Here is a 72089-nt window from a genome sequence, read left to right on the forward strand (position 1 = left end):
AAAAGAAAGGGGCAAACTCTTGACCCCCCTTCTGAAGAAATTAATTTGAGTAATCAATTTGATTTGCTCACGGATGATGAGAATGATCCATCATCCAAGAAAAATTCTAGTAAACTTTCCCGGCTTAATGCCAAGAAGGAAAAGATTCCCCCTATTGTGATAACCACTACCGATTTCCATGCTCTTCGCATGGAACTTTTGAATTTCGTGAAAGTTAAGTTTTCACTACAAATTGGACGTCGGGGTGAATGCCGTGTATTGGCTGAAACCTTGGACGGATTTAAATGTCTTCTCAAGTATCTTACTGAGAAGAAGCACAATTTTTTTACTTACGACACCAAAACTGAACGTGTGTTCAAGGTTGTCATGAAAGGACTGCCCAGTGGTGAATCCCTGGATCAGATCAAAGATGAACTGGCAAAATTACTTGGAGTTGTGCCACTCCAAGTAATCAAAATGAAAATGAAATCCCGTCCTGGCGATTCGCGCAACGGGATTTCTAATGATTTTTATTTAGTTCACTTCAAGTCTAGTGAACTAAACAACCTTAAGGCCTTAGAAAAAGCTAGCCTTATGCTCCATGTCCGAGTGAAGTGGGAACACTTCAGGAAGACTGGAGGAAATTTCCAAAACCTCACTCAGTGCCGTAAGTGCCAGGGATGGGGTCACGGAACTAAAAATTGCTACATGCCAGCTAAATGCATGAATTGTGGTGATTCCTCTCACGCAAAGGACGACTGTCCTGTGAAGGAAGATCCTAAGAAATTTAAATGTTCAAATTGTGGTGAAAACCACAAATCCAATTTTTGGGAATGTAAGACTCGCAAAGCGATCCTACAATCTCGTTCTAACCGACAGGTAGGAAACGCTCCACGTTTCCGACCAGGTACAAATTCCTCTGCTGTTAACAACGGTCAGCGAGGAACAAATTCTACATTCGTACCCGTAGGTACAAATATCACCCCTGCTTCAAATGTTTCATCTGTACCTACTCCCCTCGCTGCTAACAATGTTCAGCGAGTTAATGGAGCTACCTATGCTGCTATTGCAGCGGGTAGAAATCAAAATACTAACCAAAGTAATTCTAACGGATATTTTGACAATTTTGACTTAGGAAGCATTACTGCCCCTAAAATGGAATTTTTACAGAAATCATTAATTGACATGATTTCTGATATGCTTAAATCTAACTCCATGTTTGATGCTATTCAAACTGGAGTAAAATTTGCAAATAATATTGTCATGACTTTAAAATTCAGTAATGGATTTTAAAGCATTAAACATTTTAAATTGGAATGCTCGATCTCTTAAAGATAATGAAGACGAGCTATTTAATTTTTTGAGAGTTCATAACGTGCATATTGCCGTTATAACTGAAACGTTTCTTAAACCTGACCATAAGGTTAAGAAGGACGCAAATTACTTGATTTATAGAAATGATCGTCTTGATGGACCCTGTGGTGGCGTTGCCATCATTATTCATAGACGAATCAAGCATAAAATTCTTTCTTCATTTGAAACCAAAGTTTTTGAAACTTTGGGAGTTTCTGTTGAAACAAAATTTGGACAACTTACGTTTATAGCTGCCTATTTGCCATTCCAATGCGTAGGCCAGCAAAAGAATTTTCTCAAGGGTGACCTCCAGAAACTTACCCGTCATAGGTCTAAATTCTTCATTATTGGTGATTTTAATGCAAAACACCGCTCATGGAATAATGCTCAAAGCAATTCCAATGGTAATATTCTGTTTGATGATTGTTCTGCAGGTTATTACACTATTCAATATCCAAACAGCCCAACATGCTTTTCTTCTGCAAGAAATCCCTCAACTATTGATTTGGTCTTAACTGATTCATGTCATCTTTGTAGCCAATTGGTTACCCATGCTGACTTCGGTTCTGATCACCTTCCAGTAACTTTTGAAATATCCCAAGAAATAATTTCTAATCCCAACAGCTTTACTTTCAATTACCATAGGGCTGATTGGGAGCAATATCGAACATTTATGGAATATAACTTCGATCCAAACATTCCTTTGCAAACCAAAGATGAAATTAATTATGCTCTTGAATCTCTGACTACTTCTATAGTTGAAGCAAGAGCTGCCTCAGTACCAAAATGCGAGGTTAAATTCGATTCAATTATAATAGACGATGATCTTCAGCTCTTGATCCGTCTTAAAAATGTCCGTAGGAGACAATTTCAAAGAACACGCGATCCTGCCATGAAAGTTATCTGGCGGGATTTGCAAAAACAAATTAAAAAGCGATTCTCTGCCCTGAGGAACAAAACTTTTGAAAATAATGTTTCTAAATTAGACCCGAGTTCCAAACCCTTTTGGAAACTCACAAAAATTTTGAAAAAACCTCAAAAGCCAATTCCAGCGCTTAAAGAAGGTGGTAAAATTTTGATCACAAATTTGGAAAAAGCTCAGAAACTTGCTAAGCAATTCGAGAGTTCCCATAATTTCAGTTTGGGTCTTACTAGTCCTATTGAGAATCAGGTTGCTCGGGATTTTCTGAATATTTTCTCTCGGGAAAATATTTTTGATGATTCCTGGGGGACTGATTTGGACGAAGTAAGGTCTATAACTAAAAAGTTTCAAAATATGAAAGCTCCAGGTGATGATGGAATTTTCTATATCCTCATCAAAAAACTCCCAGAGAGTACCTTGTCTTTCCTGGTAAAATTATTTAACAGATGTTTCCATTTGGCATACTTTCCTGATAAATGGAAAAATGCAAAAGTTGTTCCAATTTTGAAGCCGGATAAAAATCCAGCTGAAGCTTCTAGCTACCGTCCAATAAGTTTGCTTTCTTCAATAAGTAAACTTTTTGAAAAAATAATTTTGAATAGAATGATGCTTCACATCAATACGAACTCAATTTTTGCAGATGAGCAGTTTGGATTTCGCCATGGGCATTCAACTACTCATCAACTCTTAAGAGTTACCAATTTAATTCGTTCAAACAAATCGGAAGGCCACTCAACTGGAGTTGCTCTTCTAGACATAGAAAAAGCATTCGACAGTGTTTGGCATGAAGGTTTGATTGCTAAATTGAAAAAGTTTAATTTTCCACTTTACATTATGAAATTAGTTCAAAATTATTTAACTGACAGAACTCTGCAGGTAAATTATCAAAATTCCAAATCTAATAGACTACCTGTTAGAGCAGGAGTTCCTCAGGGTAGCATTCTTGGGCCTATATTGTATAACATTTTCACTTCGGACCTCCCTGATTTGCCTCAGGGTTGCCACAAATCTTTGTTCGCTGATGACACAGGCATTTCCGCTAAAGGAAGAAGTCTTCGTGTTATTTGCAGCAGACTTCAGAAAAGTTTAGATATTTTCTCTTCTTATTTACAAAAATGGAAGATTTCTCCCAACGCTTCCAAAACTCAACTTATAATATTTCCACATAAGCCCAGGGCTTCCTTTTTGAAACCTAGTAGTAGTCACATAGTCGCTATGAACGGAGTTCCAATTTCCTGGTCAAACCAAGTGAAATATCTTGGATTAATACTTGACCATAAATTAACTTTTAAAGATCACATTGAGGGCATTCAAGCCAAATGTAACAAATATATAAAATGTTTGTATCCTCTTATTAACAGGAAATCCAAACTTTGCCTGACGAATAAACTTCTAATATTTAAACAAGTTTTTAGACCGGCCATGCTTTACGCTGTGCCAATATGGTCTAGTTGTTGCACTACCAGGAAAAAAGCACTTCAAAGGATTCAGAACAAAATTCTGAAGATGATTTTGAAGTTGCCTCCCTGGTACAGTACTACCGAAGTACATAGAATTTCGAATGTTGAGACTTTAGCACAAATGTCCAACAAAATAATTAATAATTTCCGGCAAAAATCGTTACAATCCTCAATTGCAACGATTAATTCCCTTTATACTTAGATAAGATTTAGTTTTAAGCTATCAATTGTTATACTGACATGCAGGTTTAAAAAACCTGTTTAAAATACTGAATTGCCAAGACAGGAACAATGTAAAAACACTTAGATATATATCATAACAATTAAGGCTGGTAAGTTACTGTAGTAACTGGAGCACCTAGGTTAAAAATGAAATGTAATTTATTTTGAATTTGGAACAAATAAAGAGTTAAAAAAAAAAAAAAAAAAAAAAAAAAAAAAAAAAAAAAAAAAAAAAAATGTATCATAGACAACGGCAGACAAGCTTCATTACGTTGTTCGTTGACAAACTTCCAAAAATGTTTGGGACGTATTTGGTCAGAGTCTCCGGCAGGCGTTTGAAATAGTATGAGTAATCGCTTAATTCAATGTATTTGGCTCATTTGGACCTAACAGAATATAGTTCGAACTTTTTTTTTTTCCTTTGGTTTGTTTTTCCGTCGATCTTGTTTTCCGTGCTGAGCACCAATGCTACCGAAGCGCCAGGAAGGCAACTCCCACACCTGGACCCTACCTATCCACCCATCAACTCATGAACCGGGGACCAACGGCTTTACTTCCCTTCCGTGATCAGAGATGTTATGCCTCAAAACATCCCGGCGGCGCCGACTGGGATTGAACCCAGGCCTGCTGGGGTGAGAGGTAATCACGCTTAACACTACACCACCGGCGCCGTTATAGTTCGAACTTGCTGAAGTTGATTAGTTTATATTGAACTGCGCTGTTGCTACATCAAACCACACTGTAAATTTAGAAACAAATTTTTAAGTAGAAGTACTTTTCATGTCGGAGGTCATCAAAAGTTCTGATTACCGTTTCTTCGCGGCACTGTACAATAATCATACATCATAGCATCTCGAACGAACATCGTACATCAAAGAAAAGGATTATAAACAAGCGATTTTGTTTCGCGATAAAAGAATGCAAATTGCACCCTGCGATGCAGAGAAGATGCGCTACGAGGATGACCAAACGTTGTCTTTCTCACCTCAATCGCCGAGCCAAGGGTGCATCCGTTGTCGCTGCACAGCGGTATATACAGTCTTGGGAGGATAAGACAGGAACCGTATCGTCCATAGCCGGGGGAGGGAGGATGGCAGCAGACGCAGAAAACTACAAGGTGAAGTCTTGTGAATATTTTTTTGTTACGCGAGGGCCTTATTTATTTTTGTGGAAACTTCACGCGGGTCCCTCCCTTGAGACAACATTTGACCAATTTGAACCGAAGGTTTCTTCTTGTTGACAGTGCTCTATGCGCACATCCCCATGGATATTCGATTACAGTTTTACCTGTATCTGATTTACGAGATTTCGAGGGGTGTGCCAATTGGAAAATGCTGCCAAGTTTATTTGATTGGAATCTATGCTCATGAAGTTTGCTGAGGTAATTACAGTAAAACAAATATAATGTAAATATAGTAAATTCTGTTGTTCACAATTAACCCTATTGTAATTGTACTGCATTGGTAATAATTTTTCCAATTTACATTTTTCTTCAATAGAAAATCGGAATCCCAATAGGTTTTATTATATTAAAACAATAGTTCTATTGTTTTTGTATGGTACATTTTTATTTGGGAAGTCTGGAAGTGGAGAGAAGAAGAAGAAATACTTTTGACAGTAATTGAACAGTTATCTTTAGTTCCGAAAGAACATTACCAATTTTCTAATCTAGCTCTAGAAAATAATTGTCTGAATGTCAGATGCATTTTGAAGCTAGATCGTGCAAGAACTAGCTGAAGAAATAAATAATGTTTTGAAATCGATTCGATAAATGTATGCTTAAAGATATAGAAGACGATTCCAAATAAGCAGACAAATAATGTAAAACATTTGTTCGATTACCATTTGTCATTATCAACATAAGAAAATTTATATTATCTTTTGAAAGCATTTTTTTTTGCTTGCGTTGTGGTTGGCATCCATGCGTCCATGCTCACGCTAATTATTGCTCGGTCATATTTTAACCCCGGAAAAGTCACTATTGTCATAATATGAATAATTGGAATTTGACATAATATGAAATCTTTGAAATTTTTAAAAATTTTCCAAAGTAATATTGTGTGGAGCTGCGAAAAATTTCAAGATCGAATTTGCTACAAGGTGCACACTTAGATTATTTTACAGGAGTTAGTATTTGAATTTTCCACACATTTTTAAACTTTTACCGAACAGTTCCGCAACTCAAAAACCCAATAAAACCTTACTTCCTGGATTAGTGTGTAAACTTAAAAATATTTCGTTTTATTGTGAGCGTCTTCAAAGGCCAGAATTTTCTAATTTTGTTTTCGTCTAACATTGAATCACTCACAGTTAGACCCCTCGGCTGACACTGGTCATCTTCTCGCCATGCACTTTTAACTCTTCCCTTCTATACGTGAAGCATGCATTTAGCATTACATGATTTGCAACAATGGCGAAGAAAATTAATTCCAAGCTACGCGCCTTTCGGGTTACTTCTTGTTGCCGTGTCCGTGGTAGGATCACCGCTGGATGTTCCCTGCAATCTGTGGAAACCAGTTTCCGTCAATGCACTTTTGGATACACCAAGTAACGCAACCTAGCCATAGATATCGGGGTGATTAGTGCCTTGGACATGTTGCACATTTGCTTCATTTCTTTCTTTTATATTTTCGCACACAATGTGCATGCACTGCATCTCTCATAAGTGAAAGATTAATTATTCTTCCCGTTCCGGAACCAGTTTTTGGGTCTAGGTTTTCATCGCTAATTTCCACGTGGAAAGATGCAAATCTTTGCGAACGCTGATAAGTTCAGCGAAATTGAACCCTCTCGTTTGAGTGCGTCTGCCTGAAGGGGAGTTGTGCATTTGCTCTGGCACTTATTTTTTTCCTCTGCATGTTGTGACAGCTCGGATGAATAAGATGTTTCCAATCGGATCTCATTTCGTGCGCTCTTGTCATTCGTCATTTGTGAGAACTATCTTTCTGCAGGGCGTCTCTTGAAGTGGTTCGGCTATGGAAAATCATTCGAGCGTGAAATAGAATGCGGTGTATGAGTAACCGATTGTAAAGTATTATCACACCTATGGTCAACGCACCGGACTGCTCAATCCTCCATAGTACAAACGAAACAAAAGTGGCCTCTAAGCGTTGAACGGGTTTGGTAAGCTCACCATCTTGAAAACGCAACGTGGACCATTATCAATGGTCTCATTTGTTACTGTATTATATCTCAATCAATCATAAAGGATATACAATTATGATCAAGCTGCAAAACTTCAACACATGGCGCTCTTATAATACTGATATATGTCTTAAAACACAATGAGGCTCTCGAGAAAAAGGAAGACGTATACTAAGTAAAGTATCATTTTGTTTGTTATAGTCTTCAAGACCATGAACTCTTGCAGAAACTTTCAATGTTGCCTGCTGGAAGTTAAGATGATTGTAGAGTATAACATAAAGTATAGTTTTATGATCTGACACTGCCCAAGAGCTTCAGCTTTCTTTACGATTGTTTTGGCAATATTTAATTTGGATTGAATTCGCTGAGATGAAGGGTTTTGTGAATATGCCTTAGGCAGGTCTAAACAAATTCGGTTGACCGGCTTAGCTTCGATTGGTTCCAGAACGTGGTTGTTTTTTCATGAATGCTGTTAGCAGTACTATCACTGAACCTGTACCTCTTGCGCGACCTGCCCAGAAACTACCCTGGTCATCCAATCTTTGGTCGAATAATATGTGGTATATAAATTACACTCCAAATTCATAGATGAAAAGGCATTAGACTATCAAATTCCATCGAAATTGCTCAAGTCGGCATGTATAGAAGATAAGTAAGATTATTTCTGAATGATATGTGGGTCTGTGTTTGAGTTTTATCGAAGACATCATATCAAGAAGACTGGCAACTTTGCCGGAATCCAAGTGACAGATACAGTAGCGCTGCACTTGGGTGAAGGTGGAAGAAGCGTTGATGTTATTTTAATTTACTGGAGTTCTGTGGTCAATGTATTCTTGCTAATTGAACTTTCAGTCGGTATGGTGCTTCGCAAGATAAGTTTTAACTCATTTCAAATTCTAGTCACTTCTTGAGTCAGGTTTCTGCTTCCCCGAAGGTACCTAGAACATATCCGGATGTGACCAATGTGGGCCTGGGAACTCAATAACACCAGCAACGATGTTATTCTCTAGTTATCTTGTTATTTAATCTCAATAATAAAGTTATGGAACTGTCGATCCCTCAATTTCATCGGGAGCACCCCAATACTCGCCAATCTACTGAAGGACCGCGGATTCGGCATCGTAGCGCTGCAGGAGGTGTGTTGGACAGGTTCCATGGTGCGAAAGTTCAGAAGTAATCATACCATCTACCAGAGTTGCGGCAGCACACGCGAGCTGGGCACAGCTTTCATCGTGATGGGCGAAATGCAGAAGCGCGTGATCGGTTGGTGGCCGATCGACGAAAAAATGTGCAGGTTGAGGATCAAGGGCCGATTCTTCAACTTTAGCATTATCAACGTGCACAGCCCTCACTTCGGAAGCACTGATGATGACAAGGACGCATTTTACGCGCAGCTCGACCGCGAGTACGATCGCTGCCGAAGCCACGACGTCAAGATCATCATAGGAGACCTAAACGCTCAGGTAGGCGAGGAGAAGGAATTCAGACCGACGATTGGAAAGTTCAGCGCCCACCAGCTGACGAACGGGAACGGCCTACGACTCATCGATTTCGCCGCCTCCAAGAACATGGCCATACGTTTCACCTTCTTCCAACACAGCCTCCCCTATCGTTACACCTGGAGATCACCACAGCAGACGGAATCGCAAATCGACCACGTTCTGATTGATGGACGGCACTTATCCGACATTATCGACGTCAGAACCTATCGTGGCGCTAACATCGACTCTGCCCACTACCTGGTGATGGTCAAACTGCGCCCAAAACTTTCCGTCATCAACAATGTACGGAACCGACGCCCGCCACGGTACAACCTAGAGCGACTGAAGCAACCGGATGTAGCCTTAGCATACGCTGCAGCATGGAACCCGACAGAACGTGGAACGGTATAAACAGAAGCGAAATCAACAGACCCGCATCTTTCGGGAGAAAAAACGCAGCTTGGAAGAAGCGGAGTGCGAGGAAATGGAACTGCTGTGCCGTTCCCAAGAAACACGGAAGTTCTACCAGAAGTTCAACGCATCCCGCAACGGCTTCGTGCCGCGAGCCGAAATATGCAAGGATAAGGACGGGAGCCTCTTGACGGACGGACGTGAGGTGATTGAAAGGTGGAAGCAGCATTTCGATGCGCACCTGAATGGCGAGGAGAACGTAGGCACGGGAGACCAGCACAATGCAGGAAACGACTACGTCAGTGCAGCAGAGGACGGAACTGACCCAACTCCCACGCTGAGGGAAGTTAAGGATGCCATTCAGCAGCTCATAAACATCTAAGCAGCTGGTAAGGATGGTATTGCAGCCGAACTCATCAAGATGGGCCCAGAAAAGTTGGCCACCTGCCTGCACCGGATGATAGTCAGGATCTGGGATACAAAACAGCTACCGGAGAAGTGGAAAGAGGGGGTAATCTGCCCCATTCACAAGAAAGGCGACCATTTGGAATGAGAGAACTTTAGAGCGATCACCATTTTGAATGCTGCCTACAAAGTGCTATCCCAGATCATATTCCGTCGTCTATCACCTAAAATGACCGAGTTCGTGGGAAGTTATCAAGCCAGCTTCATTGACGGCCGACCGACAACGGACCAGATCTTCACCGTACGGCAAATCCTCCAGAAATGCCGTGAATACCAGGTCCCAACGCATCATTTTTTCATCGACTTTAGGGCGGCATACGACAGTATCGACCGCACAGAGCTATGGAAAATCATGGACGAGAACGGTTTTCCTGGGAAGCTGATCAGACTGATCAAAGCAACGATGGGCGGTGTGCAAAACTGCGTAAGGGTTTCGGGTGAACTATCCAGTTCATTCGAATCTCGCCGGGGACTGCGACAAGGTGACGGACTCTCATGCCTACTCTTCAACATCGCTCTAGAAGGTGTAATGCGACGAGCCGGGCAGCGATTTTCACGAAATCCGGTCAATTTGTGTGCTTTGCGGACGACATGGACATTATCGCAAGAATATTTGGAACGGTGGCAGAACTATACACCCGCCTGAAACACGAAGCTGCAAAGGTCGGACTGGTGGTGAGTGCGTCAAAAACAAAGTACATGCTAGTAGGCGGAACCGAACATGACAGGATTCGTCTAGGAAGTAATGTCACGATAGACGGGGATACTTTCGAGGTAGTGGAGGAATTCGTTTACCTTGGATCCTTAATGACGGCTGACAACAATGTGAGTCATGAAATACGAAGGCGCATCATCAGTGGAAGTCGTGCCTACTACGGGCTCCAGAAGATCCAAAAAGATTCACCCCGCAACAAATGTACCATGTACAGAACGCTAATAAGACCGGTGGTCCTCTATGGACACGAGACATGGACTATGCTCGAGGAGGACCTGCAAGCACTCGAAGTTTTCGAGCGACGTGTGCTAAGGACGATCTTCGGCGGTGTGCAGGAGAACGGTGAGGGGTGGCGAAGAATGAACCACGAGCTCGCTGCACTTTACGGCGAACCCAGCATCCAGAAGGGGGCTAAAGCCGGAAGGATGCGGTGGGCAGGGCATGTTGCAAGAATACCGGACAACAACCCTGCAAAGTTGGTGTTCGCTACTGATCCGGTTGGCACAAGAAGGCGTGGAGCGCAGAGAGCACGATGGGCGGACCAGGTAGAGCGTGATCTAGCGAGCATTGGACATGACCGAGGATGAAGAGCGGCAGCCGCAAACCAAGTACTGTGGCGTACTATCTTATCTTAAATGTGATGTTGTACAAATAAATGTATGTATGTATGTATGTAATAAAGTTATTTAAATAAATATTGAATGAGGCTTAGTCTGCATGGTGCCTGAAGTGAGGTGACAATTCCCACCTCACTGTCGCATGAACTCTCTCACTCGATTCCGATAGTCGAATTAGCTGACGGAACACGTTCATTTCTTGGTGAGTGATAAAGTGAACTACAAGTGACACGGTGTTCATTAAGAGAACTATCAATTCACCTTTGATGTTAGTGAAGGGTAAATGCATTCCATAATTGTATTAATATTGTTTTTTATGTTTCTGCACTGCACATTAATTTTCTATTGTGTTGCTTTTGTTAGAGTCTAATCGGTGTACCTGTTTTCACTATTAGTTTAATAAAATTTCGTGAAGCGGGCTGCGCTTGCTCATCTAAATCCGGATCTACATACCAGGCTACACTGTCATCTCACCGAAACCATTCCCGATAGAGCTGGCAACGGCACGAGATCTCCAGTGGCTGCAATCATTGATCATGCTCAAATTATACGGCCTGGAGGAACTGTATTCCACGCTGTCTGCCGGTTGTGAACATCCGGGTGCCACTCGGAAACCCACCAAAAAGCTGAACGAATTTCCCACTCCCTCGAGTGGCTCCACCGGAAATACAAGACTATGCTGGTGTGATCCCGTCCATTCCGGTAAACAGAGCTAGCAAAATTATCAGAAATTTCCAGATCCTGCTGTCAATTTATACATTCTCACAGCAGCTTTGAGCCAATTTACCCGTACATGATCAAAGTAGTCGATCGCATTCAGAAATAACGTCAAACAGAACTCGAAAGAAGAAAAAATATTGTGCACAAATACCTGGAAAATCCGGAGTGGTCCGGTTCCAAGCTGGCCAAAGTGCTGAAGATGCCGAAAACAACAGTTTTTCGAGTGCTCAAAACCTACAAGAAAATCCTGAGTTTGGAAAGGAATCAGCGGACGAACGAAAAAACTGGAACCAGGGATCGTCAGCTGCGCAGCAAGGTGATGAGGGGCATTAAAGCCAACCTCGGTTTTTCGATCCGAGATATGACTAGAAGGTACAACGTCAACTTTCAAACGGTCCGGAACATCCTTGCCAGGGAATAATACAACTCGTACAAAGCCAGTAAACATCCGAACCGGCACATGAAGCAGAATTCCATGGCCAAAAAGCGTGCAAGGTTCTTGTACGACCGTGTTTTGACGAAACACAAGGGCTGCACTTTGATGGATGACGAAACATACGTCAACCTCGATTTTAAGTAGCTTCCCGGTCAAAAATTTTACATCGCAACTGGACGTGGGGATGTGCCGGGAATATTCAAGTTCGTGTTTGCCGACAAGTTCGCAAAGAAGACCACGATTTTGCAAGTGATTTGCAGTTGTGGCCTGAAAACGGAACCATTCGTCACATCCTCGACGATGACATACCAAGTTTACATCGAAGAATGCCTGAAAAAGCGTGTATTGCCGTTCATCCGCAAGCATAGGGGTAAAGTAATATTTTGGCCCGATTTAACCAGCTGCCACTACTCCAAGGTGGTTCAAGATCGATTTTGTCTCCAAGTTAATGAATCCGCCGAATTGCCCGGAATTTCGACCAATCGAAAAATACTGGGCAATTCCAAAGCGGCGGGGCAGTCAAGAACATCCAGCACCCGGCGGCGCCGACTGGGATTGAATCCAGGCCTACACTACACTACCGCACCGCTATTAGTTCGTTATTTGTAGAAACTTTTTGAGGTATTATTTTTGGTATATTACCTCTTATGTAAGACTCGTCAATAGCATATTTAAGATGTCAGTTATGCTGTTATCATACCTGAATTTGATATACACAAGCTAACTTCTACAGTTTGGGATCAAGCCTTTTTGCAATATTATGCTACCGAACGGTTGATATACGGTCTCGAAGCTTTATATTAGTCTTATATTGGAAAATTGCGAATTAGTGGGCTTGTTGGTTTATTTTCCTCTGTTCGGGACCTAAAACCACTGTGACCAGTAATTTGATCTATTGTAGTATATTCCGTGTTCTTAGTTTAGTGCATGTCGTATTACTCCATCACTATTGATAAATGATGAAGTATTCGATTTTTTTACAGTTTCATTCTTCATTCCTTTATTTAACGACGGTCTCTGTTCTGCAATCTAGTGCCAATCACCGATGAACATAGATTGCCATCCATTAACGGCAATCGAATGTGCAGGAAGGCACCTTCCACACCTGCGAGGATATCGCACACATTGGACGGGACCAACGGCTTTACTTCCCTTCTGAAGGAAGACGTCCCTAATAAACAAATACCATAAACGAACTGTACCCCGGATGGTTAAACTATCTCACAAATGGTATGGATGATACCCCGAACACGTCGTTAAGCTCTCTTTTATGGTTATTTTTATTAGGGGTGACCAGAGATTTTTATGCCTTAGAAAAATCCCACTGACCTCGGCTGGGATTGAACCCAGACCATTAGGAGTGTGGTAAAGAAATCACGCTTACCCCTACACCACCGGAGCCGGCGATTTTTTTTACAGTTTCAACTTGTTTCAAGATCATCCTCGGTGGACAATGTCGAGTCTTTTCACTATCAACAAGGCATAACAAGTAACAAGGACTAAGATGTGTTCCTTTGACTACTGAAAAATTCTGTTCCCCTAGTTTGAAGTAGTCAGGACTAGGAATCGGTGGTAGATCTTACATCCCGTAACGTACTACGAAAAGGTGATCTACCCACGTTACGGGGCAGGCTTGTTGGTTACTGGGGGAGAGCCACCTAGTAAGTTTATTATTATTATTATTATTATGTAGTTACGCCAGCACTAAACCGAAGTGCGCTAGTCTGAGTAGCGACTTCTAAAGTCATGAGCGACATTATAGGCATAGAGAGATCAGTGATGCCAGCGAGACATAGTTTGGATTATTCGTGACTTATTTAAACAATATATTTACTCTAGCGCCATCTAGTAAGCAATTTTTGATCTGAAATACCGACATTTGGAAAGTCACCTGAATAATTTTGCTGAAGATTGTAAAGGGGAAATGGTGTGCCAGTTATGGTGCTACTTAAAATTTCCAGTTTTGCACCAAAAAAAAAAAAAAAAAAAATTGGTTTTATTAGAGTTTTGTAGACCAGTATTTAGAATTGTGCTATAAAACCTCAATCAAGCTTGAGTAGCCTATGTGACTTAAATTGGTAACGCCATAAACTGGTTCCATTGCGTATATGGGATTGTGCCATAACTGGTTCCCTTTCCTTTTTTCACATGGTCAGAATCACGTTTTTCTACTCACTAGCTCTTCATTGTGCAACAATTCAAAACTTTAATGGTGTTCGTCCACTATTTGTCCCAGAGGAAAGAGTGGATCACTGATGAAACCTGGCGGAAGATTGAGGAGCCTATAGAAGCAAAAGCCGCAATAGAGCGGGTGAGAACCAGAGGTGCCAAATACGAAGTCCGTCAACGGTACTCGGATCTAGAAAAGCGAGTGTGGGTGAACTCACGGGATGAAAGGGAGAAAGCCTCAAACACTGGCGATATACGCCTCCGCTAAGTTATCTTACGACGCCTGAGTAGAGCAAGGATGAACCCGAGGATGCCAGTGAAGGACACGACTGGACAGTTGCTTACCGACCCCATTGACCAGCTGAAACGCTGGTTTGAGCACTACGAACAACTTCTTCAAGTTTCGACGGCCAACTAGCCATCAACATCTCGACCTGATTCGCCTAGGGTGCGGTGCACCATCCGCGTCAATTCCGAGACCCAATCACTGCAGGACATTGAAGCAGCTATCCGAAGCATGGAATCCAACAAGGCGGACCCCCCGATCAAATGTTGCAACAACTATTCTGTAATTTCTGGAACACCGTGACTTTTCCGGCCGTCTGGATGCAAGGCGTCTTAGTAAAGGACCCAAAGAAGGGGGATCGGACTGTGTGCGAAAATTGGCGAGGCATCATGTTACTGTGTATTGTTCTGAAAGTTCTGTGCAAAGTTATCCTGAATCGGATGCAGGAGAAGATCGACGCGAAAAAGCTTTCGACCGACTCAATCACGAGAATCTGTTGGGCGTCCTGAGACGCAAGGGAGTCCCGGATAAAATCGTCAACCTTATCAAAGCGCAGTATCAGGCTTTCACGTGCAGAGTTCTGCATAACGGAGCCTTCTCTGACCCTATCCGGGTATTCGCTGGTGTGAGACAAGGATATATACTATCACCGCTACTGTTCCTCATCGTAATTGACGAGATAATGGTGGGTGCAATTGACCGTGTACCAAACCGTGGGCTGCTTTGGCAGCCTATTACCATGGAGGATCTCAACGACTTCGATTTGTCTGATGATGTTGCTCTACTAGCACAACGGCGCTCTGATAAGCTCAATGACCTAGCCGACCGCTCCTCTGCGGCGGGTCTCACCATGAACGTCAACAAGAACAAATCGTTGGATGTCAACACGGGCAACCCTTCGAAATTTACCGTAGCGGTGCAATCAGTGGAGAAGGTCGGAATTTTCCAATATCTTGGCAGCCAAGAGCAACATAGGTGCACGTATCAAGAAAGCTAGGGCTGTCTTTGCGAGTTTACGAAACGTATGGAGATCATACCAGATAAGTCAACGCACCAAAATCCAATTTTTCAACTCGAACGTGAAATCTGTGTTGTTATACGCCAGCGAAACGTGGTGTGTATCAGCGGGGGACACTTGTGTTTATTCCGCTTCTCGCGTGACGCGTACCGAGTCGACTCGTTTATGTGACCCAATTCCCGTTCTCGAATAGAGTGACAATTGTCGATACGAATGAACTCCGATGAACTTTCGGTGTATTCCCATAGTCGATGTATATCGACAAAACTCGGATCGGAATGACGTTTTCATGCGAGTGTTGTCGATACGTCAGAAGCAATCGAGAAGGTTTGAAAATCGAGAAAATGGAAGTGAAGCGGTAAGTTTTATTTTTTATGCTTTTGAAAATACTTTTTTATCATATAATTATATTATTGCAGAATCCGTGTGACAAACCAAAAGCAGTTTGCTTTCCTGGTTGATCGGATGGAAGCACACCCGTCGGTTGCCAGAGGGCAAAAATTTTGCGAGGCAGCTGCAATGGACCGGCAAAAGTACCACGCTCTCTGGACGGATTTTTCAGGTAGACTTAACAGTCTAGGTCCCCCGACTCGGGATGTAAAGGGCTGGCAAAAGGTAAGTTATTAAATTTATGTTCATGCCGTTTTAATAGAAAACATTTTACCGTTATGTGCATGAGGAATTTTCTGCTCTCTGTTTCTCAAATGTAAGCTGGTATAAGGTACCCCCGAGGAGCGGATTGGTCACGTATTTTCGATGCAGCAAAACACATTAAAAGCGCATATTCTTAGCACAAAAAAGTGGGACCTGTTAAAAATAACTGATTCCATTTGAATTAAAGTTAGCGGCGCCGGTGGTGTAGTGGTAAGCGTGATTACCTCTCACCCCAGCAGGCCTGGGTTCAATCCCAGTCGGCGCCGCCGGGATGTTCTGAGGCATAACATCTCTGATCACGCCTTCCTTCGGAAGGGAAGTAAAGCCGTTGGTCCCGGTTCATGAGTTGATGAGTCGATAGGTAGGTTCCAGGTGTGGGAGCTGCCTTCCTGGAGTCGGTAGCATTGGTGCTCAGCACGGAAAACAAGATCGACGGAAAACAAATCAAAAAAAAAAAAAAAAAAAAGAATTAAAGTTATGTTTACCCTTCGCTGCAAATCGCTTAAAAACCCGACTTTTGATCCGAGGCCCACAGGGCCAAGTGACATACCATTCTACTCAGCTCGACGAGATCGGAACATGTGTGTGTGTTTTTTTGCAAGGAAGCAACCTTTAAAAAGGCCATTATGCCACCACTTGACGACCGGGCGCACGGTCACGGTGACACTGTGTGTGGGATTCTTACCGCACTAAAACCTCCTTGGACACCTTGCCCTTTTCCCCCGAAACCACTTGTCGTATTACCAACAATCAATACGAAACTAACGATTTTAAATTGGCTCACCACTTTAGTAGCCTATTGGTCCCAAGCAAACGATTAACGTACCCTATTCTAGTTGAAATTCTATTACTACACTATGTTTGTTTTGATTCGCTATGAAAGTTTGACAGATAACATCAGGGGTGTGTGGATTCATGCAGAACATGCAGGGGTGAGTGAAATAGCTTGGGACTGCTTGGGACCGTTGTTCTGGTACTGAGTGAGCCAAAAATAATAATGATTTTCTTCGGGACCTTCTAGTCTTAGAGTTACCTCTATGGTATTACTTCGTAAGGTTCAAATCTCACCATATGTGGATAAATTCAGGTTTTTAGTTTTAATTAAGCAATATGCTTGTGTGTTTATGTCAGATTATCATTCATCGATAAAATTAATAAATGGTTTTAAATGGAGACAAACACACTCATTTGCTTTAACAAATTTTTTATCCATGTTATTGTTTTAAAGGATCTATAAAATTATTTTAACGCTATTGAATATTTCCGGAATTGGTACACAGGTTTCGGAGATACGGCCTGAACATGTTACGGAGGAAAACTCATATGGAAATTCAATTCTGCTCACAACACTCTTTTTGACGTTCTTATATTCACCACCAGAGGTTGAATCGATCGCTTAGTTTCTATTAAAAAGGCGTACAAAGCATCCCTAATAATAATTGTATGGTTAATTTGCTTAACGACGTGTTCTGGGTATCATCCAAACCATTTGTGGAATAGTTCAATGATTTGGGTTATCGTTCGTTTATGGTTATTTTTTATTAGGGATATTCTGTTCTGTTTTTTAGTATGTTTTCTGTCTTTGCAGGTTTGCACAGATTATAAAAACACAATCAAACAAAAGTTATCGTACAACAATCGCGAGACTATAGCTACCGGTGGTGGGCCGAACACAATGAAGGTGTTATCACCAACTGAGGATGCAGTTGTTAAACTGCTGTCCCTGGACAAAACGGTAAATAATTCCGGTATGTATATGCAATCTAAATTAGTTTGGATATGTACAATACATTCATTTATAGGTTCTAGATTTGGTCTGCCTGTGACTGTTACATCACCACTAAGTCCTGAACCGGGTCCCAGTCAACCGCGTAATATTCTGTCGTCACCGGGACCGCCACTTCTCTCCAGTACAATGGAACCTTACGCCAACCCGACTGAAGTAGATGACCCAGTTGACGAGGTAGTAGAAGATATTGAGAACAACAATAACAACAGCAGCTCTCGTACCGCGCAACGCAAACGACGGCATCCGGATAGCAAGGATTTGCGGTATAACTTGTTGGAACAACAAACGGAATATTTAAAAAAGATCGTCGAGAATACCGGAGAATGCGCACGGTACTCCCGAAAAGTCTTCAAACTACGAGAGGAAGAAGCGAAACAACGACGTGAATATATGCTACAAAAAACAAAAGATAGACAAGCAGAATTGGAGTTCAAAATTGAATTGTTGAAGTACAAAAAGGAAAAACTTGAAATTTTGAAATACAAAGAGTGTCAGGAATAGAAATATGATTCAATATCGAAACAAACCCACTTTTTAAATAAAAATAAATAAATAATTTGAACAACCTACTTGCTTAAATAACTAGTCCGCTTTTAGAGAAAGAAGGTTTTTTGTGCAATATTTCCGTCTTGTTTATTTGGTCAAATTCCGATTAACTTGCTTGGTTTCGTTATTCGGTGGACATGAGTCTCTGAGTCTTCAGCTCAGTGGTTGAGGAGATATGCCATTTAGAAACATGACCTCACAATCTGTGTGTCTGTGGGTGTTTGGATCCGAGTCCGAGATCCCAGCGGCCGTCGGGGTGGGTGTCCGTGGGTTCCAGTACAGTAAAACCGGTTATATTAGCGTCGTTTTATCGTTTCTGACACTGGCCTCATACCGGCTTCTTTCTACGTTTGGTGTTGGAGGATGATCTGTTTTTCTGTCGACGTCGGTGGGGGTGAGGATGATATGGGGATCGACATCAGAAACGACGGAGTGACGTTGATATTGTGGGGTTTCAAAATGAACACCATTGTCATGTACACAATTCTTTGCTTCACCAATAACCATTGCAAAGCGTCCAGCATCAAAGTTGAGAAAGTGAATCATATTACAACCGCATTATTTTATTCTGCAAACGCTGTAATCTCCGAGGGGGGCGACACATCTAAATCTCAAGTTTGATGGTCAAAAAATCTCACACTAGCGAATCAATCTTCGAAAAATCTTTTTTCATTTGTCGCATCAACTTGCATCGCTCATCATCTTTTTGCAAGAAATCTTCAGAATCGTCATCAATCTTCTTTCTATCTACTCAGTGTGCGCGCAGCTAGCCACAGCAAAACACAATCTTTATTGCATTGTAGATAGAGTCGTCCCCCTCGAGATTAGGGGAGATGATTGATTTGTATATCTGTATTTTACTACTTTTTTGTTTCTTTATTTAAGAGATTTTCATATTTTACTACTAATGGTCAAATCATTTTTCAGATGACATAGAATTCCATATCTTTAGCTATTTTTTTGATGACATTGCGTTGAACTTAAGTTTGTCTAGTTGAAGATGCTAATTTCCAAACCTACGACTGGATGCCTTCCTTCAAATAACAACTGAAGTGCGTTAAAAATCGGTAAAACTGTTTCAAACACATCGTTGGTACTTGAGCGGTCGGCGTTCATCTCTTTTTGCCAGTGGTGGCAGAGGAGGGACACACCCCTCACCATTCCTCTTCAAAGGGGAGTTTGGTAAAGAGAGATGAAAAAACCGATTTGTACCTTCCTTAAAAGTTGTCCTAGCTCGCTATCTACTATTTATATGCAATTTTCACACTGCCGGATTTAAATACCTTTCGTTTGGCGACTCAAATATGGTTTAGGAGATATGCTGTTTTGTACGAATAATCCGATTTTTTCTGATCTTGTTTTATCTCCGGATCCTGTAAATGTTATTATTGTGGTCGAATAAACAGTCAACATAACAAAAATTGTAACAAAATAATACTCCTTCAATATCACAAATATAACTGATTTAGTTATCATTGAAAACATCTTGATAACATATCCTGTGATCTATGCATTTTTTTGTTCAACAAATTTCAAGTTATTTTATATAGGGGAAATGTCTCTAATGTTGGCCTTTGGATCTAAGATTGGGCCCGTTGCTAAAAATCTGCTATTTATTAATTTTATCTAGATGAACGCGTTATTGGGACGTTACTAATGGATACTTTTGGTTGCTATTGAAAATTTAGTCGATTGCTGAATTTATGTATGGGCTCAAATTAGGGACACTTAGGCCGACATTACCTGCATTTCCCCTATTTGGTATGAAAGCCTTACGCTGATAACTGAAATGTGACTGCCCCAATAAAAAATAACCATAAACGAACGATAACCCAAATCATCGAACCATTCCACAAATGGTTTGGATGATACCCAGAACACGTCGTTAAGCAAATTAACCATATAATTTTTATTAGGGTGGCAGTATTTTTTTTTCTTACTATACGCATAATATTTAAAGTTTTGAACTAACCTTACATCAATTCATATTTTTTCATGATATCAACTGATAACAAAATTATTCAAGGGTGATAACAATATTAGTTATACGATAACAACTGAAAACAAAATGATATCTGGAATAACAAAATTTGTTTTCTAGATGACATCACGTTGTTGTTTTACTTTGCTCGGGAGATTCGCCCACGCATTGCGTGGGTTCAACGGCAAGAGGGTAGACTTTGGCTGCGATTTAAAATACTCTGACTTAAATTCCCGCTGGGAAGAGATCGTCGGTTAGATTACCGAAAGAATTGAGGTTCGCGCGGTGAATATTTCAGATGGTGGTGGCGTAGAAGAACAATGGACGGCCATCAAGAATGCCATTATGAAAACAAGCGAAAATATTATGGATGAGCTACAAACTTAGCTGAAAAAGTTAATCATTGATAAAACCTATTAATGAACTAGCCTCCGGCTAAAAATCACGATCATAAAAAAAAAACATTGATAAAACCTGGAGGAAGGTCAAGGGGCGAAGATTGAAAATCCGCGAGACAGCGGAATAGGAGCCGAGAAGTCAAGATCGAGACCGTTCAACGGTATTCGACTCTCGAAAGGGAAGCTAACCGTTGCTGTAGACGGGATAAGTTAGCGTGGGTGAATTCCCTGACTGATGCAGGGAATCAAGCCGCAGAAACCAACGATATCCGTCTCAGCAACGATATCTCATGATGCCTGAGCGGGGTAAGGATGAACCCAAGGATGCCTGTGAATGACACGAAAAATAAAACAATCTCAGATGAAACCCCGCATAAACGCGAACCATAAATTGACCTTACCTAAAATGGTTAAAAATTGTTTATAATCCCTGCTAAACTTTAACTGAAATGGTTATGGAACTTTACATGAACGTTTAATGATAAAGTTTCAACCTTATGTATTATGGTTTTTTGGAACTCGACCTTACAAATAATGGGTTGTTAAGAACCATTACCGTTCCAAATTCTTGTTTTCTCCATACATTTTCGGAAAGAGAACTATATTAGAACTTTTTAACTTATGGTTTGAGAACTTTAATGGCAATGGTTATGGTAGACAGTAAGGTCCACGAATGGTTTTGTAACATCGATCAACTTTATGTGGAATATATCGCGAATTAGTTGCCTGTAATTTACTGATTACCAATTCACGATATATTCCACGTAAAGTTGAGCGATAATACAATACCATTAATGGACCTTACTGACTACAATAACCATTACCATTAATGTTCTCAAATCATAAGTTAAAACGTTCTTATATAGTTTTCTTTCTGTAAATGTATGGAGAAAACAAGAATTTGGAATGGTAATTGTTCTTAACAACCCATTATTTGTAAGGTCCAGTTCCAAAAAACCATAATACATAAGGTTGAAACTTTATCATTAAACGTTCATGTAAAGTTCCAAAACCATTTCAGTTAAAGTTTAGCAGGGATTATAAACAATTTTTAACCATTTTAGGTAAGGTCAATTTATGGTTCGCCTTTATGCGGGACTCCTTAAATTAACCTGGAGTATTTTTGAAGTTCACATTGTCTTCTTTCTTGTTTATGATTCCAAAAAGGTGGGCTTTTATACTAACTATTTTTCAACATTTATATTTCCTTCATGTAGTATTCAAGCGATAGAGTACATTATTTGCTAACTTATTTCGTTTGCTGATGCATCATTTTCATTATCATGTGCATTATCTTCAATTTGATGAATATCAATCAACTCGTCAAAGTTATCATCGGGAAGATTAAATTGTTTTCTCAAATTGTGCAAAGCACAGCATACATTAACAATTTTTGCAGCTTTTTCTGGTTTGTAGTGCAGCTGACGAGCTCCTAAGATGCATCTAAACACATTCTTCATTACTCCTATAGTTCTCTCAATTAGCATCCTTGTTTTAGAGTGAATTTCGTTGAATTTAGTCTGCCTTGCATCGCCAGAACTACGGAATGGTGTAATCAAATAAGGTTTTAAAGGGTATCCTGCATCTCCTGAAACCAAATACAAAAAGCCAAGTTTAGTTTTATTTAGCTTGACACACACAATTACCGAAGCTTACCCAAAAGCCAAGTATTTCTTTCTCCATTCTGGTATTGCTGACTCAACTCAACATCTAATGGATTATTATTCCAAATAAACGAGTCGTGATTGGCACCGGGACTGTTTGCATCCACGTAACGGATCATCTGTTTATGATCGCAGACCTGAAATCATGATACATAAGTAATTCAAGTTTTTTCAGCAATTAAACATTCATACAAGCATAACGTTCAAACTATGAAAGCCTTTTCTGTTGTAATATAGGTGCTGAATATCACCAACAGGCTTAACAATCCTGACATGCGTACCATCCACGCAACCCATTACGCCGGGAAATCCAGTTTTTTTCGTAAAAGCTGTGCTTGATTTCACGCTTTTCGACTTCTGAAACAGGGAATTTTATTGCTGCTGGACAAATTTCTGCTTCGAACACATCGATAACAGCGGATAATGCCTTCGATAGTGTGGGTTGTGCCATTCCAGCAAAGAAATCGTTGCCAACACCTTTCTGATAGCTCCCTTCAGCGAAGAATCTCAACGCAGCTGAGAGCTTTAACATCGGCTGCACAGATGAAGATTTGGTTCCTCCTAATTTGCCATCCACAATGTTCAATAAATATCGGAAAAGCTCTTTCGATACACGAAAGTAATTTAAAAATCTGTAATCGAAAATAGTTTTAAGCATTAAGATATCTATAGATTTCAGCAAGTACTCACAAATTTGATGGCATATCCAAGGAATTACTCAAATCCCTCAATCTGCGACGCTCAACTCGCACCGTTTCAAAATGTAAATCCTCGATTTCATCCTCCTCATCACTAAACCAAAACTCATAACTACTCATTGTGAAAACCAAAAAACAGAAAACTCACAACTATTAGAAAAAAAATCCACGAAACACCGGGTTTGACCACGATTGGTAGATTCACAAAAAAAAAACGGATCCTTGAATCAACAACAACAAACCTGCACCTCTCTCAAACAAGGACCAAATTACATAACCGGTCGTGCTATCGAAATGGCAAAGAAAGTTACTTAGAACCTTAAGTTATAATTCCCAAACGATAGAAAAACGTATGCTCTATTGTTTTTATCCGTATCTATGATTTTATTTATTGAAAAAAACTGATATTTATTCCAAAATCAAATTACTGTTTTGTTAGAAAATACTGCATACGCCCTTATCATAGCTTGAGCGATGAACTTTTTCAGTTTGACGTTTCTATAAATGAACAGCACTTCGCTGTCGATTCATCCTTCCTCTCGATGCAAAATGAACAACTCGCGTCGTGCGAGTCGACATTCGGAATAGAGTGAGAATTGTCACGCGAGAAGGAAACGAGAATGGTCATCTCGACTCGCGCGAGAAGTGGAATAAACACAACTAAGAAGCTGCAGGTCTCCGATGCCTGCGGTTTATAATTCGTGCCTGGTGGTCTCACAACTGGATCTCGAATGCCGAGCTCCATCGTCGATGTCATCAAAAGCCGAAGCAACAGAAATACGAGAGCGAAAGTGGAGGTGGGTCGGCCACACACTTCGACGGGGCGGAAACGAAATCTGCAAGCAAGCGCTGGATTGGAATCCGGCAGGACATCGCAGCAGAGGCAGACCCAGGGGCGGAGCCTCAACAAGGAAATAAAGCAAGTCGATAGGAATCTGACCTAGGCCCAGCTCAAGGCACAAGCGAGCAGCCGCCCACGATGGAAGTCTTTTACGTTGGCCCTTTGCACCTCCGGTGGAGAACAGAACCTTTAAGTGAGTAAGTCCACTATTTGTTACTGTGCACTCCAACTTTGCTGGAGACTGAAACTTTTATTTTAGTCAGGATCATAATGGTCAGGTGCACAAGCGCTGAGTGAATCCCGAAGTAAATTATCTTCCATGTAGAAATCATTATTTTATATTTCTACTTGGAAACCTATGTGATACCAAGACATGCATATATGTTTTCTACAATTTATCTTTGTTATTCCGTTCTAAATAGTTTGATGTCCCGAAATAAATGTGAGCCTACATATTCAACATCGAAGAAGAGCGTCACGTAATTACATGCTATGAGCACTCTTATCCATTCAAACATTTTCATAGAAGAACCCTCTTTGCATCGTCGATCATTCGTTGGTACCATCCCAAGAAATTGAATAAAAACCAACTTCTTGGCCGTGAATTTCACACCATCTACCAAGAACGGAAGCAATTATAACACTTTAGAAACGATATCAACAACCGATCAGCCAGCAGACAGGATATATCATGCTTTAAAATGCACCGCTATAAAATGCAAATCTAAATAACCCCATCAGCCCATCATAGTCATCAGCAGCCGTTGATGGCATCATCATCTCTTTCGGATTGGGTTTGCTGCATTTACTTTTATAGAAAGAAAACCTGTGGATCAGGGAAAAATAAACCCCGTCACAAGAAGGATACAGACAAGAAATAATAACGAAAATCTTCTCAAACCCGCCGACCACAATCTTTCATGATGAACTGCTAACGCTTATCGAAAATCTTTTCTCATTGCCCAGTAGAGAGATAGAGAGGAGAAAAAAAAATCGCCGAACTGATTAGCAACGCAAACAATACACCCCCATCCCTAGAAACCCATTCCCTTGGACCATCCCAGATCCGATTGTTCGCTAAATTGAAAGTTTATTCTTCTCAGCTGCTCATCTCCAGGGATAATCCTTTCGGGTATGTTTCTTGCTTTCTCCGGGATACGCTTTCGTCCATATGAACACTTGTTTCGGCACACTTTGGCATGTCGTCGGCTAGTGGGATAGGTGTAAGACGATACATTTGCATATCGTAATTAGACAACTTGGAACTCGTTCGCACCGCCGCAACCGATCAGTGCAGGAACGGGATCAGAAAGAGATAATCCATCTAGCAAAACTTTCCTTGCACATTCGCTCGGAATAATCAGCTTGAAACCGGATCAGAAATCTGTTCGGTAGTTTTTTGAATGTGTTCTTATTTACACCGGTGCACTGGAACATAAATATTCATATTTTTAGATTAATTTTAATTGAAGGAACGGTCAAGATTTAACGTTTCGTGGAAGAAACCGAAATAAATTGTGTTTTTGTGCTTTATGAATCTCTGATGGGGTTAGTCGGACAGGTGTGGAAATTTGGCACCAGAAATCCGCTTTCGACATGTGACAACTGAAGGTGTAAATAGAAAGATAATATTGAAGGTATATCATAATATGCATAAGACCTTTACCTGGCCATAATTATGTAAAGTAAATACACTGGAGAGAGTCCGGCCATTAGGCCGAATTGTCATCAATTGCTGAATGATTTCTAGCTTTCATCGACATAAGCACATTTTGATGCGCTTTCTTACACAGTAGAGTGTTTCAAAATAGGTCAATACTGGAATTTCAATCGCTAGGGCTTGAAATTTGTATAGGGAAATTCGACAAAATGTATGGTGGAACAAGCCACTATCACATTTGCGGCTCTAGGTGGAGTTGTAATTAGTCGGTTTTCTTCGCGTACAAAATGTAGAACCTTTGAAGTATTGGGAACATCTTGCCTCAAGACCGGATGTGAATCCAAGTTAACCCCTAAAAGTTATAAGTGTTTCAAATGAAATCCACCTACCTTATTTTTGGGGAGGGCCTAACGCGCTTTGTGCGGTTTTTATTTTTACGAACAGGCATACAAATAGAAATGTTTGCTTGGGTATAACTGTTTTGTTTCACAGTGAAATTGGCTGAAATTGTCACAGTAAGTAGGCAAATGTTTTCAGCACGGAGTGCTTTTTGGGTACCTTTTGTCAAATAGCAAAGGAAAATGAGGGGAAATATTGAAAACCTAAAACAAACTTTTTTTGATTTTCCGTCAATTTGGTCCTCAATATTTTCGTCGTCAATATTTACATCAAAATGATTGCCAATTCCTGTGAATATTGATAATATGTTTGCACGTGTGCTGCTTGCTTTAAGTATGAAAAAATTGGTAGGGTTGTGCATAAGACACGACAGCATGGTTTACGTAGACTACGTTAAGCTGTGTAGTGAAATTCTCGTGATTTTTTTCTAGATATTGATTTAAAAAAGAATTAACCTATGAGTTCGGTCCTATGCCCATATTTTGAATTTCTTACTTAGTAAAACTTGGTTAAATTCAGGACCTCATAAAAATGCGAATACATATTCTATTACCGTATGCGTGATAATGTTTCACCTGTGCATATAATGTCTTGGTTTTCTTTGCATGCACGTAACCTATAACTCATACCGTAGTAGGCTGTGTATAAAAGAAAATGATTTACTTAGTTTGACAGTTGCACCATGACGAAGTGGCAGCGTATTCGTGATTTGTCCCACGCGCAAATGTCGCAAAAAGACATTTCAATCACCGTGGGAGTGTCCCGCCCGAGCAGCACACTTTCATCAGAATAAGTTACAGCAACTTGTTTATGACTGAAATAAGTCGTATATAAGTTTCTACAATTGATTTGTGACATGCGTGCTACTATGGGTGGACCGTCGAAACGGTTTTAGACCGAGAACAGACCTGTGCGCCGCCGTGCCACGCCACCGCCACTGACGATTTTCATACGCCGCCGCTGCCGATGAAATTAAGCCGGCGTGCCGCCGAAGTAAAATCTTCCACGCCGCCGAATACATTTATGTCACGCCGATGAAAAATTCGTAGCACTTTTTAGGTAAAATGCATCTTGAACGCGTTGAAATTAGCGTGTAGTGCACCGATTGTCATTTAGTTTTTTGACATTTGTTCGCACTTTCTCGATCGAGCACACAATAATGAATCATTCAGGTCGGATTTACATAAAGGTGAATAACACCCCTGCTTGTTTTAGATGCCGTTTAAACAGCTGATTATCACGCTGAATCATTGTTTACATTTAGACCAACAGTTTCGCGTATCGCAAGTTGCGGTTCTTTACATTTCCGTGACAATGCGAAGCATTTCTCTGGAAAAGCGCAAACAGGTCGTGCACAAATGGTGTACTATACCCATTTTCTTTTAAATATCATTATTAAGGGGCCCAATTCAGCCCAATCTCCAACATTTCTCTCTGTAAATTAGCGAAATTGGAAGGTGCAAGCATCGGCCGTTCGAAACGCGATTCGGAAGTATGGTGATAAAGCAACTTTCCAGGACAAGCAAAAATCTGGAGGTAAACGGAACCCTGTCGACCAAAATCTGAACCGGAAAATCGTGCAAGCTTTCACTCGCAAGAAAAGGGCTTCGGTTCGAGACGTGGCTATAAAAGTGCCAAGGCAAGAATGGGTCTAAAGACGTTTAAGAAGCAGAAGAAGCCAAAGCGAAGGTAAAAACAAGCCACATCCGTCAAACCGAGGGCTCGGAAGCAGAGTGGCCAGATTGTTTTTTTTCATTATCGGTGGCTTCTCAAAACTATTATCGATAGTTATCGGTAGGCCGTCTGAAGAAGGCTTTCCCGATACTTGGGGGTAACTGTCCTTCAGTTCTTCTGCTTTAAAAGTGTCGAAATCAGTATGAATATTTTTCAAGATTACTAAAAACTGTGATTCTCGGTAGGAAAAGTGAAAAATCGGTGCTTTTTAACCTTTTGTCTGTGAATCGGTAGGCATATAGAAAATCGATAGGACTACCGATAAATCGGTAGGTCTGGCCACCCTGCTCAGAAGTTATAGAGCTTTTTGACGTTTAATCGGCGCACACTACTACACAGTTTAAATCGAACGAGTACGAGCAAGAGGGAAACAGATTAGTGGGAAAACAAACCGTTCATTCATCCATGTATGCTCGATAGAGAAAGACTCTTAAACGTCAAAAAGGTTTATACGACCAGTTGCTGTGCGGAAAATCGGTGTTCGAGATTATGGACGTTGAATCATACGTTAAATTTGATTACAAAACTCTTCCTAGTGATCAGTACTAAACCGTTCGTGATGGCCTAAGTGTTGACGACGCGGATAAGTCGATTTTTTCCGAAAATTCGGTAAAAATGCTATTTGGTGAGAGTGGTATGCTTTCCAAACCGTTGGTGACAACGGAGACAATGACAACCGATGTTTAAGTGCGTGAGTGTTCAAACAAGCGTCTGTTACCCATGATCCGCAAACACGACGCCTCAGTACACGATAGCCTGGTATAAAGCCAACAAAGTCCAATTCGTACCCAAGGAGATGAATCCACCAAACTGTCCCCAGGCCAGGCCAATCGAAACTTTTTGGGTCCTTACCCAAGCATTTTTGCGGACACATGTAAAGGCAGCGGATTCCGTAACAAAGTTTGTGAAAAACTGGGAAAAAGTATCCAAACTTTTTGGACTGAAGCTACGTTTTACTGTAAAAGAATACTATAGAGAACATGAAAACGAAATACAAATCGTATTTGCTGTAAACAAAGTTACGTCATCGTTTTTTTTTTCAAGTCGTGCTAAGACATTCTGCAACACTCTATATTACTAACAACACGTTGATATTTGAGCTTTTTTTTAATCTCTTACAGGTCCAAGTTGTGCTTCAAATACATAAACCAAAAGTTGTATGACTACAATGCGTGTACATTCAAATATGTATCAGAGTAGTACAAGCATATCATTTATCGCTATTAACATATTAAAAACATGTAATGCTCAATAAATGAAAGAATTCCTAGGGTCCAATAAAATGTTACGTAATGCAACAGATTGCTTTTAAATATTATCCACCCCTACATAACGTACTTTTCTTATACTTAATAGAAGGGTTGTAACACTTTGCAATACGACTTCACCAACAAGCACTTGAAATATTTTCCTAAACAAATTCCGCATGATAATGATAACGACTCAAAATTGAGTAAGAGTTACTCATATTTGAGTTCAGTTATTTATTTATTTTTTTTTTGTTGGGGAGTAAAGTAAAACCACTCCGTGCATTATTTGAACTTTTGTGGTACCCCTATTTGCTGTTTGCATCATGCAAATCGACCACTATTTAACAAGTAGACAGCTAATTGCCTGGACACATCTTTTCCCAGTCCAATATAATATGGTTTATAGAACCAACTACATTTCCATGATTTGCAGACTAAATATCACTGGGTTGTAAGCTTATACTTCCAAGAAATTTGGATATATGCTTGTGTAATGCACCACAACTGCAGAACAGATGTTCCGAGGTTTCCCGTTCCAAATTACAGAAACGACAGATATTACTCTGAACCCAACCAATGTTCTTAATGTGATATCTACTAGGACAGTGCCTAGTTACTAGGCCAGTGTATATACTAAGAGCTCTTTTAGTGAGCTCTAAGAGCTTTTTGGTGTATGTTATATTAGGATTTATAAATCTTTTCGACTGGTTGCAGTTTGTGCATGTGCAATTGGCCATCACCCTTTGCTCTTCCCAGCATTTGAGTTCCATTTTTACCGTACAGTATGTTATACCACAGTATTGTTCGTTTGAAACACCTTTGGCAAATCTCCCATCGCAACTGAAATATTTGTCCCGGGGTCAAAGATACAGATGCAGGAATCGTATTCCAATTTTTGAGCCATCTGTGAAAAATATGATTGAGCCTTGACGAACGTTAGGACCACCAGTTTCCCAATCCAAACGTGCCGTTTCACAAACGTTGAAGGGAATTTCATAGTTGTCCCCTGGTTTCATCCAGTCTCCATTCATACTCATCACTAGTCCTCTTTGGAAGTATTGTAAGATGCTTAGATGACCAACAAGATCAACTGGCATTACTTTTTTAGATCTTTTGAGCCTTTCTTTCCACTTCTAGTTGCACATGTTCATGCAAGGGCAGCAGATTGAGGATTGCTTCCCAAGCAACACACTTCCATCATAAAAAGTAGCCGCAACTTGATTGTGACTGAAATAAGCTACATACAAGTTTCCACAACTACTCAGTGACAAGTGTGCTGCTAGGGTTCTAATGCTTTTGATGGGGTGCTACGCACCGCACCCGTTATTGCAATTGCATGCTAGACGTTGAAGTTTTGCTAGTTTCCTCTGAGCAGTAGCCTCTTTTGATTTTGGTCACCACACTAACGAAGCATGAGAGTTCAGGTTACTCAAATTCGCGAAATCGTAGGTCACTCATAGATTGAGTAAATTTTCCGACGCTTTACCGAGGAAAACTGATTGTGGTTTTAATCAGTCTTCTAGTACACTTCTAACCTGTGTACATTTTTTTTAATTTTTCCCATATTCGAGAAGTTTTCCCCGGGAAAGTGTCGGAAAATTTACTCAAACTATGAGTGACCTACGTTTTAGCGATTTTCAGTAATCTGAAATCAAATATGGGTAGCATTTTTTGGTCCATGTTCAATTGGTTTGGAAAGTATTTTTTTTTTTTTAAATCAGTTGGAATTAACTCACGCCGACATACGCCGCCACGCCGCCGCCGCCGAAAGCAAACGGCGTGACGCCGCCACACCGCCGCCGCCGGCAGAAAATAACATATCACGCTGACGCCGAAAATATTTTGATCAACGCGCGAAGGTAGCTGCAGGTCGTCCGAGGTCAGCTCGGGTTCCGAGGGTTATCGCTGCTATCAAAAGGAAGATTCGGGTGAATCCAGGGTGTTCAATAAAGAAAATGGCAAAGGAACACGGGATCAGTGACTTTACGGCATGGAAGATCGTAAAGGTAGATTGCGGGGCGAAGTCGAGGGCACGGCAAAAAATTCACATGATTACCAACCGCATCCGGGAGCTACGAGTCGAACGATGCAAGAAAATCTTGAACTTCCTTAAGCGAAAAAGACGTGGCCGACGAGCACAAGAACGTGTATCTGACCAAGCATCATGCTAGCGTTATGGTGTTTGAATTGGTGGCTTCCGATGGCAAAAAAAATGGACCCGGTGTTCATTCCCGAAGGCGACAAGGTCAACACGAAGGTCTACATCGGGATTTTAAGTAAGTATATTCTTCCGTGGATCAAAGAACAGTACGGTCCGAAGCCAAATGTTGTATTTCAACAAGATGGGGCTCCGTGCCGCACCTCGAACCGCACTCAGAAGTGGTTGCAGGGACATCTTCCGTTCTGGGCGAGGGATATGTGGCTGCCATCCAGCCCCGATCTTAATCCGCTTGTCGATGCAGGATTCGATGAGCTGCCCACCCTGTCAACCAACCTTTCCAAAAGCTGTTAAAGCGCCGCTGCAAAAATATTGACAGACGTCAACGCTGGTGGCTCGAGCTGTCAACGGCAGTGACAGTGAAACGGGGAAGAATATTTCTTTTTGGATAAAAGTTCGCGGCGTGGTCGGTAGTGTTCCTTACCGCTACAGTTAAAATTATTTTGCTGTTATATTACTTTATTATATTATTATATTAGGGAGTGCTGGAGTTTATTAAAATCTAGTAAAGGTGGTAAAAAGTTCAAACTATTAAATCTAAACTTAAAACGAAACTAATTCTAAACTCGTAGGACCTAGAAGCTAACCTAAAACTTAAAGCGCAGGGAGAGGCCCCACGCTACAAAGAATCACCAAATTTGTGAGTAAAATGAAAATTATTATAATCTATATCTAATGAAATAAAATAATTGCAGTGAAGCAAACGCTAAAGCAAAAGGCTTTCAGAAACGATTCTATGACCTTTCCCCCACCTGCGCGGACAAACTTCAAAATTTGCTGTTGCAAGTGAACTCGATCGAAATGGACGAATCGAGGTTAGCGAGAGCCGTCGGACCGGTAATGGACGAGGAGTCCAGTTGCGTAAGTTGTCAACGACCGGATCGCGCGGAAAACATAGTCCAGTGTGACCAATGCGACAGGTGGCACCATTACACGTGCGCCGGAGTGAATGATAGTGTCGCGGACCGGGCGTGGGTATGTAGCAACTGCATTACCCAGCAGAAGGATGACATCGCCTCCCTTCGAAGCGGATCTAGTCGCTCCAGCACAACGTCAGCGTTTTCGGTTTGCCTGAGCCAGCTGGTGGAAAGGCAACAAGCCGAAAGAGCTCGTGCAGAGCTAGCGCTACAACGTCGTCATCTTGACGAGCAGCAACAGCTCATTGACAACGTGCTAGGAGGAGACATAGCAGGCAGCCATTGTGGTGGCGTTTCATCCAGTGGTGCGAACATTAAAGTGGCGCCACCCGCCCAACGTATGCGCCTTCCAACTCCACCTACCCCCGGGGCTCCCTTAGCTTCGTCTGTTCGTCGATCAACACCACTGTTGGGTACACCCAGAACTACCGTACCACCGATGGGTTCGACTGCAGTGCTGGAGCCATCCGCTTCAAGGTCTCAACAGGAAAAGGAGCATCCACTAACCGCCCTTTTGGAACTCAGGAACCGTGTTGAGCAGTGCGAAAAGCGCGCCAAACCAACACCTGAGCAACTGTCAGTGTTACGTGTACAGATGGAGTTGTGCAGAACCCTTCTGGAAGAGTTCCAGTCCGGTGAAGAAGCAAGCGGACAAGCTCAACGGTCGGATGCAAGCGATCCGGTAGGACGACGACTACCAAAGCAAGCGACGACAACAAACGAGCCGCGAATGGAGAAGCAGACCGGCGCCATTCCTAAGGCGAGCCAGACGTTGGAATCGGTACCGGAAGCAAATACTAGTCTGCAGAACCCTCTCTGGCAATTGAGGGATCCGGTAAGCCAACCCAGTTTGCCTTCGGTAAGTCAACCAAACGCTGAAATGCGTCCGAACCACGTCGAACCCCCAGGTAAGCGTCAAGCCTTGAATCATATGAACGGTTGACTTACAGTACGGTTGAGTCGTCTCAGCCCCCTCGTCAATCAGAAAGTACACGAAGATACCAAGCGATTCCTTCCCCAGTGCAACACGGTGCTCCCACACAGCAGCAGCTAGCAGCAAGGCAGTCCCTGGCTAAGGAACTTTCTCGATTCTCCGGTGACCCTGCGGACTGGCCGATCTTCATTTCGAATTATCGCTACACGACTGAAGCTTGCGGTTTTTCGGATGGAGAGAATATGCTTCGCCTCCAACGATGTTTGACTGGACCGGCGCTGGAAACTGTGCGCAGTCGGTTGGTATTGCCAGCAGCGGTGCCCCAGGTGATCGAGATTCTTCGTATGCGGTTTGGACGACCGGAACTGCTGATAAATTCTCTGCTGAGCAAGGTGCGGGAAATCCCAGCTCCAAAGTCCGACAGGTTGGAAGGACTCATCGACTTCGGGATGGCGGTGCAGGCCTTATGCGACCACATTGAAGCAGCGAATGAACGCGCTCACCTATCGAACCCGTCTCTTCTGCAGGAACTCGTTACTAAACTTCCCGCGGAACAACGAATGATGTGGGCGGGATACAAGCGGGGATTCGATCACGTCGATCTAAAAACCTTCGGTGACTATATGGCGTCAGTGGTACAGGATGCGACAAGTGTGGTGACCTTTGAGCCAGAAGGTAAAAGGGGCAGTGCTCGCGACCGTCCGAAGAGCAAGGGGTTCGTGAACGCCCATGCAGTGGAAAGCGCGGGGAGTTCCGGAGTTTCATCGAGCGAATCGAGGGAATCACCCAAACAATTCGACTGCCTGAACTGCAACAAAAGTGGGCATCGAGTGCGCGATTGTGAAGTCTTCAAGAAATTGGACATCGACGATCGCTGGAGAAGAGTTCGTGCGCTGTTGCTGTGCCAGAACTGCCTGTTTAACCATGGACGTCGTGCGTGTCGAGGACGAAAGACATGCGACATTGAAGGCTGCCAGTTTCGCCACCATCCTCTCCTCCACTCCCAAAGAGGACCACCGAAGTTGTCGGCACCGACGCCGAGAGTTCAGGTAGCCGATAACCATACCCACCATCACGCAATGTCATCGAAACTCTTCCGTATCATTCCCGTGATACTCCACGGTCGTAGTGGGTCAATTGAAACTTTCGCCTTCCTCGATGAGGGTTCTGACCTGACACTAGTGGAACACGACCTGGCTACTGCGCTGGGCGTGAAGGGGACGCCTCATCCTCTATGTCTTCGGTGGACTGGCGATACTTCGCGATTGGAGAAGGAATCGCGACGGATCACTATCGAGATCGCTGGAAATGGGCAGAGCAAACGCCACAAGTTGGTGAACGCGAGGACCGTCAACAATCTCAGTCTTCCCGTCCAAAGCTTCCAGGCCGAAGAAGCGGTGAAAGTGTACCCGCACCTAAAGGGCATCCCAGTAAGCAGTTATCAGAATGCCAAACCCAAGATCCTCATCGGCATCGACAATCTGCATCTGGCACTTCCGCTGAAGATAAGAGAAGGTGATGGATCTGCGCCGGTGGCTGCTAAAACAAGGCTAGGCTGGTGCGTCTATGATCCTCGAGGAAGCAGCAATCGTGAATCGTACAGCTTCCACGTTGGAGAATGCGCCTCTGACGAGAAGCTCCACGAGACGGTGAAAGATTTTTTCGATATTGAGAACACTGGAACGGGTCTAGTGGAAACTCCGTTGACGAAGGATGATCAACGAGCGATGACCATCATGGAAACTACAACTCGATGAGTTGCGGACCGTTTTGAGACGGGATTAATTTGGAAGGAGGACCAAGTGGAATTCCCGAACAGCTATACGATAGCACTGCGTTGACTAGAATGCCTTGAACGACGGATGGATCGTGACCTGGAGCTGAAGGAGAATCTACATCGACAAATACGCGAATACGAAGTGAAGGGCTATGCACATAAGGCGACGAAAGCGGAAATGGAAGCAGCCGACCCAAGGAGAACGTGGTACCTACCAGTAGGAGCAGTCATGAACCCCAAGAAACCGGGGAAGGTCCGTATCATCTGGGATGCGGCCGCTAAAGTAGATGGTGTATCTCTGAATAGTGCACTACTCAAAGGCCCGGATCAACTATCTTCTCTACCAGGGGTCCTATTCCGCTTCCGTCAGTATGGGGTGGCAGTAAGTTCGGATGTTCAGGAGATGTTCCACCAACTCCGAATCCGAGAAGAAGACAAGATTTCTCAACTATTTTTATGGCGCACTAATCCATCCGACAATCCAACGGTGTACGTGATGGATGTTGCAACATTCGGGAGCACCTGCTCGCCAGCATCAGCACAATTCGTGAAAAACCGCAACGCCGAGGAACATTCCGAAGCCTACCCCGAAGCGGCAAAAGCGATCATTCACGACCACTACGTCGACGATTATCTGGCGAGTTTAGCTCCGTGGAGGAAGCAGCAAAGGTGGCAAGCGATGTGCGCTACGTTCATGGCAACGGAGGATTCAAGCTTCATAACTGGCGGTCGAACAGCAGCACGGTGCTCAACAGACAAGAAATGGCAGAGGTGGATACAGATGATCGAATACATAGCCGAGATCCGAATCCCAAGATGTTACTTCCCTAGTGCTACTCGGAGGACCTACCAGAATTCTGAAGTCCATGTGTTCGTCGATGCAAGCGAGGTGGTGTATTCTTGTGCGGTCTATCTACGCACATTCAACCAAGACGGCGATCCGCAGGGTTGCCTAATCGCCGCCAAGTCAAAGGTCGCTCCTCTGAAACCTTGGTCTATTCCCCGGCTGGAACTACAGGCATGTGTCTTGGGCGCACGGTGGTCGAAATTCGTCATAGAAAACCACAACGTTTCCGTATCCAAGACCACGTACTGGACGGATTCAAGAACAGCGCTAGCCTGGATTAAAGCTGATCCGCGTAACTATCGACAGTTCGTCTCCTATCGGGTAGGCGAGATCCTGGAACATTCAACGGCAGCTCAGTGGCGGTGGGTACCGTCAAAATCCAATCCAGCGGATGAAGCGACGAAATGGGGAAGTGGCCCGTACTTCGATCACGACAGCAGTTGGTTTCAAGGACCCAACTTTCTACGATTGCCGGAAAAAGAGTGGCCCCGTATTAAGGAACCAGTGACCGCTACTAACGAAGAACTGCGTGCATCGATTCTGCACCACCGATCGTTTGAACCCGCAATAGACTTCAATCGGTTCTCATCCTGGGATAGGCTGCAACGTGCAACCGCATACGCTCTTCGATTCCTGCACAACACGTCCAAGAAGCGGCCGGAATACTCCGGGCCGTTGCAACAGTCGGAACTTCGAGCGGCTGAAGAAACAATCCTTAAGTTGGTACAGCATGAATCCTACCCAGATGAAGTTGCCGCACTGTCGAATAAAGCGCCGAACGAAGCGGGACAGGAGGTTATCGGGAAGCAAAGCTCCATCTATCAACTGATGCCAATGCTGGATGGTAACGGATTGCTACGCGAGCGCGGTCGGATCGAGATAGCTGAACATGTTCCCTATGGCGTGCGACTGGGAGCTGATTCAACGCCAACTGGAGGCATTCTGGAAGCGCTGGTTGATAGAGTACCTGCCGGTGATCCGTCGACAAACAAAATGGTTTGAGGAAACCAGAGCACTCGAACCGGGAGATCTGGTAATGGTGGCGGAGCCAGCGAAGCGGAATGGATGGGAGCGAGGACGAATCATCCATATGATCCCGAATCCGGATGGCCGGAAGCGAAGAGCAGTGGTAAAGATTGGTGGAAAAACTCCAGTGCGGCCGGTGACAAGGCTGGCACTACTCGATGTGAAGGAGAAACGTGAAGTTCCGGAGAACACCGGACTACACCCGGGGGAGACTGTCGATGCAGGATTCGATGAGCTGCCCACCCTGTCAACCAACGTTTCCAAAGGCTGTTAAAGCGCCGCTGCAAAAATATTGACAGACGTCAACGCTGGTGGCTCGAGCTGTCAACGGCAGTGACAGTGAAACGGGGAAGAATATTTCTTTTTGGATAAAAGTTCGCGGCGTGGTCGGTAGTGTTCCTTACCGCTACAGTTAAAATTATTTTGCTGTTATATTACTTTATTATATTATTATATTAGGGAGTGCTGGAGTTTATTAAAATCTAGTAAAGGAGGTAAAAAGTTCAAACTATTAAATCTAAACTTAAAACGAAACTAATTCTAAACTCGTAGGACCTAGAAGCTAACCTAAAACTTAAAGCGCAGGGAGAGGCCCCACGCTACAAAGAATCACCAAATTTGTGAGTAAAATGAAAATTATTATAATCTATATCTAATGAAATAAAATAATTGCAGTGAAGCAAACGCTAAAGCAAAAGGCTTTCAGAAACGATTCTATGACCTTTCCCCCACCTGCGCGGACACCGCTGTATTACTCAATATGGCGCGTCATGAAGGCCAAGGCCTGTTCTAAACGCCACCCGAGAAGAGCAAGCCTCAGACAAACATTGACCCGGACCTGGAGAGAAATGGATCCAGACTATACATTATTAGAACCTGCCGTGCATTCTGGAAGCGTGTGGAGGCCGTAATTGCAGCAAGTGGAAACTCGATCGTTGATAGTTTAATACTCTGAGAAACATCCCCCTTTATATAAATAAAAAAAAAAACTCGAAAACGAAATTTTTGAGATTTTTTTTTTAGTTTTGACATTGTTTAATGGTGCAAAGATTATCACGCATACTGTATATTTGAATGCGATTCAGTAAATTTACTACATCCCAAACGCCGTTACATAGGACTCGCGAATTTCCCCCAAGTAAAATTCGGCAACTCGCGAAAACTGAACATTTTTTTCGTTATTTTTTTCTACATCCAATTCTTCCATCATTAAGACGATGGTGGAACATGGGTACAATGCAATTTTCGGTTTATGCTTCTTGCTTCTCCCGTACGAAGTAATGAGTTAGCGTTCACAAGAAAAGTCTCCTTGCCAGACAATGGTGTAAGTAAGTGTAAAGGAACGCGATATCATTCCCGAACTTTTTTTTTTCTCTGCTTGCTTGGCTACGAGGATGATGTATGTTCGCGTACATAAATTATACCGGCGAATACATATATGCGTAATCGCTTATTGTTAATTTCGTTTTATTGTTCGTAGATGTAATTTTATGAATTGTTGTGGTTGTAGGACTGGTTCCGAGGATTTTCCTCTTTGCCAGCCCAGTCTTGAGCCTTGGTAAGGGCATTTGTTTTTCGTGTCGAATAGTGAATGATTGAAGATGCTCGGAACTTTTAAGGGGAATTTTCTTTTTTAGGAGGATATTTCGCTGAACTTGAGAACGCGGGGCGATTTGAATTTAATTAAGGGGTCGATACCGACCTGTATTTTCATTTTTTATTTATTATGATTTATGCTTAAATCAGAGGGAAGAAGATTTTTCATTAGGGGAACAAAGCCCAAGCATTTTACAATAGATAGAACGCCTTAATCTTGCGTTCGTTTTTGTGACCTATTGAAATTTATTATATTTTTTTTCCGGAGGAATCGTCAATGCAATAAGTTTATGTTTGGCATTTAACTATTGTTCATTCACTCCAATTATTATGACACGCAAAAAGCCATGGACTAAACCAAAGTTAAATTGCGTGAGAAAACTCTGAATAATATCAGCATTTATAATTAAATACAATTTTTTTGTCTATATCCAGAAATTTCCGTTGATGTAGCGAAACATTTGATTTCAATGGCATCACTAAGAACAGCAATTCCAACCCTCGTCCCTATAGCGCCGTACTCGTCAAGGGTCAACACCGATAATGTGACAGTGAATACCCTCCCTCTGACAAGGAAAGGGTAGGATTCAAATTGAGAGCAAGCAGGAAAATTCAGAATCGACCAGTCAGACACTCTGACACATGATTTAAATGTTTGACATGTGCCACACTTTCCTCTACATATGTAGCTATGTGACAAAAACTGACGACATTGTTCCGGATGCTTCCTCCCCAAATCCATATCAGAATACTGTAGAACGGAAAGTCAATCAACTGGAAAACTGTTCTGTCGAAAGGATGCAACCTGAAGGTTTCGAAAAATAGTCAGTAACAATGGGATGGAAAACTGATTCCCTGCTCGGCTGGTACCAACAACATGTTACATGTCAATTGTCTCCTTTTTTCCGAGAACAAAATTTGATTCTGTTGGAGTTCTTCATTTCAGATAGTTGTTTCTGTCTCAAATGCTGATGGAGTGAAATTTTCAGTCCCAATACGACCAGCATTTAACTTTCTAAATAATACTCGTTCCAGCACAATTCACAAGAGTGCAACGGAATACCCATCGACCAATCAACAACACATGCGACAAATCGCAACCATCCCGCATCATGCACGTATCGTTGTTCCTTCTGCCCCAGTTTTCCCCCTCTAATGTAGGTTCGGTGCATTGCAAATTAGATCGATTTCCAGCTGGGAACGTATGCTATTACCGACCTACCGGTGGTGGTGTGAAAGTGAACGGTTCAAGGGCTTTCTAGTGCACGGTCGTCGTCGGTCGTCGTATCGCGGTCGTTTCAATGGAAATGCATTGATTATTGTCACATTCGACATTATGCAACGTGTACTCACACGTGCTGGCTGTCGGTTGAAGTATGTGCACGGTTCGCAACACAATCAAGTTCAACTGCTATCAGGTCGTCAACTGATGGTGGAAAGTGATTTCGACGAAAATGATTGAGATTTCCGGGGAAATGCTGGTGGTGGTCATTTAAGAGCCTTTCATTTTTGCAGATGTGGTTGATATTCTGATTCTCTGGGTTGTCGTAGGGATCCATCGCGGGTGCACAACATCAATGTGTTCGAGGGCTGCGATGAACTGCTTTCCTTTAGCCCATCTAGATCATTTATTCTCAGCATAGCATGATGATTACCACACGGTTCTTAACAATTCATCCCAAAAAGATAAATGCTCTAACTTCCTTACTTTTGATGGTTCAAAGTCATTCAAGATTTGACCTGCTGTACAATGTTAGTCTGCCTGTTTTTTTGAGTGTCCCATACTTCCTAGATCTTGCTTTATATGGTCAAACTACATAGCTCGCTGCACACTTCTGCGTCTTACACCGCACATTGGGAAAAAATGGGATCGTAATCGAACTTAATTAGATGGCCCTAGTTTGAAAGCCTACAAAATACCTATACTTATGTAAAAGCATACAAGGAATAATTCTAAAATTGTGATGGTCCTAAATTGTGCAGATCTCAGTGCGATGTCCATTTTGCCCAAATCTATCATACATGATTGCAGCTAATAAAACAGTAGAAAAACTGATTTGGTGCCCGAGAAATAATCTTAAATAGCACTTATACATTTTTAAAATATCAGGGAATCAAATATCATCCATTTCATACTATGGAACCATCACCAATCGATTCCTTGTATTTTTTTTTACATAAGTATAGGTATCTTGTAGGCTTTCAAACTATGCCATCTAAATAAGAACGATAACGAGGTCGGTTTATCCCACTGTGCACCGACTAGATTCGAGGCAATATCATTTTTGCGGGAATGTTTTCCGGTATTCTTACAGCGTGTTCCGTCCGTTGTACGATTCCAGCTTTAGCGACTTTCTGACTCACCATTAAGTTTCGCCAGCTTGTGGTGCATTCTTCTTCTCTATACGCCGTTTCCATATACCTCGAAAAAGATGGTCATTCTAAAACTCCCAGTCAGTGTACTTTGGGAAATTTCCATACAAGGCGGAAAAATACCATTGTTACATAAATACGTGAGACATACGGACGTTAGGCATAATATACGTTAGGCATAAGGGACGTTAATACCTTGCTGCTGTGCAACTCTAGAAACGTGTTTCGAGCCTGATGAACAATGCATAAATTAGGCTAAGCGTTGAATAAAAGATGATACAAGTTACATAGGCACAGTTTGGAATCCATTATTTATCATATCATAAGTAACTTAGCTACATATTTACTTAGATCCAAGATTAGTAGCGATAGCGGTTAAGTAATCTGCCATTAAAAACTTAGTTTTGAACTATATCTTGAAATTTGTTGTAATATATTTATTTATTTATTTATATGACTGAACCTCAACAGGCGTTATTTGCCACAATGATGTTACTTAAACTAAACATGAAAAGTACTAAAACAAAACATCAATAAGTACATAGATAGTCATCTCATAAAAAAAGAGCATTACTAAACAAACTAAACTGATCTAGAAAAAAAAACGAACTAAACCTCCGGCGATGCAGCTGGCGAGTCAGGTCAAAACCAAACAGTGCGGAGACCCTATTGAAGAGTCTCTGTAAACCACCGATTGCACCGAACATGCTATAATTAGTTCGCTGTATGGGGAGGCGCAGCATTCAATTATTCCGTAGGGCTCGGGGTTGAACATTGATGTCAATTTGCTCAAGGAGGACAGGGCAATCGGTGCGTCCTTGCAAAATATCCCCAATTAGCAATGCCCTTGCTGTATCTCTTCGGACCGACAGGCGCTCCAGATGGATCAGTTGCAAACGACTTTCGTAGCTAGGCAATCGGAAGGGATCCGTCCACAGCAGTTTACGTAGAGCATATCTCAGGAACCGTCGCTGAACAGACTCAACTCTTTCGACACCGTTGTTGTAGTGAGGAGTCCAGACAACCGAGCAGTATTCTAATATGGAGCGAGACAAGGAGCAGTACAACGATTTAAGGCAGTAGATATCCGTGAATTTTTTGGCAATCCTGAAGATAAACCCTATAATTCTGGAAGCTTTGTCGACGGCGTGCGAGATGTGCTGCTTGAAAGAGAGTTTTGTATCCAGAATCACGCCTAGTTTCTTAATTTGGCTGACGCGCTCAATTTACTTGCACATAATAGTCTCTTTCTTGCGCGAAAAAGAGATAACCGAGCGTTTGGACGGGTTAACCTCCATACGATTCAAAATACACCAATCAGCAAAAGCATTCAGCTGACGTTGAAGGAAGCAACAGTCTTCAATTGAGTGAATTCGGAGGTAGAGTTTAAGGTCATCTGCGTAAGATAATCGTGGCCCTTGAATTACCAGATTCACGTCGTTGAAATAAATCAGGAAAATCAGCGCTCCCAGGTGACTACCTTGAGGTATGCCGGATGTGGCAGCGAACGTACGGGACTGGTGATCACCAATGACAACAGTAAGATAGCGGTCGGTGAGGTACGACTGAAAGCATTGCAAAAGGCAGCTGTGGATACCAAGCCTGTCCAGTTTAGCGATTGATTGATATTCTTACGCATATATTGCAATTGTCAAAGAAGAAAAGGTTTTCCTCAAAGAACAGCTCATGAAATAAAAAATAGTGAATTTTGTAAATTTTCATTACATAGCAAAAAAACAAAAAAAAAACAGCCAAGGTTGAATAAAAGATGATGCCAAAAATCAGCTCATGAAATCTCGATTACTTTTTCAAAGGGACGTATCAGCTTTTGTAAACAATGCATTTGATCGTCGATATGGCGTAACTGGTAGTTCGCACACGCTTACTAACTCCACTAGCAGGTAGGGAAAATAAAACCCCATATTGAGGTACTTCTAAAAGAATATCATCTAGGGGAAAAGTTGGCTTCGGTAATTCCTTAACCTATTATCGTCAACAAACAAAGTCCTAGAGCACTCAAATTTGGCCAATGTATCCACATGCCAAAATTGAGCTCTCAAGTACGTTGTTTACCCCCCCGACGATAATAGGTTAAGGTATTGCCGAAGCCAACTTTTCCCCTATATCTCTTTAGTGTTAAAATGTAGAAACCTGGTGCCTTTAGCAAATGTTCAGAAAATCAACTACTCTGCAACTTTGTCGAATACATGGACCCGTTATCTCGTTAGCGTTAGCGTTAGCGTTGTTATGATATACTTCGTAGATTGGATACTAGCGACACTCACGTCTCTTCGGAAATTCTCAGTTAGACTACTTTCAGGAATAATGCTGAGGAGTAAACATTGGTTCCAATCTAAACAAGAGTAACAGAAGCATGACTGTCGCTATTCCCGGCCACGCCCATCTTTACCATAACTAGGGATAGGGAAGGAAATGTTGATGTAGTACTTACTTAACGAGAGGCCACCGACTTAGCGACACCCTCATAAGTGCTACGGAGGTGGATGGTTGGGTAGGGTATTCGGTTAGGATTCACCTCAAGTTGGCGATGCAACCAAAAGTATGTATTGTTTATTTGTTGTTTATTTAATCTCTCAATAGCCGGCTATCGAAAGAACATCTCGATAGCCGGCTATCGAAAGAATTTTAAGAGTCATGATGGAGAGTTTGAGATTAAACCCACGATTTTCTGCTGAGTAAACAAAAACGATCCCTCCAGGGTCATCGAGCATCTCAGAACCATAACGCTTCGCAACAATACAGGACTACGTTTTCGCTTGATATGCAAATAGTTTCCGAGGTTAATGTTCAATATCAAATATACAAATGATGGTGGCGATTTATTGTGCTGTGGAAGAGCTTGGGGTTAAATCCATGATTTTCTGCTCAGTAAGCAAAATCGATCCCTCGAGAGTCATCGAGCATCTTATAATCCACAGCGCTTTGAATAACTATTATTTACGATAATTACATGAAATAAATAAAATATAAACTACAAACAAAACGTGACTGCTAAAATCTCAAAAAGATATTCTCACAAATATATTTCACGCCACCAGGAATCTCAAAACCATTAGACGTTATAATGATACTCTGCACATGTTAGACACAAGAAGAGGCCAAAAAGCAAGCGTCCGACACACAAAACCCGTCAAATCCATTTGCAGTCCCAATCAACGATTCTAAGAATCGCGAGCGCTCACGTATCATAAAACCGCTGACTGCGACACTCTGAAAGCGAAATTGACAGGCTCTATGCGTCAAACACCCGCCCTCCAATCTCCTCTCGCATCCAACAGCACAAATCTCCATTACAACATCTAACGAATTCAAAACTCCGAAAATCACTCATCTATAGCAAGTGAGTAGAAGCAACCCTGCATGCAACTATTCTTCATGATACACTTTTTCTGCCTATCTTTCTATTAGGCCTGTGGACATGCGTTAGCTTCGAAACTTCTAACCAAACTGGGTAAATTTTCAGATAACAAAAAAAAAACTTGAAAAAAAACTTTCAAAGGTAATTACATGTAAAATAAATATTGATTGTTTTACGCAAAAACGAGCAAGTAATATTAAATCTTTTGTATCACATGCTAATGCAAATTGACTGTAACAAAAATAATATGCTTAAATAAAATAAAATATTAATAAAATTATATGCAAAATTTACAAGAAGATCATTACTTTATTGGTGAGAATTTTTTAATAAGCCCTCCCAGTTCCTCTGTATACAGAACAAATCTGATACTATAATCAGAATTGCTCAGTCTGCATGAAGCAGCCGATTGCATCAAGGAAGTTCTATTAACAACCAAGAATTAATCGTTAAAGGCATGCTGAAGCATTAAGAAGGTGATATGTGTCACTATAGGAAATCATCATCGTTGCAAATATAAAGAAATTAAACATAACCCTTTGCTTCAGTACCGTCAACCTCCATGTCCATGGGGAGGGACATGGACCCGTTATCTCGTAATTGCAAAAAGTTAGAATTTGGATGTGTAATACTAGCTTAGTGATTATTCAGGTGTGTATTTCAAAAGATCCGGAATATCATTTCGAGTAAGTTCTTCCAAGGTACCTAGTCTCCCAACCGTCAAAAAACGTGTGAAAATGTTTTTGACCGTCTTTATGCATATTTGTGCCACTATGCAGCGTAGTGTGAGCACCCCCACTTAAGCAATTGCCCCACCTTTTATAAATAAATATATTGCCTGAAAATTGCACCACAAAGGTGCATGAAGGCACAAACTTCAAGGAAATTTTTTGGTCAAAAAATTGCACCACATTCCTGGTGTAATTTTTTTTTTCAAGGTTGTTCATGGAGGGTTAAAAGAAAAGGGTAAATTTAAGGTTGACAAAATTCACCTTCGTGGTGGTAAATCGAAGAAAAAGCTTTTTATTGAATATTTATGGTGTAAAAATATCATCAAGGTGGTGCATGGAGGGATTAATCAAAATGAACATCTCTTGTTCTAAAATTGAATCGCGCTAAAAATTTGGAGGTGCACATTTATCTGAAAATTTCTGGTGGAAAGTTCGCAACACTGTGGTGCATGTAATAGCAAGATTAATTAATTTTTCTGATGAATGCAAGCTTCATTGAAAATGTATGGTGGAAAATTTGCACCACTCTGGTGCATGAAGATTTTTGGTGCACCGTTCTGGTGAAGAGAGGAGCATGCTCAATTGAAAATTTCTGGTGCAAAATTTGCATCGCTCTGATTAATGAAATGAACAGAAAATTTCTGGTGGAAAACTTGCACTTGTCTGGTAAATTAAGGCACAAGCTTTATTTAAAATTAAGCTAAATTGTAAATTTCTGGTGGAAAATCTGCACCGTTGTGGTGAACGGATGGGCAAGCTTTTCGGATTTTTTTTGTTTTTAAATTTGCATTCTTCTGCTAAATAGAGAAACAAATTTTAATAATAATTTCTGGTGTAACATATGCACCATTCTGATAATTGGAGGAAAGCTGCTTTACTGAAAATTTATGATAAGAAAATCCGAAAATAGGGGCAAACTTTATTTGGTGGAAAACCTGCAACATTCTGATGATAGGGGAAGCCAGCTATATTGAAAATGTTTGGTGGAAAATGGAAAAAGGAAATCTGCACCAATCAGAAGATTGGAGAAGCAATTTTTATTGAACATTAACGGTGGAAAATTTGCACCGTTCTGGTCAATTGAAATTTTCTGGTGTAAAATTTTCTGGTGGCAAGTTTGTATTGAAAATTTCTGGTGTAAGATTTACAACATTCTTCTGCATGGAGGGGCAAGCTGAATTGAAAATTCCTGATGTAAAACAGTTCTGGTGAATGGAAGGGCAAGCTTTATTGAACATTTCTGGTAGAAAAACTACGACGTTTTGGTGGATGGTCGGACAACTTAAACTTGACTTCCGAAAAGAACCTCAAGGGTATTGAATTCTGAGGATTGTTCCAAAAGAAAAGCTTTCTGAGGATGATTCCATGAAAATTCTGCGAATGATTTTTAATGAATCTTGCAGATAGTTCCAAGATAATTTCGAAAAGAATACCGAGAGAATCAAATTTTGATTGAAATTACAAAGGTATGTTGAGGAAAATTTCAAGGAAATTCCGAGGATAATTTCAAGCTCATTTTGGGAAGAATTTCTGGAGAATACGGAGGAAATTCTTCTGAAACTTGATATCGATGTTTAAAATAAAAATAATGTTTCAAAAATATTCGTGTTGAAAATAAACTTAAATTTGTATGATTTGACAACTATGGGAACAAAAATAAATATGTTTATTTTAAACATGCTGTTCATTTTTAAAACAAACATACATATTTACTTTTTAATTACTTTAGAAGGTATTTGAATGCCCTTTAACACAAAATAATTCGAAAAAATATCTGCAGACTGGTGCATCTACATTCCAGCCAGTTTTCGGAGCCGATCAAGGGTGGTCTGTACGTAGTGGCATCCTGGTCCGGATCAAATAAGGTGCCACCATGGTATCGGCTTCTTTCTACGGGGAAGGGGGAGGAACCGGAATAGATTCAGAATCAATTTCGGGTTTTCGTTTTTTTTTTTTCGATGTGATGGGGGAGGGTCAAACAACGGTGCCGGTGATGTAGTGGTAAGCGTGATTACCTCTCACCTCAGCAGGCCTGGGTTCAATCCCAGTCGGCGCCGCCGGATGTTCTGAGGCATAACATCTCTGATCACGCCTTCCTTCGGATGGGAAGTAAAGCCGTTGGTCCCCGGTTCATGAGTTGATGGGTCGATAGGTAGGGTCCAGGTGTGGGAGCTGCCTTCCTGGCACGTCGGTAGCATTGGTGCTCAGCACGGAAAACAAGATCGACGGAAAAAACAAACCAAAGGGGGGAGGGTCAAATGACGATCGGCGAAACGATGGAGTGACGTTGAATTGTGGGGTTTTGCCTCAGGCTCCGCTGGTTTTGTCGAGCTGGAGCATTATTAGGATGATTGCCTAGATGGGTGGGTCGTTTTCGGTTGAGTTCCGAGGAATAGCAGGAGCTAAATTCTGTCGAATGTAAACAAGAAAAAAGGTGCAGGCATGACACGCTAAAAATAGTTTACTCGAATCATATATTGTTGAAATAAACATGCTTTTGAATTTAATCAAAAAATACATAATTTTTGATGCAAACATGTTTTCAATTTACTTTGAATGATTAATATTTTTATAGCATGAACATTTATATTTTTGATTTAAATGAACAAAATTTGTTTCCGCGAGGATATTGAATTCTTAGGACAGTTCTAAAATATTTCTCGGTTTAGTTCAAAGAAAATTATGTGGATAATTTGTAGTGCATCCTGCAGATAGTTCCAAGATAATTTCAAAAAGAATACCGAGAAAATCAAATTTGGAGTGGGGATTTCACGCAAAATTTAAAGTGAATTCCGAGGATAATCTCAAACTCATTCCGGGAAAAATGTCTGAAACTCTAAACGAATTTCAGTTTTAAGGTGTTCTAAAAAAAACACGAAGAGTTCTAAATATAATTCCAGTGGACTTCTGAGAACAATTTCAAAAGAGCTCTTAGGAGAGTTCTAAAAAAATCCGAAAAGGACCTTAAGGATATTGAATTCTGAGGACAGTTCCAAAGGATTTCTCGGGGAGTATTCCAAGAAAATTCTGCGAATAATTTCTAGGGAATCCTGCAGATAGTTCCAAGATAATTCTGAAAAGAATACCGAGAAAAATTGAATGTTGAGTGAAATCCCAAAGGGATTTTGAGGAAAATTTCAACGGAGTACCGATAATTTCTAGCTCATTCCGGGAATAATTTCTGGACAGTACTGAAGAAATTCTTCTGAAACTCTAAGGGAATTTCAGTTCCAAGGTGTTCTGAGTAAAAGTCAAGAAGAGTTCTAAAAATAATTCCAGATGACTTGTGAGAAGAATTTCAAAAGAGCTCATTGAGTTCTAAAAATTTCGAAAAGAACTTCAAGGTATTCTGAGGATGGACTTTTTCGCAACTGTACAAAGGTTGAAGATGCTTTTGGACTCCCTAATTGAAAAGTGGGTATAAGTCTGCTATTTATTAATTTTATCTTGATGAATGCGTCATTGGGACGGTACTAATGGATATTTTTGGTCACTATTGAAAATTTAGTCGATTGCTGAATTTATCTATGGACCCAAAATTAGGGGCATTAATATCGACATTACATCCTTTTCCCGTATATTGATAATGATCGGCCGACGGAAACAATCGTGGGTGTGAGACGGGTGTTGAAAACAGACACGGCGACCATCTTCAATACCATTGCTGAGGTCCTGACAGCGATGCAGATTTCTTGGGAGCAGGTGATGGTAGTATCAGTGACGGTGACAGCACAATGGCTGGCAGAACTGCTAGAGTACAAGCCAAGTGCAAGGACAAAAATAACCATATACTTTTATGAAGAGCTTTGAGTGTGTTGGTTTATTTCCTTTTAATTCCGTTATAATTGCTTATCTTTTGACAGATACGCGTATTACATCTACTTCTTGAAGACTTCATCGTTGCCAAGTACTCAACACCACCGATCAAGATTGGATTGATCAAGAGCAATATACTGTTTGTTCACTGCTATGCGCACTGTTTGAACCTTGTACTTGTCGAAGCAGTGTGCATGCGAAAGAAGAATGCGATTCTTATTGGTCATTCATGTCGGTTTGTCGGTGCTATCACCACCATCTGACGTGACTTCAGCTGAATCCAACCACCAAGGCAACAACATTGCAGCAAATGTATCATTTCGGTTAAAGCCCTACTATCGCAACCATTTGACGAACCGATCATCATCGACATCATCGATGGGATTAAATGGCAAATTTCCATTGGCTGTCTGAAAGCAGTTTGCGTTAAAGAGGATGAACCACCACCGGAGCAAAAAATAAATAAAATTAGCTAAATTGAACAGTAGGGAAATAGTGGGAGGTGGACAGCACCATCCACCACATACTTTGGAGTACTCCCCATCCCTAGATTAAATGCACCATATAAAAAATTGCCCCTCCTTAACAAGATTCCTGTGCACGCTAGTGATAAGCAATGAATAATCCGTACTACTAGAGTAACAATATCTGTTTTCAATAGTTTTTAGTTATAAGCACAACTTTGATATAGATTTAGTACAGTACCTTAAACTTACGTAGATTTAAGTACACTTAGTTCGTAAATTGAATGAATTAAGAAATTAGTAATAAACTCACTACCGATATAAATTTTTCTGGCTGTCTCAAATTATGCTTCCTCACCACGTCTGACAGTTCCTTCTGTCTGTCTCTTGACACTCGTTGTCAAACCGACAGATCTCGCCTGCTGGCAGGGTTGTTACAACAGTAAAGGTCGAAGGTTCGCCGACACTACGTCTAGGTGGATTCAATCAAGATAGGCACAAGCGTTGCAAGATATACCGTTTTATCGGTATTTAAACCGATTTTCAAACTTGATACCGATATACAGATAAGGATTCTCAGTATACCGATTTATGGGATTTTATACCGATTTATACCGATTTTTTAAATATTCAAAATGATTACTGCCTGCTCGTGCTGAGCTGTCAGGGAAACTGTTGTGAGCGACTTTTTGAATATCTCAAACTCTTTGAGTCTGCTCAAAACAAATATTCATCTATATAAATGTCTTATGCTTGACATGTTTCGACTAATGTTTACATTTCCTCGCCGTTTTTGGCTACCCAGGAATCGAGAAACAGCTGATGGCTCATCTCGGTAATTCGTGGGAATCAAGAAATACTTTTGTTCAGTCATCAAATAGGTTCATTTCTTCACTTCCTGAAGCTGGAAGTTTCTTCAACTTCCGCGGAACTTCAGGGATGCTTCCAAAATTTTATTTCGGATCCACTAGCTTCAGGAAAACTGCAGGCATTTTTAAGAAAGTATGAGCAAGTTTAAAGATCTGTAAAGGAAACTGCTAAAATTCGTGAAACCGGGAAACTTCAGGGAATTTAATGGTTCTCCGGACCAGCCATGGTAAAACACTGAACCATTTTGCACGGGTGGCAGTTTTGTCTACAAACACACCACAAAGACCATTGCGTACCAGTGCTCGATTGAAAACACCAAACGCAGCGAACAAGGCACCGGTACCGGTGCCCGTGCATAATTGTTTGCACCGGTGCGGTGTATGGATGCTTCGGCAACCACCAAAGCCGAGTGTTTCTGACTTCGGGAAACACCGCAGCCGAGTGTTTTCGATTTCGGAAAACACGCTTGCTGCTCGTAGGAATTTTATATGGGTGACTTCTGAAAAATTATCGTAGCTCTTATACGCCTTTAGCATCTACCGTTTCAACGAAAGCTAATAAATGAGAGGTTAAAGTATTTCTTTCAGAATGGCAATGTCCATGGTTCGATTCCAGGCTGTGTGTGTCCTCTTTAAATTCTTTTCTGTCAACATTTTTCATAAGGTAAATCTATGAAACTCATTTCGATTTCTTTTGGCGAAAAAGCATTACGTAATCGTATACAGCTTATGAGCTCAAGGGATCATCTACCAGGATTATTTAAAATACACAAATCACCCACTTCGGAAGAGCGTGTTGCTGTTGCCGTCCACCCACTGGTATTTCTTGGCTTTATATTCAATAATTTAGCTGATTGATTTAATGTGATTAGAGTCAATCTAATAATCATAACTTATCTTTAACAAAAACAAACAGCTCAACTGATTGAATAATAGAAGAGATATATGGGGGGTTTACATAATATGTAATATATTATATGCTAGTTCACTATTAGATAATAAATAATATATTATATGCTGGTTCACTAGCTCAACCAACTCAACTAACTAGCACGAACTTCAGAGGCTCCTAAAATCTCATGCTGGTAGATGCTGACGCCCTGTTTACATTATGCTGACTATTTATAAGTACAGCTTTAGTTCACTAGCATCAGCACACCAGCACAGATGTAAACACCCAAATTACGGTGGGTGAACAGAACTAATCACCATTCATGTAGGGTAGAACAGCCCGAAATTATCAAATTTATGAATTAAAAACGAAAATGCTATGAAAAATCGCATCGAGCGATTTGCGCGAGGTGCATTTTGGGCTGTTTTCCCCTAAATAAAAACAACGCGCTCAAGAAGGATCGCATTCTACCTTCTACTAGCTCCGTATCAGCCATGGTAGCTGTTATGTTGTTGTTGGATATAAGTTATCATTATTAGATTAACTCAAATCGTGTGAAAACAATCAGCTCAATTAGTAACCTTAAAGCTAAGAAATACCAGTGGGTGGACGGCAACAGAAACACGCTCTTGCGAAGTGGGTGATTTGCCTATTTTTAATAATCCTGGTAGATGATCCTTTGAGCTCATAAGATTCATAAGATTCCGTAATGCTTTTTAGCCAAAAGAAATCGAAATGAATTTCATAGATTTACCTTATGAAAATAATGTTGACAAAAAAAGGTAGAATGACAGACCGGAATCGAATCATGGACATTGGCATTATGTGATTAATGCTTTGATCACTCATTTATCAGCTCTAGTCTGGTTGAAGAGCTACCTTGTGTGAGAACATAATCTTTGATATGTCGCCCCAAAGAAAATTTCTGCGAGCAGCAAGCGTGTTTTCTGAAATCGAAAACACTCGGTTGCGGGTTTTGCCGAAGTCAGAAACACTCGGCTTTGGTGCTTGCCGAAGATCCATACACTGCTCCGTACAACTCAATGCTCTTGGTGGTGTGTAAAAAAGACAGTACGCAGTGTAGTGTTGCGTTTAGACAGTGCCATTTGTTTCAGGAGCATTGCGAGAACTTTAGGGATGCTCTGAGAACATCAGAACAGATCAATTAATGTCAAGGACGTTTCTGAATTTTTAAAGGAGTTTCGGAAAACTCGGAGATTCTCCGAAAACTTCAGCAAAGTTCTTGAGAGAGGGTCATGAAATCTTTGGAAACCTACGGGAAGGAACATTAGAATATTTTGAGAACGTTTTAAGGAAAGGTCCGTGGCAGTTTATGGCAGTTTCGAGAACTTTAAAAAATATAAAATGCAGATTTCAAGAAAAATTCTGCGAGCACTTAAAGGGGGAAATACTAGTAACACGTCAAAAACTCGAAGATTTTCGGAATTTTTTTGTGAGCAAATGAAACAACGCAAACTCTACATTTAAGATTTTTTTTCATTGGTGTGTGACCTCTGTGGCTCTTTGGGGTCACATCGGAAGGAGGTCGCCTCCGGTGGGGATTGGTAATTGGCTTGCGTTCTAGAGACCTGAAAAATGGACAAAACTTACTTTTATCAATTGGACCTTATTCAGAAAAGATTTTTGTTCTATGTGAAAAATAAAAAAAATATCTGAAAAAAAGTTGCTTTTTCACAATTTTTTTTCACTTTAGGTAGACCTGAAAATTATTTATTGTTAATTTTTTAATGATATCAGTGGTTCACATAGAGTAAAAATCTATTTCCTTTAAGATGCGCCAGATTTCAAGTCATTTGGATGAGAATTTTTTGAGTTATCTTTCCCGCCAATTCGCAAAACACCGTTTCGAGAAAAACGCGTTTAAAGTGTTGGGTTGTGTAAAAACATAATTTCTGGAACTTAAGGTTAATCGGAGATACCGAGGCCATCCTCGTGCTCGTCGCATTTAAAAAAAAATAAAGTAGAATATAAAAAAAAACGTTAAAAAAAATTTTACTTGTATTTCCCCCTTAAGATGTTCTGAAATCTACAAGAAAGTCTAGAGACCTTCAAAGAAGATAAGAGATTTTCCGGTAGTTTCCCAGTACTTCATGAATGATCAGAAAACTTCAAAGCAGCCCCATTCACTTCAGAAAAAATTGCAAGGAGTTCCAATGAAGCATGGGATTTTCCGAAGTGCATTTCCGAAATGTTCCGAAAACTCCAGCGATATTGCGGGGTCTTGAGGGATGCTTTATGAATATTAGGAAAATTGCTGCATAAAGAACTTCAGGGAATGTTGTTCTAACATCCCCAAGAAATCTCTTTCTTCCGGATTTTTTCCCAAGTAAGTTTCTTTCGACTGTTCCGTATGCCGTCTGGCTTCCGACTTTCTCCAGAAGTTTCTTCCAATCTACCTTAGGATGTTGTTTCCAGCGCCTCCAGGAAGTTTCCTCCGTATTCTCCAGGAAGTTCAATTAAACTTCTACCGAATGTGTCTAGAGTATTCTCCCAGAAGCTTCTTTCGTCTTCTTCTGGAAATTTCTCCATAGGTTTTTTCCAACTTCTATTGGAAGGTTTTTCTGAGCTTCTAATGCCTTCCCCTGGAATTGGCTCTTCCAAAAATTCTTTACTGTTTCCGATTTTTGAATCTTTTCTGGATTCCTCTGAATGTGCCATCCGATTTTTTCCGAAAGTTTTTTCAAACTTTTGCCTGAACTTTCTCAATATTTGTTTTGGATGGCATTCGGGATGATTTTCCGACTTTTCTTAGAACTTCCTTCAAACTCTTCCTTAAGAAGAGCTTCTTAATACCTTGGAGGCGAACCAGCCCAAGGCTGAAAGCCTCCCTAATAAAGTTAAATAATAATAGCTTCTTAATACTTTCGCTTGAAGTTTTTTTTTGACCTGGAGAAGCTAATTCAAACTTTCCCGGACATTATTTTTTACTTCTCCTGGAAAGCAATCCGTTCTTTGTCCAAAATTTTTAATTTTCTCCCACAAGAACGGCACATTTATTTATATAATTAAAATTGTAAATACCGATAAATACCGATTTTTCAAACATTTCATATCGATAAGCTAGAAAACAATCTGGCACCGCTGATAGGCACTGCCCGATTGGCTTTGACAGTTCGTTTGTCTCAAAACCAGCCTCTCTAAAGTGGACCCTACACGATTGCTTTTATTGACAATAATCGTATTGTCAATACATTATATATTGACGTCAATATATCGATATTGACAATATTTTTGCATACACATCATCAATATTATTGTCAATAATTCCTCTTCGCGTCAATATATTGACACGTGTGGGGTTCGCTTAATACAGACATTTTGGAGGAGACTAGAATTGCATATGACACTTTGTAAGAAGAGTAAACAGGGGTGAGGATCAACTGTCCTCGGGGATCAATGGTGTCTAGTTTCCCCTATAAGCGAACCCCACACGTATCAATATATTGACGCGAAGGGGAATAATTGACAATAATATTGATGATGTCAATACAGAAATATTGTCAATATCGATGTAGTGACGTCAATATAGAATGTATTGACAATACAATTATTGTCAATAAAAGCAACCGTGTAAGGTCCACTATAGACTTGGAAAGTATACTGGGATTCAACTCAGACACCCACCGGAATGAGTAGCAATCTACCACCGGCTGTCAGATAAATAAATAACAATATCAAATCGAAATTCGACGACGACAACGACTGCGTCTGGAAAAAATGCTTCTACCGTCCAGAATCATAAAGGCTTACCTGCAATGATCGAATCCTTTCATCGATTTTCTCTGTTGTTAATAACTCGGTTGGATTAACATTTGTCGGTGTGTTTGATGTTGCCTTTACTGCATTAATGCAATGAGAAAATCGATGAAGGGAATCGGTCATCGCCCTTATGATTCTAAACGCTACAAATATTAATAGTGTGTCTCTTTGCGCATCATGAATTCTTTGCTTATTCGCGGTGGTTTTATGCTTCCCGTACATTCCTAATTACACTCACCAGTCTGAGTGTCATCGTTTTCTCGTCTCTACGTCAGACCCTTGAATACAGCAGTGGAGATAACGTAGAATGGGAGAATCTCAACATAATTTCGGCAATGACCTTGAAGAAACGAACTACGAACGTGAGACAACCAAAATTAGGCGCGGTCGTGCAACCGCGGTTGTCTTTGTTGCCGTTTGAGGGGGTTTACCGTTGGATGTTGGTAGACTTGTCGTATGGTGGGGTTCAAGTAGACGTATATATGTGTGTGTACGCGATTGTCTGAACAAGTTTTGATAACTTTTAAATTAAATTTGTCTCGGAATAACCTGCTGAGTTGCTGCTATGTTATGCTATGTATTAGTGAAAAAAATTCCAACCTATCGAAAAAACATAAACGTCTGAAAAAAACCGGTTCTTCGCGGTGTTCCAGCCGAAAATAAGAGAACGATTCTTGTTTTGATTCTAGTCACGTTTGAAGTGTGGCAATTTTTTGGTTCTTCACTTTTGCAAACGATTCTCCTAGTGGGACAAACATGAAACCAATCGATGATAGAAGCGTGCATAGTTGAGGGGTATCATGGGCACGTGTTCAGTAGGGCATTGTATGAAAACTTAAAACGCTTGTGTCCCATCATCGAAAGATTCGTTTGTTGTACGCGAATGTTAGACACAAACAGGAGAAAGATTGTTTCATCGTTTTTTTTTTTATCGGTCGTACAACCGTCATTCTGACCAGTTCAACCATGTACCAAGATTGATACAGTTGGAGATTTTTGTGGAACTCTCTTCTCTCTATGGACTAGAAATTCATCAACTGCGACCGGATCAAATGGTTCGATGTGTTTCGAAATGTCTTTTGTGCTTACCTAACCGCCGTTGTCTTTTGGATGATGCTGTCTATTTGCCATTTGTTGGTATCGAACTGGAAAGGGTTTTCTTTTGCAATAAAAGGGAACCGTAGGTGCATGAAAATTTTGATTTCACATTTTTTTGTGATCGATCTTTGCTGAAGTTCAAAGGGCAGGGAACGTTTTCGAAGATAAATATTTACTTGTTTCGCATTGGAATGCTTTTGTACAGGCAGTCGGGAGAATTCCAGTGTCCTGGATGTTGTACGTTTGTGGTGTTTACGATGAGATTTATGAGATATTAATCACTATTGTGAGCCAGGATTTTGGGATTAGGATGAAACAAAAGGATCAGTTGTGCAATTTTATAAGCAAAGTTTCCACGTTTTATATGTAATATGCTATCAGCTGCTTTTAGGGCTTTTCAGTGATTTAGATGACAGAAACATCGACTTTGCTAATCCGTATTATAATTTCCAAAGCGTTTTTTTTTTAGTTTTCCAGGCTTAGAGTAGTAGAGCTGTGCAATAATATGTATATAACAATCTGGATTTTTGATTAGACGATCCACTAAAAATGTCAACGAATGAAATTCAGTCGCATCGATAAATATTTAAAAAAGAAGTATAAGACGAATGGTGGAAAACGATGCAAATCGAAGGAACCATCGAGTTATAAAATTATGGACTTATGGAATAAACAACTTTATAATATCGTCTACAATTTCAAGAATAATACCGTAATACTCCATTTACTTGTATATCTGACCTTATTTACTCAAATGATTTCAAAAAAATGGTTCGAGGATCCATTTATGGAAGTTCTGAGCAGTTAATTTATAATATTAAACTAGCTAGTTTTCGCACCTTGCTGTTGGTGGGCGGGATTAATGTCATGCTTTATAGTGGAGTGTTGGATACGGTAGGTTTATGACCGACGTTGCTGGATCATGCCGCGATAGAATGGCGCCATGGGCAGGCGATGGGAATTACTAAGCTTCCCCTCTCTGATGAACCGCTGCATGAGAAAACCAAAGATCTAGTCCAGTAGTGATAGTATCACACTTGTTACTCCTTTGTTTGAGAGCCGCGTTGTAGGACGCTTACGTATAGGCACTGACGTTGGGTGCGATACTGGCGGGTTTTGCCGCAAATCACTCTTATTTTATGTATGTTTCCACAGATAGATTTATTTGGGTTTGCAAGGGAATTATGCTATTGAAATATTTCAGAAAGTGCCCAACAGTGCTCCTTCTATTTGCGTGACAAGCTTTCATTGTTGTTTTCATTGACGAATTACTCAGAGAACAATGTTGAACACCATTTTTGTACATTGTAACTAATCTTATATGTGCTTAATTTTGATTTGGGATAAGTGTTTGAACTATGGCTCGTGATTTACACTGTGGCGTGCTTCTATTGTAACATACCCATACGTATTTTTGTGGTGCGACATAGTGGAAGCGTGTGAGCATAGTTGGAGCATATGCCCTATATAATTTAAAAATCAGCTAGGAAACTAACTTCAAAATGAAGCATTTTAGTCACTTGAAGGTGTCACCTGGGTTAAACTAACTTACTTACTTACTTAAGGGTCCTGTGCACCACCAGCGGTCCATCCTGGGCGGCTGCTCGCTTTTGCCTTGACCTGGGCCCAGGTCAGATTTCTATCGACTTGCTTAATTTCCTTATTGAGGCTCCGCCGCCATGAGCCCCTGGGTCTGCCTCTGCTGCGATGTCCTGCCGGATTCCAATCCAGCGCTTGCTTGCAGATTTCGTTTCCGCCCGTCGAAGTGTGTGGCCGACCCACCTCCACTTCGCTCTCGAATTTCTGTTGCTATCGGCTTCTGATGACATCGACGATGGAGCTCGGCATTCGAAATCCAGTTGTGAGGCCACCAGGCACGAATTATGTACCGCAGACATCGGTTGATGAAGACCTGCAGCTTTTGAGTGTTCTCCGCTGATACACAACACGTCTCGCTGGCGTATAACAACACAGATTTCACGTTCGAGTTGAAAATTCGGATTTTGGTGCGTTGACTTATCTGGTTGGATCTCCATACGTTTCGTAAACTCGCAAAGGCAGCCCTAGCCTTCTTGATTCGTGCACCTATGTCGCTCTTGGTCAAGCCGTCCGACGCTATTTGGCTGCCAAGATATTGGAAACTTTCGACCTTCTCCACTGCTTGCCCCGCTACCGTAAAGTTTGAAGGGTTGCCCGTGTTGATATCCAACGATTTGGTCTTGTTGACGTTGATGGTGAGACCCGCCGCAGATGAGCGTTCGGCTAGGTCATTGAGCTTACTCTGCATATCAGAGCGCCATTGTGCTAGTAGAGCAACATCATCAGCCAAATCGAAGTCGTTAAGATGCTCCATGGTGATAGGCTGCCAAAGCAGCCCACGGTTCGGTACACGGTCTTTTGCACCTACCATGATCTCGTCGATTACGATGAGAAACAGTAGCGGTGATAGTATACATCCTTGCCTCACACCAGCGACTACCCGGATAGGGTCGGACAAGGCTCCGTTATGCAGAACTCTGCACGTGAAAGCCTCATACTGCGCTTCGACGAGTTTGACGATTTTATCCGGGACTCCCTTGCGTCTCAGGGCGCCCCACAGATTCTCGTGATTGAGACGGTCGAAAGCTTTTTCGTAGTCAATGAATACCAAATAAAGGGACTCTTGGAATTCATTGACCTGCTCCAGGATGATGCGGAGCGTGACAATATGGTCCACACAAGATCTTCCGGCACGGAATCCTGCCTGCTGCCGTCGGAGAGTCGCGTCGATCTTCTCCTGTATCCGATTCAGGATAACTTTGCACAGAACTTTGAGAACAATACACAGTAACATGATGCCTCGCCAATTGTCGCACACAGTCAGATCCCCCTTCTTTGGGACCTTCACTAAGATGCCCTGCATCCAGTCGGCCGGAAAAGTCGCGGTGTCCCAGATATTACTGAATAGTTGATGCAACATTTGTGCGGATAGTATGGGGTCAGCTTTGAGCATCTCTGCTGATATGCGATCGACCCCTGGAGCCTTGTTGGATTTCATGCTTCGGATAGCTGCTTCAATCTCCTGCAGTGATGGGGCCTCTGAATTGACGCGAGTGATGCGCCGCACCCTAGGCGGATCATGCCGAGATGTTGATGGCTGGTTGGCCGTCGAAACTTGAAGAAGTTGTTCGAAGTGCTCAAACCAGCGTTTCAGCTGGTCAGTGGGGTCGGTAAGCAATTGTCCAGTCGTGTCCTTCACTGGCATCCTCGGGTTCATCCTTGCTCCACTCAGGCGTCGTGAGATATCGTAGAGGAGGCGTATATCGCCAGTGTTTGCGGCTTTCTCCCCTTCGTCGGCCACGCTCGCTTGTCCCGTCTGCAAGAGCGCTTGACTTCCTTCTCTAGAGCCGAGTACCGTTGACGGGCTTCGTTCTTGGCTCCTCTGGTTCTCGCCCGCTCTATCGTGGCTTTTGCTTCTCTACGCTCCTCAATCTTCCGCCAGGTTTCATCTGTGATCCACTCTTTCCTCTGGGTGCGCAGCTCACCCCAGTTGTTCTCGCTTGTTTCTATAAAGACATTCTTGATGGCCGTCCATTGTTCTTCTACGCTGCCACCTTCTGGAACGTCCGCAGCTCGAGTCTCAAGTTCATGAACAAAAGACCTTTTTACCGCTGGATCTTCAAGTCGGCGTGTGTTGAATCGCCGCCCGAGTCTCTCCTCCCGTCACTGGATCCGCGCCATGCGTAGGCGGATTTCACCGATTGGAAGGTGATGGTCAGACGCGATGTCGGCGCTGCGTGTATTCCGGATATCAAGAAGGCTCCGTCTCCATTTTCGGCTGATGCAGATGTGGTCGATCTGATTCTCGGTATGTCCATCACGGGAAACCCACGTGACTTTGTGCACTGGCCGATGGGGGAAGAGCGAGCCCCCGATCACCATGTCGTTATTGCCACAAAATTCTGCAAACAGCTCACCGTTCTCGCTCATTTCGCCGAGACCTTGGCGTCCCATGACACGCTCATAGTCCGTGTTGTCGGAGCCGATCTTCGCATTGAAGTCGCCAGTGTAGATCTTGATGTCACCCTTTGGAACTTTATCCACGACGGCATTCAGTTGACTGTAAAAATTCTCCTTGTCCTGTAGCTCGGCAGCATCGGTTGGCGCATAACATTGGATTATGGTAAGGTTACGAACCCGTGTTCTAAATCTGGCAACGATTATCCTCTCATTCACAGGCTCCCACTTGATGAGCGCAGCACTTCCCTGGACGCTAAGTAGGAGACCAACTCCACGATGGCCGGGAGCGTTTTCACCTCGAATACCGGAGTATAGTAGTACCTGTCCCGACGGCAGTTTGTGTTCTCCAAAGTTTGGCCAACGAACTTCACTCAGTCCCAGGATTTCTAGCTTCATGCGTCGCGCCTCGTTGGCGAGTTATGCCAGTTTACCCTGCTGGGCTAACGTCAATACATTCCATGATCCAATTCGTGTCCGTTGTTTTGCGCTAAAAGTCGTTGCCGTTATATCAGTTCGATGTCTTTCTCTGTTGGTTTCTGTAACAATTGTAAAGGTTTCAGAGACAGTAGGTGGTTGGCCTAAGGTCTCCTATCCGCCGTGATGGGGTTGCCATCTTAGGTGTAGCTTCCGGGGAAAAGCATTTCTTATTCAGCGGCTGGATGCCAGTAAGACGCTGTTTGAGCCGCACCTCCATGGTGAACAGACGCTCGGGTTGGCGAAGCATTTCCTCTATCATCGTGCTATGGTTACCGCGCCAGTGTTCCCGTCGCACCTCCTCACTCTGCTATTGTCGGATTGACAACATTGCCCAGGCTACGCCAACCAGCTGTGTCCATGTTTCAGCTGGCAGTCTTTTGTGATCATATGACTTGTGGAGGCGTGAGGTAGGAACTTGTGAGGACCGGAGCTAGGTATCACTCACCATTTTGTAGCCCGGGTTAAACTAAGATATAATAAATAGGTAAAAGTCGGAATCAAAGGTACTTAAAACACGTTTTATTTTAGATTACAAGAACAAGTGCAGGTACTTAATAAAGCATGGGTTATTATTGATTATGTGAATTAAAGATTTCAATTATTTATTTAATTAGACTAATGAGATATCATTATCATCAAACGAACGTAAATAAGAATATTCAGAAAGTCTAACAACATTAGGTAGATTGACAAAAGAATTAGGATGCGGGGGGTCCACTTAGGGAGGCAAATAACCTTTAAAGTTGTAGAATAAATCTTCCTATTTAGTTTTGAACTTCAATAAGAAAATGCATGCAAACCAATAGCATTTAGCAAATTAACGAGGAGAGGAATAGTTTAAGAAATAAGTAAAAGTAGAGGTGTATGATAATTGATAAGATTCAATCTTATGTAGGTATTGGTATATCCCTTTAGTTTATTGTACTCGATAACTATATTAATCTCTCAATACGCGAAATCTCTGATATATGCGGTTAAAGCATTTGAGTTAACTTATTTCTTAGTGTTCAACTAGGGTTAACTACCCGATTTCCGGCCTATTAAGCACAACCCGCACTTAGTCTTTCTTAATCTAGCGCAGTTTAGCACCAAACGGAATGTTATTATCACTGATGGCTTTCAACTTTATTTACCTTTCCGTACGTACCGTAAGATTTGATAAACAGAAACCAATCGTTGAGATATTGTCAAAAGTCTTACACTGCTTCTTGACGCCAAACTCGGCCTACGGATTCTAAACTCGGCCTAACGCATTGAAACGCCATTGCAACGGCAATGAATTCACTTCGGCCTATCGGATGAAGATAAAACATGATTCGGTCGGAGCGCTTCTTTTGTTTTTGGGAATAATGGGTGCAAACTAGAGTGATGCAAAATTTGAAATTTTCGCTCCACAATACTTAAACGATTCCAAATCGGATCCTGACTAACCTATCAAAATTTGAACCCATTTGGTGAGAAACTGAGATGGCACAAACCATTTGAAGTTTGTATGGGAATTACTATGGTAAAACCAAGATTTTTGTTCATGTCTATCTAATGATTCACCATATCGGTCTGCTTCAAAAGCTGTCAACTTTACTTGTAGAAAATTTTCCCAGCTACAACTTTGCTCAAGACCACTTTTTGATTAAATTGATTGAAAGTTATCAATGGTTCAATGCGCTGATGTCTTATGATCATGCTCAATCAACTGCTCAGCAGGCAACATTGGTGTTTCTGGGGCGTTGAATAGGACACAAAAACCATGGCTACTATGTCACACTGAAAAATACAGTGTTGCCTACAGAGCAGCTGCTTGATCTTGTCATAAGTTTACCAATCTCTTAAATAATTAATAACTTTTTCCTGTCTCGTTTTACATAGAAACGATTTTAAGCAAAGTTGTAGCTAAAAAAAAATTCTATAAGAATGGCTATCGAACTGTTTCGCAGCTCAATATGGAAAAAGACTAAAAGGCAATGAACAAAAAGTTGAGATTTCCCATAGTAATATACATGTAAACTTCAAATGGCTTGTGCGAAGTCTGCTTCTAACCAAATGAGTTGTAACTTTGGGAGGCTAATCAGGCCCCGATTTGAAACCATTTAAGCACTGTGGAGCGAAAAAGTCAAATTTTGCATCAGTCTAGTGCAAACCTTCATATCACGCGTTCTCATTGACTTCGTTCGGTAGTTTATTAACTAAAGTATCGTACCAAACGCATAATGGACTTGTTAACTCTGAAATCATGGGTTTATTTGAACTTTTCTGCTCGATAGGCCCAAAATGGGCGATTAGGCCGAAGTAGTTCTCTACCCTACTTACATTTGTAAACAGCAGTCAATGTTAATCTATGAACTAAACCCTACGTGACTGTAAAATTGATCTTTTCTTATGTGGTATTGACGCAACGATGCATATTTAACTTTTCGCGGCTGTTGGAATCAACGCGCCTACGTCTACGGAGCTTACGCAGAAGTGATTCACATTTCGGAATTTTGAAATGATTGATACGTGCGGCAAAATAACTAAATTGAAACAAAGCTCAATAGTAAAATAAGTAGAATATCTAGGGAGGAAAACAAAATTAATCAACTTTCCAACTTAGGCTATCACATTTATTTTGGTGGCATTCTTTAAATGATAATAAGCCTTTTTTTGGTTGTCTCGCATGGCTTTCGGAATTCGCGCGGTTTTTGTAACATACATAATTTAGATATTTCGTTCGAAACGGATTTACTTATTCAATTGGTTTACTACGCGGATGTATCTACGCGCACACGTCACAGCATTTTTTCCATAACTATCTTGTAACAATACACACGGAATTCAGTGTTCAAGCTGCCAACATAGGCTAGTCCTTCTGCTGTATTGTCAAAGATAGAAGCAAAATTTATTCAAATGGGTCAAGTCTTGAAAACTAAACTGTCACGCAGCTCCAGCTTGATACCCAATAAAAAATATGCACAAAGTACCAAATAGGGTTGCCAGTTTTTAAATTTTATTTTTAAGATATCAAAGGTTCTGTTCATTTTTTGATGAGGCACTATCACTCTGAGAGTGTCCGGCCATTAGGCCGAATGGTCATTAGCCTAGACTTATACAAATTTCGACGAGCTTCCTTTTACAGTTACAGTTCTTATACAGATTTTTAACACTTAGATATTTGTTCTGACTATTTGAACGTTCCAGAATTGTGAAAATTTTGAAATGTCCGGAATATTTTAAAATAAAACTACTTAAATCTGGGATCAACAAATTAACTAAACGTGGAATCTCAAGATTTATCAATTTATTACTATTATTTCTTATCCTGGATCTCGATTTCTTCTTTTTGCTCAACATCTCAGAAAAAAATCTATGTTAGATTCATATTAATACCCTTGGAAACCTGAACAGGATATCATCAATATTTTCTAACCAATTAACTAGCTTGAATCATCTTAGAATACCCTCAGAGTTTATTTTAGACCTATTTCTGATATTTTATAATAATTTGCTCTACTACACTTTTGAAAATCATCTGCAGAACACACTTTGAATTCAATTTGCAATACTCTGCTATTAATAATAATTATTAATTGTTAATTATTTCTGCATTATTACCTAGGAATTCCTCGGAGATTTCGCTGGAAGCTTCACTTGGAGTATTTCTCAGCATTCACTTTGCATTGTCCAGATATGTCTTTTCCGGCTTTGGTTCAAAAAGCTGAATCGATTGATTTAGACTGAATACTTTCAGCCCATCGATAGTGGAATAGCATAGGATCCACATTGTTAAGATTCCCTATTTTCAGCTTTTCTACAGGCTGGAGTTGTTGTTTGGTCCAATTAGTTTATCAATTTAATTTATCTGTATAACAATTTCAAGAATAGTTTGATGATGATAAATCTTCCTTATATTCACATTACAGCTATGACCCGATCCTGTCAGCCTCTCCGCGCATAAGACTGCTATTTTTCAGTAACTCCACATAATTGTGATTTCATATCTTCCTCCTTCAAGATGGATGTTTAAGATACACATACTTTGCTAACTGACAAAATGGGGTCATTGCTGAATAATCATTCTCTTTTTTCTGCCTTCTTTCAGACTGGATCTATTGATTTAAATTATTTAAGTTTTCTTCCAGCTCTTCGATAACGGAACATCATTAGATTTATACTGTAATGATTCACTCTTACAGCTTTCACCCTAGTTTTGTCTGTTGATTTGATTTGTTTGAATTGGTTTTCAGCTCTTCGGTGTTGGCAGTCTCGGGCGGTCAATTTTGCTCATGCTCATGCTCTAAGTTTATTGTCAGCTTTCCGATGATGGACGTCTTCAGATTTACACCATTTTGTTTAGGCTTCAGACAAATTCAAGTATAATGCATGATAACACTGATTCATTTAAACCCATGATCGCATCACTTATCAAGGTGAATCCTGATCCAACGAACCCAACTTACTAACAAAATCTCCTTTCTGTTGCTTTTGTTGGGGTGCAGAGGTAAATACGGCCCACAAACAACAAAGGTCACTCTAATATTCCTTACCTACTCCCACCTGAGTGCAAGGACGTGGCCGGCGCCGTTATTGATCTACAAAATATGGAGTCACTGAAACTTGTACTATGAGAATGGACGGTCACTCCCAGCCCCATTCAGTTGATTCATTGTACAATTTAACTGATTCTGATCAATCACGGAGTAGCAACCATTGCACAATGGTCCCAAAGCCGTATTTAGGAAGACAAAAATGTTTGCGCTAAAACCGTTGATTTTAGGCATATGGTATTTTGCGAAAAGTTTCTTCATATTTTTTGGCCAATTTTTTCATGTTAGTGAAATTAGGGTGGTCTATAAAATTAGTGAATTGAAAATGTGAACTTTTTTATAATGTGAGATAGACCAGTGCAATGTTCTAGGAAATTGCAGAACAATCAATTTGCGGCACCTTTGCTCTAGCCACCAAACTTCCATCTCTTATGGTTCACGTTGCGTAGCGCACGGACCATTGATAAGTGCAGTCAGTCTAAGCTAAGCTAAGCAAAGCATTCACTTTGCATTGTCCAGAAATTCTTATAGAATTGTTCAGGGATTTACTTTCTATTTTTGCTTAGGACATCCATCAATTATTTGAAATGCCTCACGATTTCCTTGAAACTTCTCTTTGAATTCTCTAAAAATTAACACCGGAACATGATTGCAATTTTTTTGAAATCATCCTTGGAATTCAATTCTCATGGAATGTTCATCGGAATTACCTTGAAATGCTCCTAAGCAAGAAATCCTTTCAAATTATGCTCAGAATTTTAAAAGAATTTATTTCAGAATGCCATTTAAATTTTACTCCTTCCCGTGGAATTTTACTTACTTTGAAAATTTCCTAGAAATTCGCTTGCAGTGCAGTAGCAAATTCCATTGATTTCTAATTAAACATTATCTGGCATTCAAGTCAGAACTCTCCTGGAACTGAATAGATGAACCAGCCTCTGACTGAAAGTCTCGCTAATAAGGATAACCGAACCTAACTGCCTGGAATTATTTTACTTGTTCCTTTGAAGTTTTTTCTGGAATTATTTTCAGCTTAATTGTAATCCTCCTTTTAGCATGCTTTCGAAGTATTCTCCGGAAATTCCCATGTAATTATGCTCCGGATTCTTTTTCTCCCAGAAAGTTTTTGAGATTAACCTCAGAATTCCTTTGGAATGCATCTTTGAATTTCCTTGGAAGCCTCTTCAGAATTCATTAGGAATTGACTTCAGAAATTTGGGAATTGCTTGGAATTCTACTTCGAATTACCTTGGTATTCAAGATTCACATAGCATCTGGAGTTCCTCATGAATACCTTGAATGTAGATTACACTTGATATTTTCCGCTTAGTTAGTTCTTCGCAGAACTTCATAAGAATGAGTTCCTTAGAAATCATCGTCTAATTTCATGAACATTGAAATTATACAAGGTCCTTGTTTATTTATTGGAGAGAGTTGAACCACTGCATCCATTATTTGACCTTTTGTGGAACCCCTGTTTAGTGTTCGTATCATGAAAGCTGACCACCATGTAATGAGTGTACAGTTATTTGCCTGGACACATCCTTTCCTAGTCAGGTATGATATGGTTTATGAAACGAACTACTTTTCCAGGATTAGCAGATCAATTCACACTAGGTTGTAAGATAACACTACTAAAAAATACTAATAGCTCATTTATTGAGCTAAGAGCTCATTTATTGAGCTCCAAAAGCTTGACCTTTTGTTCTTCCCAGCGTGTGAGCTCCATTTTTATCGTACAGCTTGATATTCCACAGTATGGTTCTGAGCCACTAAAACGAGAATTGGAACCTTTCATTCCCTTCAATGCCACAGTGTCCAAGAACCCAATACAAGTTTACTGAGTTCTGTTGGCATAGCTGTCGCAACAAGAGAATACATTCAGAGACAATCTTTGATATGCATTTGCCAGCGCCGGTGGTGTAGTGGTAAGCATGACCAGGCATGGAAAATCATTTGCATTCATTTCGTGCATTCATTTACATTCATTTGTCCCTAACTTTTTCCAACAACAGAATTCCGCAAAATAATGCAAAGAGTTTTTGTAGGTTTTGTTATTAACTACAACTTTTTTTATCAACTCAAATCCGTTTCTCTTATGCATGACGAACCAGAGCGAACAAAAGCCACTACTGTTTTTCAGTGAATGTATTTTACATTAACTGAAAAACAGTAACAAGTTCTGCCCGCTCTAGTTAGTGATGCATAAGAGATACAGATTTGAGTTCAGATTAAAGTTGTAGCTAATAACAAAACCTACAAAAGCTCTATACATCATTTTGTGGAATGCTGTTGATGAAAAAAGTTAGAGTCAAATGAATGTAAATGAATGCATGAAATGAATGTAAATGATTTTCCATGCCTGAGCATGACTGCTTTCTCACCCCAATGGGTTTGGGTTCAATCCCAGCCGAGGTCGGTGAGATTTTTCTGAGGCATAAAATCTCTGGTCACTTCTTCCTTCGGATGTAAAAAAGAAAATAATCAATACATCAGAAGCGCGTTTGGGCTGAACTAATACGTGATTGCGATGTTAACCTAGCTGCTAGCACTGTTTGTCAAAGATTATTGTACGCAATCGATCAGTTTGTTCCAAAGAAGTTACAAAAAGAACAAGTAAAGGGTGATACGGTCAAAATTTGGTCAAGGGAAAACGCGTGTAAATCGGTGAAATCGTTTATTTAAAAAATCAAATTAAATTTCTTTTCCAAGTTCAATTAGTATAAAATTCAGGAAAAATATTCAGTTAGGCTTCCGCTTTTCCAAATCCGAATTGCCGGGCCTTACGCTTGACCCCTGCCATCAGATTTTGTACAGCCACCTTGTCCACCTTCTTCGCCGCAGAAAGCCAGTTTGCCTTGAACTGCTGCTCGCCCTTAGCAGTTTTTTTGGTCTTCTTTAGGTTCCGCTTGACAATAGCCCAGTATTTCTCAATTGGGCGGAGCTCTGGCGTGTTGGGAGGGTTCTTGTCCTTGGGAACCACCTGCACGTTGTTGGCGGCGTACCACTCCATGGCCTTTTTACCGTAATGGCAAGATGCCAAATCCGGCCAAAACAGTACGGAACAACCGTGTTTCTTCAGGAAAGGCAGCAGACGTTTATTCAAACACTCTTTCACGTAAATTTCTTGGTTGACAGTCCCGGAAGCTATGAAAATGCTGCTTTTCAAGCCACAGGTACAGATGGCTTGCCAAACCAGATATTTCTTTGCGAACTTTGACAGTTTCATGTGCTTGAAAACATCTGCTACCTTTCCCTTTCCTTTTGCCGTATAAAACTCCTGTCCCGGAAGCTGCTTGTAGTCGGCTTTGACGTAGGTTTCGTCGTCCATTACCACGCAGTCAAACTTCGTCAGCATCGTCGTGTACAGCCTCCGGGATCGCGCTTTGGCCGTCGTATTTTGTTTATCATCGTGATTTGGAATCACTACCTTCTTGTAAGTCGATAGTCCGGCTCGTTTTTTGGCTCGATGCACGGTTGTAGACGATACACCCAGCTTATTTGCGGCATCTCGGAGAGAGAGGTTAGGGTTTCGCTTGAAACTACCGGCAACTCTCTTTGTCGTCTCAGCGGCTTCCGGTTTTCGATTTCCCCCCGATCCAGACTTCCTGGCTGTCGACAAACGTTCCCCAAACACTTTAATTACATTTGTAACGGTTGATTTGGCAACTTTTAGCGATTTTGCCAACTTTGCGTGCGAGTAGCTCGGATTTTCGCGATGCGCGAGCAAAATTTTGATACGCTGCTCTTCTTGCTTGGACGGCATTTTGTCAACTGAAGAGTGAATTCCAAAATCAAAATAGGAGCAACATTCTACACACACACACCTTCAAAATGAGGGGTGTTCAGGTTTTTTAAATGCAAAATTGAAAGAAATACGTCAAGTTGATATTGACCAAATTTTGACCGTATCACCCTTTATACCCTGTTTGGACCAACTCTCGTTTGAAACGTCCAAAAAAGGTTAAAAGGAAAGCATTGAAAAAATTCAGCTAAGCAAAAACTATGTCGTCGAAAGCCCGTTTGATAACAACCGATGTTGTCCTAGCTGCAGGAAAACAATTGAAAAGTTCCACCAGTTTTGGTCCCGATGGCACTCCAGCCATTATTCTTAAAAATTGCATCCATGCAATTGCATCTCCGTTAGCACCAATTTGATTCTTCGTTGGCTTCTGCTGTTTTTTTTTCTAGCTGCTGAAAAAACTCATTCGTTTTCCCGGTTCATAAAAGAGGATGCAAGCGTACTGTTTCCAACTGTTTGAACTGATTGTCCTGGACTTCTTATCACAGAAATGCTCACAATATATCTCATCAGATCAACATGGATTTGTTCTCAAAAAGTCGAATACCACCAACCTTGTGACATTTACTTCTTTCGTCGTTCGGCAAATGGAGGAAGGCTCTCAAGTAGATGCGATTTATATGGATCTGTCGGCTGCTTTCGATAAATTGGATCACGAAATTGCCCTTGCTAAGTTTGACAGATTAGGAATTGACGGTAACCTTAACTGTTGGCTGCGCTCGTACCTGACTGGACGGAAAATGTCCGTCAATCATGGTGATCATGTTTAGTCTTCGTTTCTAGTTAAGTCCGGTGTACAACAGGGCAGTCATCTTGGACCATTCCTTTTCCTGTTTTACATGAAAGATATTAACAACGTCCTTAAATGCCACAAAAAATCTTACGCTGACACCTCAAGCTATATTGTGTAATCAACAAATAAAATGACGCTTTCTTTCTTCAAGAACAACTAGAGACCTTCGTAGCGTATTAAATACTTCTAAATGCTCTGTTATTTCCTTTGGGCGTAAACGACCACTGGCCCTCCACGGCTACGTTTTAAGTGGTACATACCTCTCAAAACGTGAAAGCACTGTGAAAGACCATGGAGTTCTTCTTGGCTCTTTTCTGACGTGCAAAGACCAAAAGTCATACGTCGTTTCAAAAGCCTCATCTCAATTGGTATTCATTTTCCGATTCGGCAAACATTTCAAGCAACCGGTGGAAACTAACGATTTTAAATTGGCTCACTACATGACTAGTAGACTGATGCAAAATTTGACTTTTTCGCTCCACAGTGCTTAAATGGTTTCAAATCGTGTCCTGATTAGCCTTCCAAAGTTACAACTCATTTGATTAGAAACAGACTTCGCACAAGCCATTTGAAGTTTACATGTAAATTACTATGGGAAATCTCAACTTTTTGTTCATTGCCTTCTAGTGTTTTTACATATTGAGCTGCGAAATAGCTCAACAGCTATTCTTATAGAAAATTTTCTCAGCTACAACTTTGCTAAAGATCGTTTCTATGTAAAACGAGACAGGAAAAAGTTATTAATTATTTAAGAGATTGGTAAACTTATGATATGATCAAGCAGCTGCTCTGTAGGCAACACTGTATTTTGCAGTGTGACATAGTAGTCATGATTTTTGTGTCCTATTCAACACCCCAGAAACACCATTGTTGCCTGCTGAGAAGTTGATTGAGCATGATCATAAGATATCAGCGCATTGAACCATTGATAACTCTCGATCCTTGCATTTAATCAAAAAGTGGTCTTGAGTAAAGTTGTAGCTGGAAAAAATTCCTACAAGTACAGTTGAAAGCTTTTGAAGCAGACCGATATGGTGATTTATTAGATAGACATGAACAAAAATCTTGGTTTTACCATAGTAATTCCCATATAAACTTCAAATGGTTTGTGCCATCTCAGTTTCTCACCAAATGGGTTCAAATTTTGAGAGGTTAGTCAGGATCCGATTTGGAATAGTTTAAGTATTGTGGAGCGAAAATTTCAAATTTTGCATCACTCTAATGACTAGCCTATTGGTCCCAAGTACATCGATTGACGAACCCCAATAAAAATTGAATTTTTTTTTCAGTCATATAGCTAGTAAAACGTTTTTTTTTTTCAACGCATTCAGTATTTTATTAAAAACATAATGTTTATTCTTAAAAAAACGTCAATGAATATTGGAGAAGGGACCCTGGTCAGCCGTACGACGCAACTTAATCGCGATGCTCTCACAAGAGCGCTGGACGGCACTGAAATCATTCTCATTTTTTATTGAACACCCATATAGTCAACATAGTATGTTTGTTTAAATTCGCTATGAAAGTTTGACAGATAAAATGAGGGGTTCGTGGATTTTCCTATGTTTCGAGGGGTGCATCGATTAGCTTGGGACCAAAGATAGTACCAGAGCTGAGCCAAGCAGTTGAGCACGTTTCTTCGAGACCTTCTGGTCTTAGAGTTACATCTATATTTCAAGAATGTGTATTGCTTGAAGGCATTATATTGCACAGAATTGAAGCCGTCTAACGGTAGTTCGTACGTTACGCACTGTGTCACCTGCCGTACTAATCTTCCCAGCTATGCTGATCAATGCCTGTTGATTCATCTTGATTCGCTCAACGTTAGGAGAGATGTAGCTAAAACTTCTTTTGACAGCGACTTACTAACATCCAATATCGAGTTCCCAGAGCTTCTTAGTCATCCGCAGACGTGTCCTTCGTTCCCATGCGTTTCTCAATTTAGCTAGAACTAGGACTAATTATGGAATCCAAGAACCCATGTCGTGTTTTTGACATTTGTTTCGAGTGTTTCGATTTTAACTTTTCTAGACGTATGATAAAACATAATTTCGTGAGAACCCTATCTGTTTGATGTTATTTTTTATATGTTACTTAATTAAAATTAGTCACTGGGGTTGTTTTAACCTGCTGACTGCACAATCTAAGCAGCGTCCGTACTTCTATTGGCAATTTATCAGCTTTACACTTACATATGACGTGTTTGTTTGTTAACATCCCAAGTAACAATCTAAATGCTTGGAAGATTTATCCTTATTTTATCATTGTTTTATCATAGCATCCCTTCCAGCCTGTGGTTGTATAACGGTTTTGTGTGCTTGTCATAAAATCAGGCCGTCAAGTCGTCTATAAAACTGTTTTATGACTACTAAATTAAAACTCAGACTTCATAGTTTTAACGGTAGCTGTAAGGTGGTTCTGCATCACTACTTATAACTGAAGAATAAAACCAAAACAAAACATACAATTATGATTTATGATACACTTTTTATGACCGATATAAAACTTGAAGCAGTCTTAGACCTTCATTAAAGCTTCATTACAACTATCATCTTTATCAGAGGCCTAAGATTCACAGATAAGAAATATACTGCTACAACAAAAAATACTTTGAAATTTTTTGTCATTATAAAAAACAAATCTATTCAGATCTATGAAATGAAAACCTCTTCAGTGCTTCTGAACACGATGAAGATGAGACGATCGACAATATGAAACTCCTGGAGGAACTACAGTTATACGATCCCTACATAAGGCACAGGGCGGTGA

General features: G+C 41.0%; 2 protein-coding genes and 1 pseudogene across 2 annotated transcripts; 2 read left to right on the plus strand and 1 right to left on the minus strand.

Annotated features, from left to right (window-relative positions):
* Positions 1–15641: 15641 nt before the first annotated feature.
* Positions 15642–18342, plus strand: LOC135713404 (uncharacterized). Its single transcript, XM_065236507.1, has 4 exons — positions 15642–15756; positions 15818–16013; positions 17641–17800; positions 17855–18342. The coding sequence occupies exons 1-4, from the start codon at positions 15650–15652 to the stop codon at positions 18340–18342; spliced, it is 951 nt and encodes a 316-aa protein (XP_065092579.1). The 5' UTR covers positions 15642–15649.
* Positions 18343–22010: 3668 nt separating this feature from the next.
* LOC135713444 (putative nuclease HARBI1) lies at positions 22011–23248 on the minus strand (annotated as a pseudogene).
* An 11695-nt stretch (positions 23249–34943) lies between these two features.
* Positions 34944–36707, plus strand: LOC135713465 (uncharacterized). Its single transcript, XM_065236590.1, has one exon. It carries the CDS (start codon positions 34944–34946, stop codon positions 36705–36707), a length of 1764 nt encoding a protein of 587 aa, XP_065092662.1.
* Positions 36708–72089: the final 35382 nt, after the last annotated feature.

Source organism: Ochlerotatus camptorhynchus, unplaced genomic scaffold (assembly GCF_037179485.1).
Source record: "Ochlerotatus camptorhynchus isolate MF236.1 unplaced genomic scaffold, CSIRO-AGI_Acam_v1.1 ptg000041l, whole genome shotgun sequence".
NCBI lineage: Eukaryota > Metazoa > Arthropoda > Insecta > Diptera > Culicidae > Ochlerotatus > Ochlerotatus camptorhynchus.

What these genes read in the sequence shown, in the direction of transcription:
- LOC135713465 (XM_065236590.1), top strand. Translation starts at nt 34,944, where the DNA reads ATGGATCGTGACCTGGAGCTGAAGGAGAATCTACATCGACAAATACGC.
- LOC135713404 (XM_065236507.1), top strand. Translation starts at nt 15,650, where the DNA reads ATGTATATCGACAAAACTCGGATCGGAATGACGTTTTCATGCGAGTGT. An exon ending in ATGTAAAGGGCTGGCAAAAG is followed by an intron (nt 16,014 to 17,640) that starts GTAAGTTATTAA and finishes CTGTCTTTGCAG; the next exon opens with GTTTGCACAGATTATAAAAA. An exon ending in CAAAACGGTAAATAATTCCG is followed by an intron (nt 17,801 to 17,854) that starts GTATGTATATGC and finishes ATTCATTTATAG; the next exon opens with GTTCTAGATTTGGTCTGCCT.